Raw genomic sequence first — 60948 nt, 5'->3', positions numbered from 1 at the left:
AGCAAAATAATTTTTGAAAATATCTTTTGTTTTAATTTGATATTCTATACAACGTATAGTAAGAAAACAAAGAAACTTTTATACAATTAAAGCTAGATGATTGAATCATAATCACACTTTAACTTATTTTTAACTCAATTTATTTTGATCTAAACAATTATAGATAAATTAATAATTTAATGGAATTTTGTCTCCTTGAGGAAGTCTATGAAGCATGTGCCTTGCCGTCCATTTTCAGCTCTTTTAAGAGACATTCTACTGTGAAGCCACTAAAGAATTTTATTTTTATTATATAAAGTAAAGTTTTTTTTGTTTATATGCAGATGTAGAAACTATGGCCGACAAGAAGATGAGGAGAAACATATCGAACTTTATAATTCTCTATGTTAGTTAAACTACTGCATCCTCAAATTTTGTTACAGACTCAATTTTCATAAATTAAAACTATATGAAAAAATAGTAATGGTTTACATTATTAATAAAGTGGCTTCATATCATTTAAGAGACTCTTATATCGTACAATTGACAAGGACTAGTAAGTGTAACCCTATTTCACGTTTACCTCGATTATTCTCTCTTTAATATCTTTAACCTTTTTTGGACTTTTGTTTTTCTGTTGTGGTTTTCGAATATCGCTTTATGAATTCGACTAGCTATATTCATCGGGTTCCGCCTGTAATATTTTCAAACTTTTTTTGGACTTTTGTTATTTTGGCCGTGGTTTCTGAATATCGCTTTGTGTATTTGATTAGTTGTACCCATCGGATTCTGCTGTTTTTAAGGCGGATCCATCATGATTAATTCTACGAAGCCCCGAAGACGCGATCAATTTGTAATGCCTCCGGTGGCCTTGCTGAGGCTCGATTACTGACGACATGAAAAACTTTGTCATCAGACCTTTGTCAGCCGATCTACCCCTCGGGATTTACTTTTTTTTTGGATTGAAAACAAAGAGAATCACAACAAACTAAGATGGTCCTATAGAGAGATGATATTTACACCATTATTTTTAACTTTAACATATAGTATAAGTCACAACAATAACTTAAGTAGCTACTTGGGACCACCTGTCTGAGTGGGAAAATGTTTTTCTTTTTAATTTTAAAAGAAAAGTAATGAAAAACCTTTTTTTTTTTTAAATATCTTTTTTAAAGGGAAGGCCCAAGTTCTATGCGCCTGGTAAGGTGAGCCTTATTTCAGTTAAACCTCATTTCAAGCGTTAATTTGTGCTTTTAAATATTATTATTTTGACTTTTAAATGAATTTTATTGCTCTTTTGAAATTTTTGATTATTTTTTTACCCTTTTTACACCTAATTCATAGAATTTAGACATTCAACTAAAAATCTTATGATAGTACAGAGCAGCAAATAAAATACATAATAATATATGAATCATGTAATTTTATATCGAACGTTCCACTCAAATACGATTTGAATATAAAAGGCGATTACATTACATTTCGTTCTAAATTATTTGGCGATCTAGAATTGTATATATGAGTTAATTAGGTGAACAACATAGTAATAAAATTGGTGTTTAATTTAATATAAAAGGACCACTACACGTAATTCATTCATCTTTAGTTTCAAATACAACCAAGCCTATAAAGAGAAGTACTTGTAATGGCAAATACCAATCATCAGCTGTAGTTCACCTAATATATACTTGGCATGTTTGATTTTAAACTTGACTTAAAAAAAAAGGTAAGGACAAGTAAATGGGAAATGAAGAGAGTAATATTTTTTATATAATTTTAAAATATGTAAATTTAATTAAAAATTAAAAATTAATACAATATTAATTTACATTGAAAATGACATATTCTGTAACGAAGTGAGTAGTGTGTATATATATATAAAATCTTTAAATTGGATCAGATTTAAAGAGAATTCATAGGGTAAAATGGATTTCCCAGATGTGAATTTGTGATGTGTCGTGTGTGTTTGTCAGATAATTTTTTGAATTTAAAATCACTTTAATATTTTCGTTTTCTCTATTGATCCACATAAAAAAAAATTACTCAATATAATTTTAAAAAATGAACTCAAAATTGCAAAATCTATTTTAAATTAACACAACTACATGAAAATAAATATATTATTATTTCACAGGCCACAACGTTAAGACATAGAAGTATGAAACATGGTGTACACGTCCCGGGAAATACTCAAATTATGCTTCATCTCATTTACGTTAACACTTTATTTAACCAAACAGCAAGATGCTCACCTCGTAGAGACGCAAATTATTTAAATTAATTAGTTACAAATTGGTCTGTGAAAATTTTATTATTAAATTGCATTAATTTTTTTCCTATTTTAATTTATTTTCTGTTTATAATTTTACGTCTTTGATAGCTTAAACTCATAATTTTAAGATTGAAAATGAGGAGTGCTTACTATTTAAACAACTCTCTCTTTATCGTATCAAACTTTTTTAGATTGATTAATTTTATGTGATTTAATCCAAGAAAAGGTCACACATTTGTTAAAACTTAACTAAAACCTTATATAATTATGTCATTAATAGTAATTTTTATTTAAAGCATTGTTAATACGTGATCCTTTTTCGATATCAATATCATGGTTGTACTAATTTGAATAAATGATGATAGTATTTTCTTATGCGTGTAAATAAAGATTTTTATGTGAATATTAAAGAGTCATTTTGTTGGATATCACAAGATAAATTATCTCGAGGGTTAGCTATTCTGATGGGATAATTTATCCCTCTGTGAATAAGGAATAACAAGATAAATTATCTCGAGGTTAGCTATTCTGATGGGATAATTTATTCCTCTGTGTATAAGAAATAACTTATTCCATTAGTATGATATAAATAATGAGGTAAATTATCTCAAATATAACAATCAAACAATATCAATTTTTTATTCATCACTATTTTCTTATCTATTAATTTTAATCTTTCACATCAAACAAGCCGATAGCTATATATATATATATATATATATATATATATATGACTCAAGGAGTCTATTCACCGGCTTAGTCTTATCCATTTCGCTTTGATGAATTAATTTACTAAATCTAAATAAAATATAAAAAGGAAGAAAGATAAAGGAATCTACGATTCATCCAGTCTGGTCAAGTTCGTTGTGTATTTTTTTGTTTGTCAAAACACACTTTCAATTTCCAATTCGACAGATCATTCATTTGTATTTATCCACTTTACCTTCCCTTTTTCTTCTTTCTTCTTACAAATATACTAATTGGGGAAATTCCTGATCCGAATCCAATGGATTTTAATTTTCAGCTATTAATAACGACCATCACAACCATCACCGCCGTCACCGTTTTCATAATTTGCGGGATCAAATTACGGTGGTTCAACCCCGACAATCGCCTACCGCCGCCGTTCACGGTGGAAGAAAACTACAGCGAAGAGAATTGCTGCGTCGTTTGCCTGAACGATGTTGTCGGCGGTGAGGATTGCCGGAAACTACCGAAATGCGGCCATGTTTTTCACGTCGAGTGTGTGGACACGTGGCTAGAGCGCAATTGGACGTGCCCAATTTGCAGAAGGCAAGTTACTGATGATCTACCTAAGAAACAAGGTGAAAATACCGTTTTGTCCTATCTTATTACCCGGAGTGAAGATTTTATGGTCAAGTTTTTTAGTCCTTTTACAGAAGAACTCATGATGACTTTGATCGAAAGCGTAATTTTGCCCCGAACTTGAATTTTATTTTTCCTTCCCTATAATTTAGAAATTCCTTTTATAATCTATGTATCAAATTTAGTATTATGATTTAACTTTATTCATAGGAGGAAATGATTTTTCCTGTAATTCATTAAAAGATTATTATGAAGTATATGTATTATTAACTATTTTTTTATTTCACATTCATTCTATTGAAAATTCAAATTAGCTTAAATATCAAGCAGTACAGTGATTTGATATATTTCTCTTCTCCGACGTCTTGCAAAAGTTTGCCCCCTCATTTCTTTGAAAAAGTTAAAACAGTGATATAAAAGTTAGGTTTAGAACAGGTCCCATGGAATAATAATTCTCTTTTTCTTTCATAACTCGTATTTTTTATCTCAATTTATACTACTACGCTTTTCACTTTTTAAAAATTAAATAATTGATGATTCATAGGTGAGAGATTTCATTTTTAAAATAAAATTTATATATTTGTAAATTAAATAAAAATTATTCTCAAATTAAAAATTAAAATTAAAATTAATCTATTTAAACCACAAAATTTTGAAACTACCTAATAAATTAAAAGGGAGGGACTATATAACGAAGTGCCGCTCATATCTGGTGATGAGGGCATCTTTGATGTTTTCTGAGATTTTGAACTTATTGTACTTGTTGTATTGTGCGCGTCTTTTCCTTGATGAAGTTCCGTGTTTGTTTTGATCCAGCTAATTTATCTAATTTTGAATAAGTTAAAAATTAATTTATTTTATTAGCAGGATTTGTCAAGTACACATCTAATTCATTAAAAAAAGTTTACGAATTTGGAACTTCGTAAGATTTCATTAATTTAATTATAATAAGGTATAATTATGATATTTATTTCAATTTTTAATAAAATTTAACCGGATAAATAATTTATTTAAGTTAATATTTTAAAATAAAAGTCTAATTTGCTTATTCAAACACTTGTATTATCTCTGACCAATATAGTATAGTTGCGTAAGTGAATTATCTCACTCTTAACACTTTCTTCACACACGGTAATTCTCATTTGGCTGCTGCGAGCTTCGGCACATGCACTCTTGAATTTCACCCCACTTAAATTGCATAATTTCATATTTCCACGTATATAAAAAAAAATAACTAAATTTAAGATTTTTCATAATTCAAGAGAGTCAATGTCATGGTGATTACATTCATGTTTGCCATGCAAAACTTCTATAATCATTTTATAAAAAAACTCTTGACTTTCGGTCAGAAAATTTGATCAGAATGATATTTTGTGTATGTTATTTATCTTTTTAATATTTTTATCCTTTTAATTAATATTTTTTAATTAAAAAAAATATCAATTTATTTTAAAATAAAAAAAGAAGAAAAATTATGTGGATAGACAAACTTATACTATTTAATTACTCATCATAGCTATAGTTTGCTACAATTACTACCCGCGACTAACACTATACATTAATTACGTGGGCTGATTTCGAGTTTGTATAATTAGCCATGTTTGTATATGTATAATTCGTCTGGATATACAAATAAATATGTATAATATACAATTTTTTAGTCTATATACATATACAATTTACCTCTCTCCAATCTCTGCCCTCTCTCCCTCACCTCTCTCCTTCCTCTCTCATTCTCGCTTGCCTCTCTCCTCCTTCTCCCAACTCGCTTGTCATTTATACAAATGTATATGTATAATATACAGTTATATACAATTATATACATATACAATTCACCTCTCTCCCACTCTCTTCCTTCTCTCGATGTCGCTCGCCTCTCTCCTCTTTCTCCCAGTCTCGCTCGCCTCTCTCCTCCCTCTCCCAGTCTCTCTTTCCATATATACAATTACATATGTATAATATATACAATTATCTAACCAATATACATATACAATTCACCTTTCTCCCACTCTCTCTCGCTTCTCTCCTTTGTCTCCCAGTCTCGCTCGCCTTTCTCCTCCAAATAGCATGTAGCTACAAATTGTAATTATCAAACTATAGCTATGCAGAGTAATTAGTTATTTTTAAGTGCCTATATGTGAAATTTTTCGATAAAAAAATACTATAATTTTTTAAATTTTCTGACCAAGTTTTGATTATTTAGCATTTTCCTACCATTAAAAAGAAACACATTAGTATACAATTAAATAGAAGTTTTTTTTTTACTTTTGAACAAATCAGGAATCTTGATTAATTTTTTTTTCTACAATCAACTCGATTTCTGTTTTAGTTTAAACAATAATTAAATTTCCCCCTTTCGTTATTGGTAGAGTTTATTTTTCGAATGATTATTTGATTTAATAAAATTACCTAGTAAAAGTTATTTTACTTTTTTCATTTCAATAAAGTCATTAAAGTTTTTTTCATTTCATTACAAAGTAACTACAACTTGAAAATCACTCTAAAGATGACTTGGTTTCAAAGCAAAGCCTGCTCTCTTCGAATTTACCCATACCACACTTTAAAGAGAGTACTTTTTGCAATTTAAAATTATCCGTATCACTTAGAAATGTAATGTTATGTATGAAATCGTTTTTTTTTTTAATTACATATTTTTAAATTGAGTATAAGAATATTTCAAAAGTAATATAAATATCATTTGATATTTATTTTTTAAAAAAGGACAGGATAGACCTAGCAAATAATAAATCCAAAACTTATTGTATTTATTTGCTTGTAACTTTTGTATAATAGTACTGTCGGCTCGCGTTCTCGTCAAAACATAGATAGATAGAGAGAGAAACATGTATTTTCATTTTGAGCCATTAGCCACGTTTACCGGTACCGCCATCGCTATTTTCTTAATTTCCACTATCAAATTCCGTTGGTTCAGTCCCGACAACTATCTGCCGCCGCCGTTCAACGTCGTCGTCGAGGAAATCGGTTACTGTTACTGTGCGGTGTGCCTCGACGAGGTGAACGGTGGCGACAAGTGTCGGCAACTGCCCAAGTGTGGCCACGCATTCCACGCGATGTGCGTGGATGCGTGGCTAGAGTGGAATTGGACGTGCCCAATCTGCAGAAGGCAAGTTACTGATGAACTTCCCAAGAGACAAGGTCAAAACACCCTTTTTTCATTTGTGCTTTCACGTTGTGAAGAATTTATTGCTAAGATCAATACTCGTGCTGAAGAATTCATGTTAGTTTTGTTCGACAGCGGTGTTTTAGGCCATCTTTGAATTATTTTATTTATTGTAATTCGACTAATTCAGATTTGATTTTTTTTTTTTAGCCTTTAGCGAGAATGTTTTGTTTCTCGTTTAGTTTAGGTATATTTGTCTATTAATTGTTAGTTTGAGCTGTCTCTGTAGGTAAAAAACTAAAGAAATTATTATATGTATTGCTCAAAGGAAAAGAAGAACGAATTTTTTTTTGTAATTTTCTTTATTACTACTACATTAATAGTCAAAATTGAATTTGGAGAAGAGAAAGTGGATAGTGGTGGTGGTACGGAAGTTTATTGTTTTTGACCAACAATGCGTGATTGAAGCGTGGTTTTAATTTGGTATATATTTTAATAAAAGAAATAATAAGAAATTTTGAATTTTATGATTTTATGTAAAATATATGTAAAATGTGCTATTTAAATGACGTTGAAATTTATAATTTTTTTTAAAAAATTATTAAAAAAAGTAAGAAAAAGTAAATGAGTTTTTAGTATCCACTCAATAAATAAAGTACACCAATAATTGCAAACGTTAATTACAACTACCGGAAAGGTCGGTTTCATTGAATGTATGGAAATTAAAAATCTATTGAGTTCAGTTAGGTACTTTTGCATAATTATTTGTTTTTTTATAAAGTTGTATTTAATTATTTAATTATTTTAAAATTAAAAAAATAAATATAACTTTTTTTACATATTATAGGGGGGTAAAAGGGCAGGGGATAGGGGTTTAGTGGGGGGTAGAAGGTAGAGGGGGGGTTAGAGGGTAGTGGGGGTAGAGGGTAGAAGTGGAGGGGTGGGGTAGAAGGGGGGTGGGGGTAGAGAGGGGTATTTTAATTAATTTTTGATAGAAAATTTTGAATTTTTAATCAATCTACTGTATAATTAATAGAGATAAAATAAGAAATTTATTATGTTAATAAATATTTTCTTAATACATATATCTATTAAAAAATGTATAAATAATTAGGGAGAGAAAGTAATTTGGATAATCCTAAAATCATATGCAGAATGAACTTTATGACCTGTTGTTATTGAAAAAACAATTAATATTAGAAACATAATACAACTGTTTAAATCTAAACTGTTTTCTGCTGTTCATTGTAACTAGGTTGTAGGGCCACCAGAAGACGTGCGTTTTTTTTTTTAAATCACAACTACTCCTTTAATTTTTGGTTTTTATTTTTTGTAATATGTTTTTAATAATTTCTTTAACTGTAAACTAAAATAATAGAAATTCACTTTGTTTATAAGTAATTTTCAATGATTTGTTTTATCAAATCCTAATAGTTAAAATGATAATTAAATCGATAACGTTTTATAATTAATAAATTAATAATTCATAATTTAATATTTTAATAAATCTATAATGATTGAATATGTCTATAAACCAATAATTAATTAATTAAATTTATATATTTTAAAATCAGACCTATGGAACGATATGGAACCTTAACTGTGCGCTCTTGTTGACATAAAAAAGAAAAGGATTTATTTTTGTCCTTTATATTTTGTTTACGTTCCTATATTTTGTCCTCAATATCATCAAATTATATTTAAAAAACTATGAAACTTGACCACGTCAATTACATTTTTATTTATATATAAATAATGAAAATAGAAGAAAGATAAATGTGGAACATAAGGACAAAATGATTAAATATAACGAAGAAGGAATCTGAATCGACATTTTTTATAAAGAGAAGACTGTTAGGCTCAGAGCGAGTCATGTAAGACTTATTTTGAAATGAGCCTTACTAATGCCGACTCAATGCTTATAGAAATAAGCATATGTCTTAGGCCACTGATTTTAAAGGGCATTTAAATTTTTATCAAAAATAAATAATATGTTAATTTTTTTTATAGAAAAATTAATTATTTATGATTATGTATTTTTAAAAATTATATCATTTTATTCTTCTTAACCTCAATCATATAGAAAAAATATTCATGAAAATGTTGTCTTGTTTTCTTGCATTCTCGAAGCTAACACTCACATTATTATTTTTCAAACCTCTTTGATACTCAATAATAAGTCAAAAATATGAATCAATAGTAAAAATGTGTTGAATAAAGTGAATTGCAAATCTGTCTAGATTGACTTATTTTATGTGGTTTTAAATAAAAAAAAATTATAAGCAATTTTGCCAATTTAATACATATGAAATAATATTAATAATTTATATAATAGTTGCATTCATTAAAAGATTTTAGGCCTCTAATTGAAAATTTTTTTAGGCCTCCATTTATGTTGAGCTCCTCCAGGACAAATAATTACATTTTTATTTACATATAAATAATGAAAATAGAAGAAAGATAAATGTGGAACATAAGGACAAAACGATTAAATATATTGAAGAAGGAATCTGAATCGACATTTTTTATAAAGAGAAGACTGCTAGGCTCAGAGCGAGCCATGTAAGGCTCATTTTTAAATGAGTCTTACTAATGCCGACTCAATGCTTATAGAAATAAGCATATGTCTTAGGCCACTGATTCTAAAGGGCATTTAAATTTTTATCAAAAATAAATAATATGTTAATTTTTTATAGAAAAATTAATTATTTATGATAATGTATTTTTAAAAATTATATCATTTTATTCTTCTTAACCTCAATCATATAGAAAAAATATTCATGAAAACGTTGTCTTGTTTTCTTGCATTCTCGAAGCTAACACTCACATTATTATTTTGCAAACCTCTTTGATACTCAATAATAAGTTAGAATAACACCCTGTCAAAAATATGAATCAGTAATAAAAATATGTTGAATAAAGTGAATTGCAAGCTTGTCTAGATTGATTTATTTTATGTGCTTTAATATTAAAAAAAAATTATAAACAATTTTACCAACTTAATACATATGAAATAATATTAATAATTCATATAATAGTTGCATTCATTAAAAGAATTTAGGCCTCTATTTTTTTAGGCCTCCATTTATGTTGAGCTCCTCCTGGACCTTATAGGGCTCATTTTGACAAAGTCTTGTACGTAGAATTTAACACTAATAAATTTATCCAAATATTATCGTTTGATTTCATACTCGATTTTGTTGTTCTTTTAAAAGAAATTACTCAATTTTTTTTGACTTTTAACTCCGAACTCCAATAAAAACATTTAATATATTCATACTGCTATTTACTGTTTACAAAATTAAAAATTCTTCCATTTTCAACTATAATTTTTCTATAATCATTTACCATATTTATATTCGAAGTGTTTTCCTCAACTTGATATCCTAACAACACACACTTGCATTTCTTTTATTCTATATATTTTTAGTTACATCGACACGATATGAATGACAAATGAGCAAATGCAGAATGAATGGGAACATAAAGCTATGTGGGACAGTGCGGGTATGGGTTGTATAAAAAATTGCAAATAATATTGATTATGCAGAAATTTGAAGACACTATCTAATTTATTTTTATATCATTGTATGTTTGTAGATTCAAGTTGAAAAGTAATTTTGGTGCTTTAAATAATAATGTTGGATATTTTTTTTATTCGTAATACATGTTTGAATATTGATTTTACAGTTATAATAAAGAATTAATTAGCATATTTTTGTTTGAAAAAAAAAATAGATTTTAGTTGCAACTTTTAGTTATCCCTTAAAGTCATGTGGTTATTGCAACGTTTACTCATTGCTAAAATTTAACAAAATCTTTTGTGGTGATATTCTGAAAATTTATGGCGACTTTTGTGTCACTAAATATCTAGTTTCTTATCGTAAATTTTAGTTGGCAATATTTAGGCGGAAAATTCAATTCAACGTGACGCTATTAAAAAATTAAGTTATTAATTTTGAGAATATTCATGGACTCTTGAAATAATGAAAATTGTTATTTTTATTTTAGAATATACCTAAGGATATAAACAATTTGTTTCTCATTTGCATGTCTATGACCTAACTTTTGATCATCTTCTTAAATTGTTTTATTTATTATAATACAATAATTCAAGCATACAAGTTGCTGTTTTCCTTTAATATTTTGTTTATGTAAATATTTCTGAAAGAATCTTGAGAATTGAAAAAAGAAAAAGACAAAGACAAAGGAACAAATCCAAAATCAGATCTGTTATCTGTTATCTGTTATCTATTTTAGAAAAATGACATTTGTTGTTCAATATCTGCTAGTCTCCCCCCACCCCCTAACCCCTTGCGTTCCTTTTTTTATTTTTATTTTATTTTATCATAAGTCATATTATGTATGTTGTAGTTTCTTATAAAAGTTTTAAGTCATCCACATTAAAAAGATTCAAACAAATTAATATAAAATGAACAATATTACAAAGAGATATTTCCTTAATGTTAAGGGTTTAATTAGGTAATTCTCTTAGGTTTGAATTTTTAATATGTAAATTATTTTGAAATAATTTTTTTGAGGCAAATAACTAGCCGTGCACGATTCAAATGAAACTTCAAATCAAATGAGACAAAGGAGTACTACATGTTAAACAGAGAGAACGAGAGAATTATACGTTAGTATCTTAACTTAAAATTTAGTTTTATACTTTTATTTTATGGAAAAATTATATATAATAACAAACTAATAATCTAAAATAAATGGAGTAGCTAGGGTTTGATTTAATTGTGCTCCATAGCAAACGTTTGCAAAAAATTGCCAGACGCCTCTCTCCCAAATATCTCGATCGCCACTCTCCTCCAATCTATCGCTCGCTTCCTCACTTTTTATACAAACACAAGTGTATAAAAATTGTTTCTAATTGTATAAAGTAGAGAAAATTGTATAAATACATATATTTTGTTCCCTCTCTCCCCTCTTCCAGATTTCGCTCGCCACTCTCCCAAATCTCGTTCGCCACCCTCGCCTTTCTCACTTATACAAACAAAAGCGAAATGTATAAATTGCGTTTCTGATTGTATAAAGCGTGAGAAAATTGTATATACACATGCAAGTACATACATTTTCGTCCTATACACTTATAATTATACAATAAAAATACTCCCCTGTCCAGTTTCTTTTGCCTTTCTCTCTTTCTCGTTTTATACAATTTCAAATTGTATCTAATTTCTTTTTTTTTTTCGTTTTATACAATTCGATTCAATTGTATATTCCTTGTCAAGTCTCTTTTTCTCATTTTATACAAATTTAAATTGTATATAATTGTTATATACACTGATAATAATACAATTCGTTTTATATATTTTGTTTTTATACATTTCTCTGCCAAAATGTCTTTCTCTTTCTTGTTTTATACATTTCGTTTTATACAATTTGCTTCAACTGTACATGTATAGCGAATTATACAATTTTTATGTTTGCTATAGATTGCAATTATACAAACTTTGCTATAGCATACAAATATAAATTTTTTTATTTGATAAATGTGAAAGTTAGTCTTATTTTATTTTGCCTTAAATTTTCAGTTACTTTATAATCTGTGGATGTTTACTTTTGAGCAAAAAAAAAAAAAAAAGTGCATGTATATATGTACATGTAATCTTTTATTTTGGTCGATGGTACATTTTGGTAAGAACTTCTGGGCCTCACGGGCACCCAACTCAAATTCGGCCCGACAAAAAGAAGAAAGATAAGGGTTCAATTACCTTCAAATATCAATACATATATAAATATGTTATGTGAGTTGAAACCCTAGAATGACAACTGCAGCTAACTGGAAATGGGGAAGTGGAGAAACAACACTTGCTAAAGGAAGTTCACCAGTCATCTCTTTTCTTTTGGAGTTTTTTTAGCAAGAGTTGTTTTACCTCTTCTCAATTCCGTCTCTCTTTCACAGTATCAGTATACTTCCGACCACCGTTCAATCATCGGTTTTCGATCTGCAGAGTTTTGAGTCTTCTGTTTGCTTACTTAAGAGTTATGTGTATATTTGACGTTTGATATTTGTAGATCGAACTTCATTATTTTTTCTGTCATTTTTAGCGATCTGTTTTGATATTTTTATTAGTATTTCGTTTGTGGATCTAAATGACACAAGTCCTTCTCCCAAGCGTAGCAGGTCTGGATCTCATATCTGCTAGTAGTGATTGACTTTGAATCCCCTTTTCTGCTGCATCTTACTTTTGTATGGTTTTAATTAAGATCAGATTTTGATATATATGGACTCAAAACTAAATTAATTTGTTCTAGATAATAACATCAGACATATATAGCATCCTCGCCTTCACGTATCTGATATCTGAGACCTATGCTAATTATATTAAAAATTTTATTAGCTTTTTAAAAATAACATCATTATTGAGTTAGACCATTTTCAGGCCCTTTCTAAATTAACTAAAAAGTACTGACCCCGTAACCCTTTCAAATTCTTTTGAAATAACATCACAGAAAATTGTCCTGCTTCGTTATTGTCCAGTTGTATTAATTCATATTATGTTTTTTGTGAGCACTGATCGAGATGATTGTTATCACCTCTAGACTGAGCTTTGACACAGAAAAAGTGAGTTGATTCCACATCACATATTTGTTCTTATTTATCTGTTATTTTCTTTACATTCACAACCATAACCAACCAAATGCATGAACATGGTGAGATAGAGTGAAGATCTCAACCAAATGACATGCTCTTACAAGTATAGTAATAACTACTCTTTCGTTTTAAGAAAAAGTACAAAATAATAACTTTACTTAAGACTTAGACAGAGGAGTGGCAAAATTAGCCCATGAAAACACAGGGTGCATATAAGAATAACATATGACTTACTAATGGTGTTGAGGTAAGCCTAACTATTATTTCAACTTATTGTACAACTCATGAAAGGTTCAAAAAATGAAAAATTAAGGAGTCGAGTGCGCAAACAAATGATGGCCCAGTTATGAACAGAAAAAGGCAAATTGAATTTGAACTTTATAGATATATATAACTCGAGTTTGAAATGATTGAAAAGAAAGATTGACTAAATGGAAACTTATAGCTTAAAAGGAACCTCAATGACTTCGACTGTTGGCATGGGTTTATATCATGAGTGGAAATTAACAGTCAAGAGATAGATAGAAATTCGAATTGAGATCAACACAAACCTGCTTATTTGTAGAATTACAATAATTATGGAAAATAATATCAGTCAATGGCTTTCCCTAGTCTTATTGATTGTATTTAGCATCCATGCTTCAGATAGGATGACAAACTAGTTAGTCATTACTGATTCAAGATATGATCATGATGAAGACGTACAATGTAGTGTTTTTAAGCCTCTGCTTCAATAGCAGAAGGCGTTGTCAATGGGCTAAAACCATGTTGAAGGCTTGCTTTCCATACTTTCTGAATATCAAACATCTTGTTACCACATTCATGCTCATTCCAACCTTCCAATGCATGCAGAATCCCGGCTATTCTCCACGCGCTCATCACCCTTCTTGGTAGCCAGTTCTGGAATTATAAAAAAATTAGTCCTGAATGTCCTAAGGACTCATCTAATGTACCATACACAGATATACTCAAATGATTTCTTTCTAACCTCACAAGAGTCTACATTCTCAAGATGTTTTGGGATATTCATAGCTGGTGTGTTGAAATAGAAGCAATCCTTGCGAACTTTCCTTGGTGGAAATTGTGAGAAAGGAATGAATAATGTTCCTTTTGGTGCTTTCAGTTGTTCATCTTCACTCAATTCGTCCCCTACTAGCCATATCTGCAATATAATAATACATACACTTTTAATCAAGAAGTATTCTTTGTTCTTGTTGGGGATATATATATGCAGGGGAGGGGGTATAGTTGATACCTTTGATGCATAAGATTTTGAAGGGACCAAATTAGAAGCAACCTCAGGGTTAAGTAATGCTTTTAATCTCTTGTACTCTTCTCCATCTATCATAACCTGTATAGATAAATTTCAATGAGAAAAGAGACGGAGAAACGAAAATCATTGTGGAGATCAGTATATAGTCAAATATACCTGAGTTCCTCCTTGGCACAAGGTTAGGGCAATGGAGTAAGCAACTTTGGACAAACGGCCTCTAAGTACCACTCGGGAAGTTCCTTTAGGAATGGAGTTTAAGACTACAGCAACAGCTAAACTACTTCCATCCACCACCTTCACTTTCAACTTAGGATGCCTCCTTATGTAAAGCTCACCATTATTATTCACCTGCTTTTCCTGCTACAACATTACATTTGTGTATAATTGTGATTTGAGACATCAATGAGGCATTATTTGATTTTGTATAGTTTTACTTGCCTGATTTAGGAGTCCAAGGCTCAAAACTTTTACGCCTTTCTGATCCGCTTCCATAATTGCTTCCTCAATCAAATTGTTAATAGAATCTCTTTGCCATTGCATAAAGTACTGAACAAAATAAAAGAATTAGGCCAATTGATCTCTTTAACAATATATAACTCAGAACCAACAATAACTTCTTACTTGTATACTATATTTTGGGATAGCCCAAGTTTGTAGTTTGAGATTGCTGAACAAATTTCTCTCAACAACAAATGTGTGACCATAAATCCAAGTAATAAAGAATGACCATAGCGTGACGGGTGATATTAACCAAAAATACCACTTGGAAGTGTGAGGCTTTGAGGCCAAGGATGCAAACCCTAGTCGAAGATGGTAAATCGATTCTGGGGTTGTTAGATGTGTTAGATGCACCACATCAGGCAATTCAGCTTTCCTCTCAAGTGACTTTTCATACAGTGTATCTGAGGACTTATCCACTGTACTATACAGATAGTCATACATTGGCATAAAAAGTGAATAATTTGATCCAAATTGAGTGTGATGTAGTGAGTGGAACCTGTACCATCAAAGAATTCATATTAGTGGTAAAGAATAAAACAGATTGTTCACAAGTAAAAAAATCTTCAGGATTACTTGTCTGCCCATTCAGTCCAACAACGACAACAACATACTCAATGAAATCCCACAAAGCAGGGTCTAGAGAGGGTATATAAATAAAAATTGAAAAACAGGGTCGAAAAGACTCACGAGGGCGTATATATCAAGTACTTGAGAGGGGGAAAGATAGAGAACATCCACTTTGGAATTAGCTCAAAGTTGCAATGACCCATGAGGTTCATGAAATCGAGATAGATGGCATATGCAACCACTGAAGCTATAGAAGCCGTCCCAGTTAATACTGTTGTGACCAACGGAATAAAAAAGAGCGTATAGTATGTTACAATCTCAGCAAATGGATGAATCACAGCTGCCAGCCAAAATAAAAGAAAAAACTGTAAGCATCTGCAGATAGTTGATGGATTGTCTAAATGCTACAAAAGATTTGAAGACGAGTTACCAGTGTGAGGCTCGGTGACAATGGAGGAGTGATGATGGGAATGATAACGAGAGTATAGAAAATGATGGTGCAGAGCTCTGTGAATCCAGTAATAGAGAAATTCTACAGGACCGGTATGGAGCAAGGCAGTTATAATGATCCCATCAATCCTCCATAGAGGCAAGTGATGAGTCTCTGAGAACTTCAGGTATGCAATGTAGAACGCCACTCCATTAAATATAATTTGATCATCCCTACAAGAAAAACGATCCGACTTAAATCAATCATGTCATGTACAATTTATTTTTGCATCTTCTTTTCGTCCCTTGGTTAGGTTCTAATGCTTGCTTTCTTTATTTATACGTCTAATATCTCCTCTGTTTTGCCGATATGAGATTTGTCTAAGGGCTTACATACTCCACCCTCTTCATCATTTCACGAAGGAGATTCAAAATATAAAAAAAGTAAAACACGGAGAATTTTAAAGCTTTTTGAAAAGGGGTTGCTGGGAGTATACGTACCAGTTTGTTTCTCTGTCAACTTGATCGAATTCAATGCTTCTATCAAGAATACGATTATCACCCTTAGCGGATCTGTAGCGAGACAGGGATATCCACATTTGGTGGTGAACCATTCTCATGACTATATAGAGGAATATGAATATGTACGAAAAGTCCCTCTGGCTTTCTTCTTTGCTAATGAAGAATGAGTATATGCTATGACCCACAAATGGTGCCAAAACCAAGTACTTCATCCCAACAACAACGACAACAAAAAAGGAAATGTTAAAAGAGTTAAACAAAAGGTGTTGGATGATGAAGCTATAGTAACTTCATCATCCAACAAAAGATCGTTGCTTCGAAAAAAAATAGCTAAATGTATTAAGCTTGTCAAAATGGAAAAAAATAGTTGGAAATTCAATAAAGAGTACCTTAAAGTTGCCAAGGGATGCCCAAGGCCATTCTGTAAGGATGCCAGGTTTAGTAGCCATGAATCTTTAACTTGTGCTATCTTAAAAGACCCCTGCTTCCACTGCCTTTTGTGTGTGTGAATATATATAGAGGGAATACATTTGCAATCTTTTGCCAACCTTCTCAAACTATATTCCCTTAGGGATAGTTTGACGTGAAGGATAACGTTAAATATTTTATCACTTAATTTGTTGTTTGGCTAGCAAGTTCGAGATAACTTATTTTAGAATTTATAATTAGTATTGGGTAAGTTATCCATTCTCTTGGGTGGTATAGTAATCCGAAATAGCTTGTCCTAGGAAAATATCCCTTTAAACCCCTTTTATATCACTTTTACATTCATGAAGAGTATTTTTGTAAACAAATAAATTATTCTTCAAATTTATTATTTTATATACAATAAACTAAACACTCAATAAAAAATAATATTAGCATAACTTATTCTATCATAACTAATTTCATCATAACTTATCTCATCATGGCTAATCTCATCATAACGTATCTCATCATATGTTGAATCCAAACTAGTTAACTATGCGAGAACAAATCATCCTGTCTAACTACAAGTATCAATCACCTAAATGACATGATTCAAGTGTCAGTGAAATAAGGAGCTTCCTGAGAAGAGTAAGTTGAATCATGTAAGTAGCATGATTTTCTTCGGCTGATCAATTCAAATAGTTAACTATGCGAGACTAAATCATCCTGTCTAACTACAAGTTATTTCATGTTTTTTTTTCCTTTCTTATTACTCTTCCCATTTCAATTTACATGACATAATAATTTGACTTAAGAACATGATTTAAGTATAAAATGATATTCTTTGTTAAAATGTTTTTTGGGACTGAGTGACTAGGGTGGCAAATGGGTGTAAGAAACAGGTCGGAGGTTGTATATGAGTAAATTTAGTACATATATCAATTTGAAACCCAAGCAAATTGAGCTTGAGACTTTCGTGTTGGAGGTCTCAAGTTCGAAATCCATTACTAGCGAAAGCAAGGGGTTTGCCTTTTGAATCGAGTTCGTCACATCAGACTTGCATAGTGCCGGTTACCTCTCCTATGTGGTTTGCAATCTATTGCATAGGAATAAGGTTTTACCCTATGCTCATTCAAAGAATAGTGGCTACAAATTTTTCTTGTCATATATATTATTTTTTTTGAAACCCAAGCAAAGTGAGATGTAATGGTAAATTTCCTTAAAAATTGACTCTCTTGATTAGTGTTTAAATTCATGTTGAACATGAATCTTTCATGTAAACTGCTAAAATAACAAAGTTACATCTAGAAAAATCGAAGGCCCATTCCCAAAGACTAAAAATCAGTTTTCTTATAATGGAATTAGCTTTTCGTATCGAATAAATTATATATTACTGCTTTTTTGAAATTGTGTTTTATTAGTTTATTCACATATTTATACTTTTATCATTTTTTACTTTCTAAATGAAAATTCTGGATCTATCGAGATCTACCTCTGCTTGCGGTAGAATATTTCTTTCACTATTACTAATATATAATTCGTGTATAAATCAATATGAACAGCCATAAAATTCTGCTAATATTAACTTTGATCATCTTAAATGACCTCATTCCCGTGTATTATGTGATTTGTCCTCTTTACGAAGTCAAATTGAAATTATAATCATTTTTGTAAATAATTAACTTTGATCATCTTAAATTTCATCAATTCTGTTTATTATGTGATTTGTCCTCTTAATATTTATATGAAAAACTTGAAATTGAAATTATAATCATTTTCGTAAATAAATAGCAAGTGCATAATTTTAAGATAATCTATTTATGTATTTTAGAATATAGTTGAGTAGTCAATAAAATGGTTGAAAACTATGAAGTTTAAGGAATTATCTGGTACGTATTGATGCTGGGCATCCTATAAAATTAATTGAGGTGCACGAAAATTGACCTGAAAATCATAATCATTAAAAAAAAAAATCTATTTATGTTTGAAATTCAAAATTTGTTCTTGATTAACACTAAATAACTACTCAATAGTCACTACTCCATTGATAAACTTCCTAGAATAGTCAACTTCCTTACAAATATTATAGAGAAAAATGCTCTAATCAACACAACGTAAACCACACCCAGCCGTTTATTTCCATTTTACTGCAAAAAGTTGATAATGGGTCGATCCATATGTAAAATGGGTGGGTTAAATAGGGCGGGTACTTAGGGTGGACCAGGCAAAAAATGAATTAGAATGGCTATCATCAAAAGTGTGACCAAGTTAGGGGATAATTAACTAGGAACTACCTCTACAAATAGATTGTGCTAACTAATTGAGCTATTTATGTGTTAACTAATTGAGATATTAATGTGTGTGACACTCCTAGTACACTAGGTATCAAAATTACCTCGTAAAATCATAATCAGATCATATTTAAACATAATAATATACTTACTTATTTTATTAACCGAAACAAATTGAACCAATAAAAATGTTATTGATTTGTTGTTATTGGGTTAACGTTTTTTTTATTTTTTATTTTTTTAAAAAACTATTGGGTTATCGATTTGGTATTGATTTTTAATATTGAATTATTGGGTAAACAGATAACCCATTAAAACTAATAATTTACTACTTTTATTTGTACATAAATATTATTTATTAATTTCATTATCTTACTAGTGAAGTATTATATTTGTCCTTTAGCCTTCAATTTACACCTCAAAATGACTCCGAGTTCATAATTTCACATTATACAAAAGTAAAAACTTTATTCTTCTTAATTTCTCTTTGTGTTACACTTGGATCATTTTTTTCATGTTTGTTATTATTGTTTCTATTTTATGAGCATTTGTAAATATACATTATTGTGTTTTCGCATCAAATTTATTAGAAAAGTCATATCTTTGTTTTATAAGTATTTTCTTATTGGCTAAATCGAAAATCAAACCGTTAAGGACCAAAATCGATAAACCAAAAGTCAATAAGAAAACATCTTACATGATTTGATTATTGATTTAACATATTTAAAAACTAAAAATCTATAAACCCAATCAATAATGCATAAAATCGAATCGAACTAACTGATTCGTATCCCTACTTTAAATCCCTTAATTTAAAATTATTTTAAACCCGAATTGATATATAACACAAATTAACTGATTGAACTTTTTATCTATAAGACAATGACCGTTTATTTTTTGATATGTTTTCATAGTCATAATTAAAGGAGAAAGTATTTATTAGATACTCAAACAAATTCTGGATTTAACATTAAGTATATTAAAAATTTCTTAGTACGTAGCTTCTTTCTTAGTTCTCGGCTTAATTAAGCATTTTTACATGGATGAGATGATTATTGAAACATGGAAATAAAAAAATTATCTGATACAATTATATTGAGCTTACTCATTAAAATATTGTTTTGACTAAATAAAAATTTATTATTTATCGTGTAAATGAGGGGTAGGTTGTGTTAAATGTGAGAATTCTCCTTGGTTGTGTAATTAATTATTGCAACTGAGTTTCATTTTGGTTAATTTGAGCTTGAGGGATGAACATTTGGCCATTGAACTGAAGAACATAACAGTGATAACCAAAAATGCATCAATATTTTGAAGTTTTTTGATTTCTTCAATGATTTTGATTTAATATACGAAAATATTTAAGTTCACAATCAAATATTTTCAAATATATATACATATAATTTGAGCAAAAGTTATTAAACTATGAAATTTGTACCCGACACAACATTTCACGTAATTCAACAGTAAATTTGATCATTTTTTTGCTAGGAAAAAGGCCACGTATTGACATGCAACACCTAGTGCTATACACTATTAATAGCCAACATATATCTTTTATCCCTATATTTGTTTGCGTAAGAACTTATGAAACGTGACAAAATCAATTTAGAGTCGGTTTGGTACGATATGTTTTCAATTTTTTCATGTTTGATTGGAATAAAATTTTGGAATTTTTTTTTAAATTAATTTGTTTTTCTCAAAATTAAGGAAAATGATTTTCCTTCAAAAATTAAGAAAAACATTTTTCAAAACTCTCCTCAAATGCCCCAAACACCCACCCATCACCAGCCAGCCCCCCATTTCACCCCTCCCAAAAAATTAATTTTGCTTTTCAAAATATTTTTAACTTCAAAATTTTATTTTTAAACTTCTACCCCTTCCCCGTCCAGCCCCCCACCCACTCCAAAACCCCTAAAATTTTTTTTTTTTTAAAAATACGATCAACTTCAAAAATTTATTTTTTCACTCCTACCCCCTTCCCCTGCCTCCCTCCACTACCCCCATCCCAACCCCACCACCACCACTACCCCCCCCCCCATCCCAACCCCAACCCCACCACCACCACTACCCTCAAAAAATAATAATTTTATTTTTAAAAAATATTTTCAATTTCATAAATTATTTTTTACTCTTGGTAAAAATATTTTTCTAGTTACCAACCAAACATGAAAAATAAGTTCAATGTCTATTTATTTTCCAGGAAAATAGTTTCCATGGAAAACATTTTCCTCGCACCAAACACACCCTTAATCTTAAATTGCCTATAACTCCGTCCTAATATGACTCTTTTGTATCTAAACCACATCAATTCAATTTTATTATCTCCACAAAAATCTTCTTTCTAAATATTTCAAGAAATTCATATTTTCTTCCTTATATGTTGTTATGAAGGTTATAAATTGTAGCCTATTATTTAAAATTAATTAGTTATAATAGAAAAAGTTTTAATAGCTCAATTAATCTGTTACATTTAAACACTCACCTTATTAATAAAAATTTGCTTTCTAATCTTATAATTTTCTCCTCTATTTCTTTTTAGAAGGTGAATTACGACTTTATCAATTGACATCTAGGATTTATAGCTTATGCTAGTAATAATTGTGCGTGCACTAATAAAAGGGAGTCGCCACCTATATTTATTAAACTTAAGATGTTAAATTAGATTAGGCAAGGACCAAAAAAAAAAATCAAATACAATTGTTATTTTTGGATCAATTTCTGTGGCATTTATTTTTATAATTAAAAAGAATTTAACTTTAGAGTTTCTACTTTTTTTTTAATAAAAAAATTTATATATATATATAATTTAAATTTTGTGCTTAGTCAAATCATTCCACATAATTTGAAAAAGAATTAGGCAGAAAAATAAAGAAAACAATTGACGGTCTTTAAGTAACGAAAAAGAACAAACTTATCCTTGAATCATGCAAAATTAAATAAAATTACACTCAATTATTTCAGATGTCCAATAATAGTTATTCACTATTGACTTGACACATCTCTTAAAAATAATAAATAATGGAGTAATATTACTATGTTATCCTTTGATTTTATTAAGTTTAATGTATTAAAAAATGTGTTAGATAATAAATAATATTTAATAGCAAAGATAAAATAAATATAAAAACTAAATTATCTCTTAATTATTTAAATTAAATAAATATTATTGGATGGAAAGAAAAATAGTTTGATCTGAAAAGACTCTTCCGCTTATGATTTGGACTACAGATATCTATAGTATTACTTAATTGGTCACTACGTCCTTTTACCTAATAAGTGTAGTATTATTTTTCTTTTAAATCACAGTACGCCCGATAAAATATAAAGAACAAAGAATTTGATTAATATTTCTTTTCTTTTAAAACCACATTAACTAATAAATAAGTAGGAAATAAGTTTTTTTTTCATTTATATATCTCATTTATCAATGAAACTAAAATACCTACATATACTTTTTTAACTGCTAATATATATTACGTAAATTAAGATTATAGCAATTTTATCGTAAATTTTATTTAAATAACAATAAAAACAATTCTAATAAAATGGATAATGTTTGTATGTGTAAAGGTTTTTACAATTGAAGTAGAATAAGTATTTACAAATGGAAAAATTATTATTGGGAAAATAATATTATTTAAAAAGAAAAACTATATACTAATGTGTTTAAAGGATATTTTAACCTATTTAAATAACAATAACTATATTTTTCAATGAATTGAATTCATTTTTATTCAATTTGATCATAGTTGGAGTATTTTCTTATCTCTTTTAGTTTAATTTAAGAAAAAACATCTTAAATATATCTGAATTTTGATTGAAATTATTACTACGATATCAAATTTGAAAATGACCTTTTACCTCTCATACATTATTCAATAGTGTATTTCAAAAGATATGTACCTGTTCAGGTGACATAAAAAATATTGTATAAATATACTTAATAATGTGTCTATGTGAATAAATGTATACATTTAAAATATATTATTAAATAAAGTAAAAATTGTTATAAATTCATTGAATGAGTGGATAGTCCATAAGGTTGGTACATGAACAACCATTCATATTCACTAGGTTACATGAACCTTTTTAGATAAGAATGTACCTATTTATTATGATACTTAATATGGTGACCTTTGGAGTTGTTCATTCACTATTGTAATATAGATACATATGAGATTTGCATACACTTGAATAAGAAGAAAGTCTTATCTTCCATCTTACTCCTCTTGTCTTCATCTCTTTATATTTATATTGTCATGAGCTTGATTTTATAACACGTTATCAGCACGAGTCTCTAGCCAATTAAGATTGAGTTTTACTTTTTCTTTAACTCATGTTTTGGTTGATCTCGTTATGAAGATCAAATTATTATATGTATAAAATCAGGTATGTATTTTCTAGAATATTTTTATGATTTAGAATAAAATAGTATTCAGTCACTAACAATTATCAGGAACTGAAGACATATACTACTATTGGTTGAATATGACATGCTATACAAAATTTCTTAAATAGAAGAAGGTATAAAATTTTAATAGCATGAATTTGAATGTAATTTTGATTGTTTTGAAAGACTCAAAGGATGAGTCATGTTGTACTTCGATTTATTATACCGTTGGTTAAGGGTAAGACGATGGATTCAAGTTTCATCGCACCAAAAGGGTAAGACATCAGGTTAAAGTCCAGATGCACCATAATGAAAAATATTTGAGGATAAGACGATAGATTCAAGTTCTATCGCACCAAAAGGGTAAGACATCAATTTGAGTTTTGATGCACCGTGATTGGGTTCAAGTCCCATAGAATTATGGCGTAAAACGCCTTATATGGATAAGACATTGAGTTTGAGTCAATGCACCATAATGATGATATAATGATGACTAGGCTTTGATGAAAAGTCTTGAAATTCGTTCTATTGAGTTTGCTTCATTCCTTGAAAAGAATGTGGTAGCAACATGTAATAACTCTGAAATTTGCCTGTTAACTTGCTCCATTCAATCATACGAATGTGGTAGCAGTGAATGTTAGTCTGAAAGATGACAAATGATTAATGATATGAATAAGGGCGTGGAGGGACATAAATATAATAGTCATCATTGTGGTAATTATAAAAGGAAGAACACTATGGGTTCTCCAAATAGTCCTTCAAAATGTGAAGGCAGTTTTCATTATCAAAATGGTATGAAAGGACATTGGACTTGTGAATGTTATCGACCCAATAATTTATAAATCCTCCATCAAAAGACAAGAAGATAAAGTGATGGTACACTTGATCTTTCAAAGTGATGTTGAGGTGTGTCATGGAAATATGATGAATTTTAAAGCCATGACAATGTGCTTATAATGCAAATTTATGAAGTACATATAAATAATTAGTCCAATCCTTGAAGAGAATGTGACTTGTAATGAGTATCGTGAATACTCGACCATTCTATAAGAGAATGGGTCCAGATGTGATAAAATCATTATGGGTTGGATATATGTCACAACTCACCTCTATGGAAGGTTTGAGAAAAAATGATACATGTCACTTCTCATCTTTACGGGAGATTTGAGAGGAAATAAATTTTATTTGGCAGAAATGGCTAATTGTATTGAACGGTTTATATGTCACTATGGTATGAACTACCGAAAGGGCAAAAGAAAGAAATAGTTCTTGCCTATAAGGGTTGTGGTCATTATTGTGTGGCAATACAAATTTGTCATTGGTTGTGTACCTATGGTACAACAAAAGTAGAGCAAGAAAGACGTCTTGCTCGTAATGACTTTGACCATGACAATAATAATATAATTTCCTCCTTGAAGGAGATGCTCACCATAGGGATAGTGTCATGCAATATGTCATAGTACACAAAATTAATTGCAAGCTCTAACGAGTTGTGCTATTATAAGAGGAATAATATTGGGGTTGTAGTAAGTCTCAAAAGAAACTTTTTAAGTTTCGGATGAATGAAAATAAATATTGAGACTATAAATCACTACAACCGAAGAGGGTTATAAATGTTTATGTAAAAGATTACCCCACTTTTCCTCTTGTTTGTTCCATACAAACATGTACATGCTGATGAAATCACATGTAAAAGTAAATTATAAGTGTACTAAAATAAAGATCAGTTGGCATGACTGATTGACCATTTCGATTAAATGTGATGCAAACGTGATTGAGAATTCAGGTGACTTATATGATGAAGAAATAAAGATTCTTCAAGAATTCTCTTGTGTTGCTTGTTCTCTTGATAAAATGATCATTGTACCAGCTAAGATCGGGACTGTAATCTCCTAAAATTTTTGGAACATATAAAAGGGTGAATATGGGCCCGTTCACCTGTCATGTGGATCATTTGCAACTATATGATTAATGCATCTATGCGATGGTCACATGTATTTTGTTGTCAACTTACAAATTGGTTTTTGTAAGGTTGAAATAGTTCCAAACTATGAAATTATATTGATAATGCTGGTTGATTTAGCAGAAATTGTATGCCTCCAATTATAGCTAAATCATGGTTATGAGAACAAAACTCCCAAATAAGATTTGGTATGAGATAATTTTGTTTAACATGTAGCAACACATGTATGCATCAAACCAACAAGGTTTCCCCATTAAAATTGGTTCAGGAACCATATAATTTTCATCTAAAATGTTGAATGTGCGGTTATGATTTTAATTACTCCACCACGCACAAAGATGAACTTCCAAATAAGGTTGGAATGAATGTTAGATTTTCTAACATTAGGGGGAGAGATGATTGACAGCAGAAAATTATGTGTGAGGTTAATTATGAATTATCTAGATCCTCGTTAAAATAAATATGTGAACTTAAAGTTCAAGGGATAATTCAGTTGCATAATGTTGCAAATCAGTTGCCAGATGAATGCACTGACCCTATGATATAATTCAGCTGCAAATGCTCCAATGTGAAGTCCTCGAAGGACAGAGTCTATGATACGCCGGAAGCGTAATAGACCAATCGATTCCAAATATAAAATTCCTTGAAGAAGGAAGGAGCAAATGATCAATATGGTCATGATAATGAGGCAAGTGCTATAAAAGAGCACATTGACATAACAATTCATAAAATCTTGAAAAAGGTTCAGGTACTTGAAATAATGAAAAATGAAAAGATCTCGATAAGTTATGTCTTGTTGGAATTGATATTAAATAACCGTCGACGGTATCTTTGATATGAGGTAGCGCTCAATGATATAAATTGTGATGAGGATCTTGAATTCAAATCTGTCATATAGTGTGAACAGATAAATGGTTGGCCAAGTAAAATGCACAATTCAAGTATATTTTGTTTCACTTAGAAAAGTGACATTTTGGACTGGTAGTCCATAAATCAAGGTATAATGTCAGTGGGGTACAAATAAATTATTATGCGATAGTATAATCGTAAGATATCAAATACGGTTTGTGCCTTGGGGCATAAAGGTTTATCGCAAAAATCCTGACATTAGTGGAGATGTTTTCTCCTTTGGTGGATGAAATGAGGTTTGTTTTGATCTGGCAACATATGAAAACTTGAATGCAATCGAGGTGTCTGAAGCATATAAGAGTTTGAAAGAAAATTTTCCAATAAAGCTTCAAGAATCCTTATATGGATTGAAATAGTCAAGGAAGAAAAAGGGTACAAAAGAATTACCCTAATTTTCCTTGTATTTTTATGAAAAGGTCTTGGTAAGACAAAATTTTGTCTAGACCTACAGATTGTTAATTTGACAAATAAAATATTTGTCTAGCAGTGTACATACACTGAAAAATTTTGATGCAATTTTATGTGGATATATCGCATTCATTGAGTACCCCAATGATTATGAGATCACTTGACATAAATGATGATTCAGTTTGATCTCAAAAGAAGGATGAAGAGTTTCTTGGTGATGAAACTCTATCTTGGTGCAATCAGGGCACTAGTGCATCTTACTAACAATATTTGACCAGATATTTGTTTTGCAGTAAATTTACTAGCAAGATTCAGTTTCTCCCCGATAAAGGACATTGAAATGGTGTTGAATACATGATTGAATATCCTCAAAGGACCATAGTTATGGGCTTATTCTATTCCGAGGAATCCAAAACAAAATTGATTGGTTACGCAGATGCAGAATATTTATCTGATCCGCATAAAGTTCTATCTCAATCACGCTATGTGTTTGGATGTGGAGGCACAATAATATCCTGGGGATCAATGAAGCAAATGTTGCTCTGCAGAAATAAAAGTCCTTTATGAAGCAAGTCAAAAGCACGTCTGGTTGAGATAAATGACACACCATATTCAAGAAATGTGTGGTTTTTCTTTAAAAAAAGAATATACCAACCACAATGTACAAAGATTGGAGACATCATCACAAGAAATCAAGTGATGTTTTAATCAGGGGGAGTACAATACGCGTTGCACTCTTTTTCCCTTGATCGAGGTTTTTTCCCACTGGGTTTTCCTGGCAAGGTTTTTAATGAGGCAACAAATAGTGCGTATCAAAAGATATGTGTACTCTTTTTCCTTCACTAGAATTTTTTCCCACAGGGTTTTTCCTAGTAAGGTTTTAACGAGGCACATTATCTATGGACATCTAAGGGGGAGTGTTATAAATTCATTGAATGAGTGGATAGTCCATAAGGTTGGTACATGAACAACCATTCATATTCACTAGGTTACATGAACCTTTTTAGATAAGAATGTACCTATTTATTATGATACTTAATATGGTGACCTTTGGAGTGATTTCTCACTCTATAAATAGGGTTGTTTATTCACTATTGTAATATAGATACATATGAGATTTGCATACACTTGAATAAGAAGAAAATCTTATCTTCCATCTTACTCCTCTTGTCTTCATCTCTTTATATTTATATTGCCATGAGCTTAATTTTATAACAAAAATACATTATTAAATATTAATTGTAACAGTAATTTCGAATAAAATTGAAATATTTTTTAGAGCATTTTCCCTTTAATTTAACTTGGGACATTTTGATGATTTCATCTCTGTCTTCTCTGGTTTACGCAAAAATAACTTATATTTTAGTGTCTTTGATAGAAACCCTTTTATTAATGGAGTAATTTTATTTAGGTGGGTTGCAACAGCTCCTGATATCATATAATTCAAATGTGCTCTTCTCCGGCGGTTCTCAATTGCTTCGTCGTTCTGGTAAAGCTTCACTTCAATTTTCTTTGTGATTTGTTTCTAATTTGCTGTTTTTGATTTCCTCATATGCGATTTTTTTCCTTCATTCATAATGACTTACTTTTCATCAATTCTCTTTGAATTCTCATAACTTGGTTAGTTGTGTGTACCAATCGGTTATTGTAAACCATTTCTCACTATGTTTGTACGGAGTTGGGTTTGGGAGGAGAGAATTGACCACAGACAGTTGATCTTAAGCCAAATATTAATAAGAGGCCTTAAAATTCAAATCTTATTTGTGATTAGCATTGTACATACTTTTTTTTTTATATGTAGGACAAATTTTATTGAGTGAACTTCTATACCTTAGAGCAACAGAATAAATCTGTTGCACAAAGCTTTAAAGTCACCACTGATCCAAGTTTTGATAGTAAATGGAGCAGTCTATATGTAGTCTAAACCCGATTAAGCAGCGGATATCTTGGTTAATGGGCAAAAACCATGTTTGAGGCTAGCTTTCCACACTTTTTGAGTATCAAGTATCATGTCACCACATTCATGCTCATTCCAACCTTCCAATGCATGCAAAATTCCAGCTATTCTCCAGGCACTCATCACTCTTCTTGGCAGCCAATTCTAGATTCAAAATGTAAAATCACACTCATTTAAGATCAAATTAGTATAGAGAAATTAAGGAAAATTGAATAATCTTTTCTAACCTCACAAGAGTCTACATTTTCAACATGTTTTGGAGCAATCATGGCTGGTGTGTTGAAATAGAAACAATCCTTGCGAACTTTCCTCGGTGGGAATTGTGAATAAGGAATGAATAATGTTCCTTTTGGTGCTTTCAATTGCTCATCTTTGCTCAATCCATCCCCTACTAGCCATGTCTGCAATGTAATACTTCAATTAAGAGTCTCTTTTATAGAAAGGAGACATACATGACATGTTGGGGAAGATTCTTTTCTATATTTTGACTTTCACGAAGTCCAAAGTTGTTCGAACCTCAACATATTGGGTTAAGATATTGACGAGGGAGGGGCAGGTCCAAGGAAATGTAACAAATATGTCTAGATTTAGAGTAGTATATTTCAATCTGTTTCTGGTTTATACCTTTGAAACATTATAACTTTTTGAGAGGACCAAATTAGTTGCAGCCTCTGGGGTAAGCTTTGCTTTAAGTCTCTTGTAATCTTCTTCATCCAACGTGACAACCTATACATAGAAAATTATGATGAATGAGAGAATAGAAAACCAAAACTGGGGAAGGAGATTAATAGTCAATTATACCTGAATTCCTCCTTCGCACAAGACAAGAGCAATGGAGTTAGCAACTTTGGAAAAACGACCTCGAAGGACAACTTGAGAAGTTCCTTTAGGAATGGAATTGAGAACCACGGCCACAGCTAGGCTACTTCCATCAACCACCTTCACTTTCAACTGAGGATGCCTCCTTAGGTGAAGTTCTCCGTTATTATTCAGTTGCTCTTCCTGGAAAGTTACATTTGAAATAATGCATAAATATGAACTGACCCTCTTTAATTGGTTCAACCTACAAACATTGATATAGGATGAGGGGTGAATTTTTTAAAAAATCTTTCTGTCCATAATAACAGTATGTTGAGATTGCTTACGGAACATTTTGCTATAAGCCTGCAAGATAATTACTAGTTAAGAATAGATTGTGCATTGTTCTCATAGATAAATAAGGATGGGTATTATAAGGCTTTTTAGACATATATTTTGACTTGCCTGATTTAAGAGTCCAAGGCTCAACACTTTTATGCCTTTTTGATCTGCTTCAATGATGGCTTTCTCGATCATATTGTTAATACTCTCTCTTTGCCATTGCATAAAGTACTGCAACGAAATCAAAAAACAAGTCAAATTACTAATCCCTTTAAAAAAAAGACCTGCAAAATGTAACCCAATCTTCAATAATGATAGCTTAATTACTTGTACGCGATACTTTGGAATAGCCCAAGTTTGTAATTTGAGATTCTTGAACAAGTTTCTCTCAACAACAAATGTGTAATCATAAATCCATGCAAGCATTATTGACCATAGTGTGACGGGCCACATGAACAACATATACCACTTAGAGGCGTGAGGCTTTGAGGCCAGCGATGCAAATCCTATTCGAAGATGGTAGATGGATTCTAGGGTTGTTAGATGTGTAAGGTGCACCACATCTGGCACTTCAGCTTCTCTCTCAAGTGACTTCTCATACAATGTGTCCGATGACTTGTCCACTGTATCGTAGATATAGTCATAGAGTGGCATGAAAAGGCAATAATTTGTTCTGAATTGGGTGTGATGTAGTGAGTGGTACCTGTGCCATCAAAACATTGATATTAACGGTAATAGAATAAATAATCACAAATTCAGAGCTTCAGTTATTACTGACTATAGGAAAAAGTTCATTTGAAAGAAACATTAATTTCCATTGTCTCTATTTATTTCCCCGAGTAGCTAAAGTTTAATAATAACTGTCTAATTAGAGACATTGTTGTATAAAGCATCGCGGAGAAAAAAATTCAAAATACAGGGCAAGAATTTTTAACTCACGAGGGGGTATACATGAAGTACTTGAGAGGGGGAAAGACAGAGAACATCCACTTAGGAATTAGCTCGAAGTTGCAATGGCCCATGAGGTTCATGAAATCAATATAGATGATATAAGCACCAATTGAAGCTATAGAAGCAGTCCCGGTGAATAATGTTGTGAATACAGGTAAGCCAAAGAGTGTATAATATGCTAGTATCTCAACAAAGGGATGAACTACAGCTGCCAAAAATAAAATAAAAATAACTTTGTAAACCATACAAGTTGGTAATTGATTGGTAAAATTGCACTATATATCCCCCGTTAGTTATGCCATGTGACTTACTGTATGACTTGACAATAGTATATAACTGAGTTACTTTTTTAGATTTTTTCTTCTTCAAAATTGCAACTACTACTTACCGAAGATCAATTTCAAATTAGTTAAAGAAGAACTAACATGGTCACTTGCATCTTCTCCAGGATTGATCAGATCTAATTAATCAAAGTGATGGAAAACAATTTTGAAGACAAATTACCACTGATTGGCTCAGTAACAATGGAGGAGTGGTGATGCGAATGGTATCGAGAGTAGAGAAAATGATGATGCAGAGCTCTGTGTAGCCAATAATAGAGGAACTCTACAGGACCAATATGAAGCAAGGCAGTTATAACGATCCCATCGGTCCTCCACATAGACATGTGATGAGCTTGTTCCAGAATCAGGTATCCGATATAATATACCAACCCAAAAAGTATGATCTCATCATCCCTACAAAACAATCATTTGATTTTGCATTGTCCTTTCGTTTTGTTAAATCCCTTGTATCTACAAAAAGTGAAAAATGAAGGTACCTACCAGTTGCTTTCTCTGTCAACTTGATCAAATTCGATGCTTTTATCAAGAATTCGATTATTCCCGTTTGCTGTCCTGTAGCGGGAGAAAGATATCCATGTCTGGTAGTGAACCATTCTGAAGAGAGTTAATGGGAGTAGGAGTATGTAGAACAAGTCCCTCTCACTTTCATCTTTGCTCATGAAGAATGTGTATATGCTGTGACACGCAAATGGTGCCAATACCAAGTACTTCATCATCCCAACAAATCATTTTTGAAAAATAAAAAATGTTAGCACAAGTGACGTTGTAATATGTACGTGGTACGTTTACTATAGAGTTGCGCTAATTAGTGATATCTTTTTGCCATAAATGATAGTAGAAAAGAGTATATATGGATTCTGATAATTGTTAAGTGTGTACCATTACTAGAGTAATCATATTGGATCATGATCTTTAAGTTTATGGATTCTGATATTTGTTAATGTACTTATTTACTGGATTTCTTAATAAACATACTAAGTTTGGATCAAAGTTACTGGTTCTCGTAGCTTCTGCCCTGCAATTTTTTACCATAAAATGATAGTAAGAAAAGTATACCTTGAAGTCGCCAAAACGTGTCCATGGACAGTTAGTGAGAATGCCAGGTTTATTTGCCATTGTTTTGTTCAAGTGCTTCTAGCTTTGCCACAACTTTTGTGTAAAAGCTTTTGCTTCAACGGCCTTTATATACGTATAGAATTCTACTATATGTATATATTAGGGGCATACACGCGCGCATATATATATATATATATATATATATATATATATATATATATATATATTTCCTATTTACCCTATTATAATTAAACTACTTCAAACTCGATTTATCTACATGTACCTTCCTGTTATAGCAAGTAGAGATGACAATGGAGCGAAGATGGGTTAAGCTTAATCCGTAATATAGAATCTACTAAACCTATATATTAGGAGCATGCACATATAAATATATAGTTCGTATTTACCCTATTAAAATTAAAGTACTCCAACGTCTATGCAGCTACATGTGCCTTTCTGTTATAGCAAGTAGGATGGCAATGGGGCGGGAGGGGGCAGGCTGAGCTAAATCCGTAAAAATTTTACTCGGTCCATAATAATAATTTTTTTTTTAATTTTCAACCCGCCTCATATAAACCCGTCCTACATAATTTTTATAATATTTTCTTTTTTTAATTAAGTTTGATACTAAAAATTACATTTCTAAAAATAAATTTATTTTTCATTAAGTTATATTAGTTTAATTGATAATGACTTTAAATTCATTTTTCAAACGTCAATTGAAAAACATGTAAGAAATTGTATTATTTTTTATTGAACCATTTTCATTTAGCATATTGAATATATAAATGTTTTAAAGAAATTATCTTAATAAATAATATTCTATCACTTTTATATGTAAAAAGTTAATAGTAAATTTAAACCCACATGAAATCACATATATATGTAACTCACCCTGCACTAATTTTCAAAAAAGAATCAACTTCAACCGATCCCGCATCCCTCCCGCCCCCCAACTTTAAATTCGTCCCGCTCCACCCCGGATAATCTTAAACTCACTTTGCCGCTCTATTCCATTTTCATCCCTAATAACAAGAACTTGCGTTAATTAAGTTACTAATTTCACTATATAACGACAACTTACGTGTAATTATTTTCAAGCTGATTTCATAGCGCAAGATCTTACTTTTTTTTATATCGCATATTATATACTCCATTCGTAATGATTCTTTCCTTTTTTTTTAGCAATACTTTAACTTCGGATTGTGTAATGTTTAAGACCACAAATTAAAAAAATATTTCTTTTGTTACATTTAACAATTGACATAATGTTAATTTAAAATCACAAAATTAATTTTTTTTCTTATATTATATAAAAAATTAAATAAATTCATTTCACGTATAATGGCTCAAAATTATTATCTTAAAAGATCATCTTTCCTTCTTAATTTCAATATTTCTTCTATGGAAAATGACTTTTGTCAATAATTACTGTTCAATTTTCTTGATAGGACGTAGAAATAGATATAAGCAACTATATGAGTCCCACCTAACTCTATATAGATTATGCGAACATTAATTGTGTGTTTGCGTGGAAAGTTAGATTATTTGACGGAAAAATCCTTTTGGTCATAAACATTTGGCCATAATTTAACAAAAATGATATAATGAGATGTTTACATTGTAAGATATTTTAACATTAGCTTCTGGTTGGTTGTTGCTGCACCACCGTGAAATTAGCAAAATCATATACATAGCACCATTGTTGTATGAAATTTATCCTCCTAAATTAGCGAGTGATAATTCAGTTACAGAATTCATTTTTATTTGTTTTAGGTATAAAATAAAATAAAATAAAATCAGTATGTTTTTTACCTGCATAATACATAATAATATACCTTTTAATTTGATCTCATTTCATATTTATATTCTTTTAACTTTTTGTATGCATAAATAGACACTTAAATTTGTGTAAAGTTGAACAAATCGTATGTGATATGTTACATAACAATATGCAACATATGACTCATGTATACAAGTTTAAATATTTACTTATGTATGTATATCCAAAGTTGAAGGGCATAAATACGATATAAAATTAAGTTAAATTAAATGAACAGTTTATATATTATGTCATTTTCAAATAATAATTTTATTAAATTTCTAACTTCGGTTACCTTCTGTTAAGTACAAGGATCAAATATTTGGAAAAGAAAACTTACTTGCATCAGTGTTTAATCAAACTAATATAAAATATATTATTACATGATTTAATAAAGTAAAATAAACTATGAACTTAATACATGAATTCATGTATTGACTTGATATAAACATCAGGTTAGTAGATCGCTAAAGCATTTAGATTAATAACACGGGACTAAAATAGGAATATGATAATAAATCAAGTACCCAAATTGCTATTTTTTTCCTGCATAACCATAGAAAATTGCATTCGTGTTCTCCAGTTTCAAATTTTTGTTGATCCTTTATCGCTCTTCTCTGTGTAAAGGCCGTCTGGTTCCGTGCAAATTTGCCCGTTTTCTCCCATTTCTGGTAAGCTTCATCAACTTAAGCTTCTTTTTGGCCTGCATTTTGTATGCAAATAGTTTCCTCTTGAAATTATGTGTGATTTGGTTTATTTGTTTCTGTTCTCTTCATTTTATTTCGTTTTGAATATTTTTCATTGGTTTTGTTATGAATTTAATTCGAAATTGTAAGTTCATCACAGTCGATGTTTTGGGATTATATGATTTTCGATTATGCTAGTAGAGCTCATTAATGTAACCAATTGTCACAATGTCGGTAGGGGTAGGCTTGGGAGCATGGACCCGGGAAGGGGGATAGCTCAATGGAGTAGGTGGTCTTAAACCCTATTCTTAGTTAGATACGTATCTCAAACCTACCGATTATATGTTCTAGTAGAGGCTAATATTGTGCTTACTTGTGTTAACCCAACGAAATGGTAAATTTTATTGAGCAACAAAATACAGTAGATCCCAGATTCAATAATAGAACCAGCAGTTTATCTATAGTAGTAGTATAATTTTAGCCCTTTGATTAAGCAGCAGAAATCTTAGTTAATGAGCAAAAACCATGACTGAGACTAGCTTTCCACACTTTTTCAACATCAATCATCGTGTCACCACAATCATGCTCATTCCAACCTTCCAATGCATGCACAATTCCAGCTATTCTCCACGCACTCATCACTCTTCTTGGTAGCCAGTTCTAGAATTAAAACAAACTCACTCATGAATTTCTTTGATTCTGAAAAGCCGTCAAATTAGTATAGAGAAATTGATAACACTAAAGGATCTTTTCTAACCTCACAAGAGTCTACATTTTCAAGATGCTTTGGAGCAATCATAGCTGGTGTGTTGAAATAGAAGCAGTCCTTGCGAACTTCTCTTACTGGAAATTGTGAGAAGGGAATAAATAGTGTTCCTTTTGGTACTTTCAACTGCTCATCATCACTCAATCCATCCCCTACTAGCCATGTCTGCAATATAATATTTCAATCAAGAGCCTCTTTTTAAACCCAGAATGGTTCAAACCTCAACATAATGATAAAACTTTGGGTTAGGAGATCTAGGAGGGAGGGGGAGGTGCAAGGAAATGTTATAAATGGTAATTTTGGTTTATACCTTTGAAACATTATAAGATTTCGAGAGGACTAAATTAATTGCAGCCTCAGGGGTAAGTTTTGCTTTAAGTCTCTTGTAATCGTCTTTGTTTAACGTGACAACCTATATATTGAAAATTATGTTGAATTAGATAAAACCAAAAATGATGTAGGAGATTAATAGTCAAATATACCTGAATTTCTCCTTGGCACAAGGCAAGGGCAATGGAGTTAGCAACTTTGGACAAGCTACCTCGAAGGACAACTTGGGAAGTTCCTTCAGGAATGGAGTTTAGGACCACAGCAACCGCTAAGCTACTTCCATCTACCACCTTCACTTTCAACTGAGGATGCCTCCTTAGGTAAAGTTCTCCGTTACTATTCAGTTGCTCTTCCTGGAAAGTTACATTTGAAATAAAGCATAAATATGAACTGACCCTCTTTAATTGGTTCAACCTACAAACATTGATATAGGATGAGGGGTGAATTTTTTTAAACTCTTTTTCTCCATAATAACAATATGTTGAGATTGCTTACGGAACATTTTGCTATAAGCCTGCAAGATAATTACTAGTTAAGAATAGATTGTGCATTGTTCTCATAGATAAATAAGGATGGGTATTATAAGGCTTTTTAGACATATATTTTGACTTGCCTGATTTAAGAGTCCAAGGCTCAACACTTTTATGCCTTTTTGATCTGCTTCAATGATGGCTTTCTCGATCATATTGTTAATACTCTCTCTTTGCCATTGCATAAAGTACTGCAACGAAATCAAAAAACAAGTCAAATTACTAATCCCTTTAAAAAAAAGACCTGCAAAATGTAACCCAATCTTCAATAATGATAGCTTAATTACTTGTACGCGATACTTTGGAATAGCCCAAGTTTGTAATTTGAGATTCTTGAACAAGTTTCTCTCAACAACAAATGTGTAATCATAAATCCATGCAAGCATTATTGACCATAGTGTGACGGGCCACATGAACAACATATACCACTTAGAGGCGTGAGGCTTTGAGGCCAGCGATGCAAATCCTATTCGAAGATGGTAGATGGATTCTAGGGTTGTTAGATGTGTAAGGTGCACCACATCTGGCACTTCAGCTTCTCTCTCAAGTGACTTCTCATACAATGTGTCCGATGACTTGTCCACTGTATCGTAGATATAGTCATAGAGTGGCATGAAAAGGCAATAATTTGTTCTGAATTGGGTGTGATGTAGTGAGTGGTACCTGTGCCATCAAAACATTGATATTAACGGTAATAGAATAAATAATCACAAATTCAGAGCTTCAGTTATTACTGACTATAGGAAAAAGTTCATTTGAAAGAAACATTAATTTCCATTGTCTCTATTTATTTCCCCGAGTAGCTAAAGTTTAATAATAACTGTCTAATTAGAGACATTGTTGTATAAAGCATCGCGGAGAAAAAAATTCAAAATACAGGGCAAGAATTTTTAACTCACGAGGGGGTATACATGAAGTACTTGAGAGGGGGAAAGACAGAGAACATCCACTTAGGAATTAGCTCGAAGTTGCAATGGCCCATGAGGTTCATGAAATCAATATAGATGATATAAGCACCAATTGAAGCTATAGAAGCAGTCCCGGTGAATAATGTTGTGAATACAGGTAAGCCAAAGAGTGTATAATATGCTAGTATCTCAACAAAGGGATGAACTACAGCTGCCAAAAATAAAATAAAAATAACTTTGTAAACCATACAAGTTGGTAATTGATTGGTAAAATTGCACTATATATCCCCCGTTAGTTATGCCATGTGACTTACTGTATGACTTGACAATAGTATATAACTGAGTTACTTTTTTAGATTTTTTCTTCTTCAAAATTGCAACTACTACTTACCGAAGATCAATTTCAAATTAGTTAAAGAAGAACTAACATGGTCACTTGCATCTTCTCCAGGATTGATCAGATCTAATTAATCAAAGTGATGGAAAACAATTTTGAAGACAAATTACCACTGATTGGCTCAGTAACAATGGAGGAGTGGTGATGCGAATGGTATCGAGAGTAGAGAAAATGATGATGCAGAGCTCTGTGTAGCCAATAATAGAGGAACTCTACAGGACCAATATGAAGCAAGGCAGTTATAACGATCCCATCGGTCCTCCACATAGGCATGTGATGAGCTTGTTCCAGAATCAGGTATCCGATATAATATACCAACCCAAAAAGTATGATCTCATCATCCCTACAAAACAATTGTTTAATTTTACATTGTCCTTTCGTTTTGTTAGATCCCTTGTATCTACAAAAAGTGAAAAATGAAGGTACCCACCAGTTGCTTTCTCTGTCAACTTGATCAAATTCGATGCTTTTATCAAGAATTCGATTATTCCCCTTTGCAGTCCTGTAGCGGGATAAAGATATCCATGTCTGGTAGTGAACCATTCTGAAGAGAGTTAATGGGAGTAGGAGTATGTTGAACATGTCCCTCTCACTTTCATCTTTGCTCATGAAGAATGTGTATATGCTGTGACACGCAAATGGTGCCAATACCAAGTACTTCATCATCCCAACAAATCATTTTTGAAAAATAAAAAAATGTTAGCACAAGTGACGTTGTAATATGTACGCGATACGTTTATTATAGAGTTGCATTAAGCTAACTAGTGATATCTTTTTGCCATAAATGATAGTAGAAAAGAATATATGTGGATTCTGATAATTGTTAGTGTGTACCATTACTAGAGTAATCATATTGGATCCATGATCTTTAAGTTTATGGATTCTGATATTTGTTAATGTACATATTTACTGGATTTCTTAATAAATATACTAAGTTTGGATCAAAGTTACTGGTTCTCGTAGCTCCGTCCCTGCAATTTTTTTACCATAAAATGATAGTAGGAAGAGTATACCTTGAAGTTGCCAAGACCTGCCCATGGCCAGTCAGTGAGAATGCCAGGTTTAGCAGCCATTTCTTTTGTTCAAGTGGTTGTAGGCTTGTAGCTTTGTGTGTGTTCTCCAAAAAGCTTCTGCTTCAACGGCCTTATATAGAACAATTCTACTACTATGTGTTTATTGGGGGTGGCATGCATATTTACTACTATTTACCTTTAACTTACATTATTGTCAGTACTACAAAATCTGTGTAGTTGTACCTGCCTGTTAGAGCAAGAAAGTCGAGTAAAGCCACTAATTTCACTTTTTAAGTACGGCTGACTTATAATTGTTTTTAAGTTTGATTTGATGACGTAAGAATTAATTAAAACTCTTTTGCACTGCTGTGTATAGAAGTTAAATTCTATTCACTATTTTTATATATATTTTTCTTTTACCGTAGAAGCGGATAAAAGATTTGGAGTTGTGCACTTCAAGTTAATATACGATAATAACTATGTTTACCATTATAGTATCGATTACATTGACAACCTCACTCCACTTATCTATTTTCTTTTAAAGTGTGTAACTATCTCATCTATTAGTTTAAGCTATTAGAGATAACACATTTTTATTATTTAATTATATTCTCAACACCCCCTCACATGCGGGCCTGATTCTTTATAGTAGGGCAAGCACATGAGAATTCTTTTAATTTTGGGTGGCGGTGATATTCGATCTAAAGACCTCTGCATGCAAAAATATGAAACTTGGGTTTAACTCAATCCCAAAAGCTAGCTGGTGAAAGGAGATTTATCCAAAGTGCCTACAACATAAGTACAGTGTAATTCCTTGTAATAGACCCACAAAATCAATGGGTAATAAATCTCTCCCGACGTACACGGTACACTTATTATGTTCATCCCACTTTTAATCAGTTCTTAGAATTTGCCCCCAAACAAAGAACAATGAATTATTTTGATCCTTAGGACACCATTTCATCTGCTCCCCACCCCCAAAACAAGTCTTTTCTTCTTATTTTTGTTGCTACTAGTGTTGAATCATACAAGTATAGTTAACATTAGGTTACTAGTTAATTGGATTGGTGTTTGCTGGCAATTTTGATTTTTTTTTCCTTTGAATTTTCTTTAGAGGAGTATGCAACTGGATTAAACCTCAATTAAAGTGGCAAAGATGAAATTAATGAACAATTTAGTGGGTTATTATAAAGGGAAAATTACGTAGTGAAGCAAATATATACTAGCTATTAGCTAACATAGCTAAAGTTTGCATTAATTACAATTCAGAACTTATTTTTAGCTACAAGTACATTATCTTTCTCACCTCTCTCTCGGTCCCCACTCTCCTCTTTTTCAGTCGTCTTTCCCTCGCCTCTCTCCTCCTCTTGTCCAGTCTCTCTCTCGCTTCTATTCTGTCAATCTTTTGTTCACTTTATGCAGATGTAAATGTATAATTTGTATCTGTATAAAGCGAGAGAGACGGGATATATAAATAAATATCTCTCCGCCGTATGCACTTATATTATACAAAATACAAATCTCCCCTTACCTAGTTCTCTTTTGTCTTGCTCTCTCTCGCTTTATACAAACACAAATATGTTTGTATTTGTATAAAGCGAGATATATATACATATATATTCGCGCTATACACTTATAATCATATAAGTACAAATCTCCCACCCCAGTTCTCTTTTGTTTTCCTCTCTCTTTCATTGTATACATACAAGCATAATGTATAATTTGGTTTGTATAAAGCGAGAAAGAGATTGAATATACAAATAAAAATATTTTAAGTCTATTCATTGTATTCAGATATACATAAACATAGATGTTATATATACACACACACCCAATCTTAGGGGTGTGCAAAAATCAAACCGACCGATAAATCGAACCGAAAAAATATTATTGGGTTATTGTTATTCGGTTATTCGATTTTTAATGGATTTATAAAAAAAATTATTGGTTTATTGCTTTGGTTTCGGTTTTTACCATTGGGTTATTGGGTAAACCGATAACCTAATAGACAGTAATAATTTATTATTTTATCATTCCTAATTATTAAACATTAGTAATTAAATATATTATTAGACACTATAACTATATCAAATTATTAGTATTCTACCAACTACATACTAGCCCGTTTTAGTAGGTTTTACTGTTTAACTCAAAATCTAAATATTAAAGCGGTTCACAATTATAGTTATTTAATTTTAGTCTGTAATTTTAGTTTGTAGCATTTGTAAGTTTGTAAAGATCTGTAATTTGATTAACTAAAATATTTATATCATGTTTTGATAGTAACATGTAGTTATAGTCTTCCTACTATATTTTCTCTTATTGAAGCAATTTTTCATTATCTTTCTTATTTCACTATATCGAAGCATTTAGATAAGTAAGAAGGTATATAATATTTTACGGACATTTTCTTGTTGGGTAAACAGATAAATCGAACCGATAATAATAAAGAACCGATAAAGAGTATCTTATTGGTTTGTTATTGCGTTAGCATATTTAAAAATTGAAAACCGATTAACCGAACCGATATACATAAAATTGAACCTAACCAATCGATGCACACCTCTATCCAATCTCGCTCGCTATTCTCCTCCCTATAACATGTAGCTGTGAATCGTAATTAATATATATAGTTATGGAGTATAATTAAACTATTTTTGAGTGACTCTCTCCAAAATTTCTCTATAAATTAAGCTTTAAATATTACTAATGGAGAAGCCCGTCTCTTTCTCATTCTTTTCCTTGAAACTCTCTCCAAGAACTTAGGTGTTAGTATTAGGCAAGCAAATCATCATAAATTAACGAAATTTATAATAGCAAAATTAAACCATCTCAAAAGAAAAAGTAATAAATAAAGGAACAAGTTTGTATCAATGGTAAAATTAGATCATGAAATATAGTCCCTTCAACTCATTTAAGTTGGACTAATAATAATTCGTTCGTTTATTAGCTTGCTCAATCAAATATTTAGGTTGATAGGTAGAATGTAGTCAAAGTCCAAACTAATCCATGAAAGTTTTTGTCAAACTTTTTTTTTTTTTTTAAAAAAAGACATTCTTTATTCAATAGGTACATATATCCATAAAAAAAAAATTATTTAGTACAAAATAATTAAATCTTAGTAAAAATTAGGCGGATTGGATTATGATCCACATTTTAGCTCAATACATCTCCAGCTAAATAACTTTTGGACAATCATTTATCATCTCAATTTATTTTATCCGTTCAAGCTCAAATTCAAGTGAGTATGACATTTAACGCCTATAAGGGATTATTTGGTTGGAACAAGTTATCCCAGGATTAATTATTCATGGATAACTTATCTCATCATATATATGAAATAACTTATCTCATCACTAAAATATAAATGATAGAATATTGTGATCAATCAAAACACCAAATTTCTATCTCAGGAGCTATTTCTTCTTATCTCTCACACTAAACGATTAAGTCTCGTCACTTGTAGAGTTGAGGCACCAAAAAGTAGAAATTTAAATGTTGGAACCAAAATTTCTTCCTGCATGGCATATATGTCTGTCATTAGTGAAGATATTAAATGACAAAACAACAATCTTTTGTAGAAGCAAATTCATAGGAGTGGCACTTGACCACCAAACTTGTTTTTTGTAAAATAAAGGAAATGAAATTAATAAATAGCAAAGTGAACCTAATGGGAAATTTAATTTGGGAACTGGTAGGTGAAGACAGCTAGCTTGTCTTAATGAAGGGCATTTTAGGGTTTAAGAAGTTATGAATCATGCGGGAAAAAAAGAGACTATTTTACTTATCACGTTTTTATTTATATGTTCCTTAAATAATTATGTGTTTTGATTATTTAAACTATTAATTACTCTTCAATAAATATTCTCTTAGAAATATCACAAGTTGAAATACTAATATAATGATAAAAAAAAAAAATTATAAAAATAAGAAGGAAGCATGAGGGTAAATGGTAAATAAAAAATGTTAATGTTAATGCATCATAAATGTCGGACTGTTTTCACACAGGCTGTCAATGGTAAATAAAGGATGTCAATTTAACATCACAAATAAAGTTGTTTATTAATAATACTAAATAAAGGTAACAAGACATCACATACATTAAAGGCCAACTTTTAGATATAGGTATCAAGACAGCACATAAGTCGCCGACTTTCAGATATAGCAAATAAAAAAAATTATATTTGTATGTTATAGCAAAGTTTGTATAATTATGCTTCATAGCAAACATATAAATGTATAGTTCGCTATACATATCAATTGTATGATTCGCTGGCCTATTTCGCTGCAATATCTGTATAAAATTTGCATTTTCTATACAATTGAATCGAAGTAAAATGTTTGTATATTGTATAATTATAAGTGTATAGGAAGAAGATATATGTTTTTGCATGTGTATATACAATTTTCTCTCGTTTTACACAAAACATAAACATAATTTATACACTTCTGTTGTATAAAGCGAGAGAAAATTGTATTTCGCTGCAATCGTATAATTCGCAATTGTATAATTCGTTGGCCTATTTCACTACAATATTTGTATAAAATTGTATTTGTATACAATTGAATTGAAGTAAAATGTTTGTATATTGTATAATTAAGTGTATAGAAAGGAGATATATGTTTTTGCATGTGTATATACAATTTTCTCTCGCTTTATACAAAACAGAAACACAATTTTTACACATCTGTTCTATAATCGAGAGAGGCGAGCAGAAGGAGAGTGACAAGCGGGAATGGGAGAGTGGCGAGCGAGAGTTTAGGGAGAGAGGCGACTGACAAATGTTTGCTATCAGACACAATTAAATTAAACAGTAGTTACTTCATTTATTTTAGATTATTAATTTGTTATTCTGTACAATTATCCCTACATTAAAACCTCTATAATTAATACTTGATAAATTGATAATCTCTTTAAAATTTCCTCCGATCTCGACTAGGATCAATGAAAAAAATTATCAATTTCGATAAGATAAGATATGCAAAAACATATCTCTTCTTCCTATACACTTAATTATACAATATACAAACATTTTACTTCAATTCAATTGTATACAAATACAAATTTTATACAGATGTTGCAGCGAAATAGGCAAGTGAATTACACAATTGTGATCTATATAATTGCAGCGAATTACAATTTTTTCTCGCTTTATACAACAGAAGTGTATAAATTGTATTTATGTTTTGTATAAAAACGAGAGAAAATTGTATATACACATGCAAAAACATATATCTTCTTCCTATACACTTATAATTATACAATAAACAAATATTTTACTTTGATTCAATTGTATACAAATGCAAATTTTATATAGATATTATAGTGAAATAGGTCAGCTAATCATACAATTGCAGCGAAATAGGTCAGCGAATCATACAATTGTATATGTATAGCGAATTATATATTTATATGTTTGCTATGGAGCGCAATTATACAAACTTTGCTTTAACATACAAATATAATTTTTTTTATTTGCTATACGTAAAAGTTGACATATTCAATTTGTATTCGAAATTTTTAAAAAGTTTATGAGTTAAATTCAAGCTCAACTTCAGACGCTCACAATTAAAATGGCGAATATTTATATATGAATTTTGACAAACTTCAGATACATTTATTTGAAGTATGGCCTTTTTAATTTTATTATACTTCACGATTGAAATAGTGATATTTTTTATTTACTTATTATCATTTATACTAATATTATGATGAATTTGCATTCTGTATTAAAAGTAAATTATATATGCATTATAAATGTTTTAAAATATATTATGTTTGTTCAGTAAGAAATTGATACAATATATTATAAATACGTGTTAAATGCATTATCGATTAATAAAATTTGTATTATATGTGTTTTATAAATTTATTCTCTACAATCTGTATTATACTTAAATGTTAAGTGAAAAGAAATCTTATTGTTGTAGATAGTAATGTTTTCTTAATATGGCATATTTACGCAAGTTTCCTATTTAATTTGTATCCAGGGGCGGGCCCACAATATACAGAGGGGTGTACGTGTACCCGATAACTTTCAAAAAAATCATATGTACATATGTATATCTATTTTGAAAAACTAGTAGAAAATTAAGATATAAATACAGTGCACCCTTAAAAACATAGAAGTGCAGAAGCTAAAGATACCATCATCTAGACCAAGGTTTGAATCCTACTTAAGCCTTAGTGCATCCAAAGTCTTCAAATCTTGGATTCGCCTCTATTTGTATCCAAACTTTCCTTTTAAAATAAAATTTATGAGTTTACTTCATGCACAAGACATTGACGAATAAAATAGCGAAATTCATGTATGAAGTTTGATAAACTTCAGACACTTTAAAGTGTGACCGTTTGAATTTAAAGGCTACCCTTAGACGTTTCTGACTAAAGTTTGATATGGCTTGTCAAAGATCAATTTAAAATATTCTTTGCTTAAAACTGTAGATTTGACAAAGCTAAACATTACATATTTTCATCGGCAGTTTAGTTAAGCTTTTCAATTGTGTACTTGACAAGTCAAACTCGAACATTTTTTTTGTGTGTGTTACTGAAATTTTAGACATGTCATGGCTTCAATATATAATAACATGTCAAGATTAATTTCGAACATTTTTTACTGACCATGGAAATGCCTAATTTCAAGTAAAGAAGTTGTGATCCTCCCTACTCTAGGAAACTTCATTAATATTAACAACTGTTTAGTAACTGTGGCCATCTACGTTGACTGTTATATAATTAGTGATACTCTTAACTATTTATCATGATTGCTTCCAGTGTACAAATTGCTTATCCATATTCAAAGAAAAAATTGAGCAAATCTATCAAGAAGTATTTTACAAATCATTGGCAACCTCTTGATAAACTTTGTTTGAAGCTCATAACACTTGTACAAATTAAATAATATTTAAAAAAGTGATTATGGGTTATATATAGAAATCATCCTTCAATATGCTCCAGTTTGGTTCATATTACATCTTAATTATATGATGCATACACAACTCTAGAAATTATATCACGTAATGCAAACTTGTAATTAATTAGCTGATCCAATATATATATATATATATATATATATATATATATATATATAATACTTATAACAAAGACATTAATCTATACTTCTAGTTCTTGGATTGATCCGTAGAAGTAGCCACTAATGTTAACGGGCGAAAACCATGATCAACACTAGCTTTCCATGCTTTTTCAATATCAAACATCATGTCACCACACTCATTCTCGTTCCAGCCTTCCAATGCATGCAAAATCCCAGCTATTCTCCACGCACTCATCACTCTTCTTGGAAGCCAATTCTACAATTATTATTCGTACAATAATGTTAATTATTATTAAACAATATCGTAATAATACTATGACTATCTAAAAATTAGTATTGTTTTCTAATTACCTCACAAGAGTCCACATTTTCAAGATGTTTAGGAGCAATCATAGCTGGTGTGTTGAAGTAGAAGCAATCCTTGCGAGATTTTCTTGGTGGGAATTGTGAATAAGGAATGAATAATGTTCCTTTTGGCGCTTTCAATTGTTCATCTTCACTCAATCCGTCCCCTACTAGCCATGTCTATAGTAAAATGTGTCAATCAACAACTTCTTAATTTCGCGATTTTTTATGAATAATCAAGATTTTTCTGATCAGGACAATATATATATAAACATATTTCTATGTTGCTTTACGTACCTTTGAAACAAAAGATTTCGACAGGACCAAGTTAGTTGCAGCTTCATGAGTAAGCTTTGCATTAAGTCTCTTGTAGTCTTCTTCGTCTAACGTGGCAACCTATGTATATTCAAAAAAAGAAAATTAGTACTACGTTGTATAATGAACGAGACAATGGAAAATCAAAACTATAATCAAATATACCTGAATTCCTCTTTGGCACAAGGCAAGGGCAATGGAGTAAGCAACTTTGGACAAACGACCTCGAAGGACAACTTGAGAAGTTCCTTTAGGAATGGAGTTGAGAACCACGGCCACAGCTAGGCTACTTCCATCAACCACCTTCACTTTCAACTGAGGATGCCTTTTTAGGTAAAGTTCACCATTACTATTCAACGTCTCTTCCTATAAGGTTACATTTTTTGTATAAGTATATATCAATAGGGTGCAGAGGAGATAGATAGAGATGTTGTTTCTGATAGACCCTCAGCAAACATTTCAAAGCAATTTGAAAAAAAAATAGCACGTATACTCTGGACTTGCCTGATTTAAGAGTCCAAGGCTTAAAACTTTTATCCCTTTGTTATCTGCCTCCATAATGGATTCCTCAATCAACTTGTTGATAGTCTCTCTTTGCCATTTCATGAAGTACTACAACCAAATCAAGAATCATATCAGATAATCGCTTTAACAATCTAGAATAATATAGATTACTTACTTGTACGCGATATTTTGGGATAGCCCAAGTTTGTAATTTGATATTCTTGAAGATATTTCTCTCAACAACAAATGTACGACCATAAATCCAAGTAATCATTATTGACCATAGTGTGACAGGCCACATTAACCAAACATACCACCTAGAGGTGTGAGGGTTCGAGGCCAACGATGCAAATCCTAGTCGAAGATGGTAAATGGATTCTGGAGTCGTTAGATGCGTTAGGTGCACCACATCAGGCACTTCAGCTTCTCTTTCAAGTGACTTTTCATACAGTGTGTCTGAGGACTTGTCCAATGTATCGTAGATGTAGTCATACATTGGCATGAAAAGAGAATAATTTGTCCTGAATTGAGTGTGATGTAGTGAATGGTACCTGTACCATCAAAATGTTTATTTAAAAACTCTGTTTCGAGTCAAATAATATCGCGTTAATTGAGACAAGAGGGTAAAGTTTTGTAAGCGGTTAAAAACTCTGTGAGGAGTATCTTTGTGTGGTTAAAAACTTTCAAAGATATAAAATGTACTATATGGTCCGGTCCCCCTAGTTAATGAGGTAGTTATGCATTTAAATATTGTGATTCAGAAGTAGGGACTCTGCATTTGAAGCTTTTGGCTTTTAAGATGCGGTTTTATTCAGTTAGTTAGCATTTTTACCAGGCGTAAATTATTTAGAGTAACATTAAGCTTCTAAGAAAACAGGGCGATAGAGAAGACTTACGAGGGCGTATACATGAAGTACTTGAGAGGGGGAAATACAGAGAACATCCACTTAGGAATAAGCTCAAAATTGCAATGCCCCATGTTGTTCATGAAATCAATATAGGTAACATAAGCACCAAATGAAGCTATAGAAGCAGTCCTAGTGAAAACAGTTGTGAACAAGGGTATGGAAAAGAGTGTAAAATAGGATAAATGCTCAGCAAATGGATGAATCACAGCTGCAAAAATACAACCAAACAAAAAAATGTACATGAATCCTCAGTAATAATATAGTCAATTGTTAAAAACACATCTGAACTGTCGTTTCATATCTTAACTATCAGTTATTCCCTTTTTCTGACATCATTGTTCAAACTTCATAAAGGAAAAAAGGAACAAATCATGGGCTACTTTATAGGCAAAAATCGGGGCACGTGAATCCATTATCTCTTAGTAAAACTAGATTTTATGTATATATATTTCCTAAATTTAGTATAATATTATCTGATGACTCTTGTGCTACAAGAAGATTAGAACAACCAATAGTATTGAAATATGAAATTACTCGCGAAAAAGTGACTGTTCAGATGTGTGTTTTTTTAATCAGTATCTCTTAGTAGAATTATCATATTTTAAGATAATGAACTTACAAGTGATAGGCTCAGTAGCAATAGAGGAGTGATGATGAGAATGATAACGAGAGTAGAGAAAATGATGATGCAGAGCTCTATGAAGCCAATAATAAAGGAACTCCACTGGACCACTATGAAGCAAGCCAATTATAATGATCCCATCACTTCTCCACAAAGGCAGGTGATGAGCTTGTTCCAGCATCAGGTATCCAATATAATATAACAGTCCATTAAATATGATCTGATCATCCCTACAAATATAATTTTTAACATTAATTATAAGCAACCTTCGTAGCGTAAGTTGTGTCTGGATATGCATTTTAGTTAGAAAATATAGATTTAAAATTTTGTTGAGATGAATGCCCGTTTTCAAGAACTTAAAAATATTTGAAGATTAGATTTTCAAAATATCAAATATAACATAGCTAAATAGATACTATTTCAAAAAAAATAGGAAAAATTAATACATTTTAATAAATAATTACTGATTTAACAATACTTTTTATTTATTATCATTTATAGCAATACTATGTTAAATCTGTCACATGTATTAAAAATGAATTATATATGCAATATATATGAATTATAATTATTTTTTAAAATATATTATATTTGATTGGTAAAAGTTTGACACATTGTATTATAAATGAATTAAAATGCGTGATAAATGAGTTATTTATCATTAAAATTTGTATTATACGTGAATAAAAAATTATTCTTTGTAATATGAATTAAACTTATATTATAAATGAATTTAAAGTTATCAAGTAAAAAAGAAATATTATTACAATAAATGATAAATATTTTGTTATTATAGTATATTTGCAGTTTTATTTTATTTTATTTTCCTTTTTCTTGGTACATACCAAGAGAACTTAATAAATACTCCTACCTATATGGTTTAGGTTTTCACCTACCAAGCAAGAAATTCCGGTTTGTACGACTAAATTAAGACTTTTATTCAGACTAAAACCTTTCCCAAAAAAAAAATGCTTTAATGGTATTGGGTACGATTAAAGTTTTTTTTGTTGAAAAATAATTTTTAAATATTTAATTGGTGAGTGAAATATCTGTTAGAAAAAAATATATGTATTAAAGATAAAAATGTAAAAAATAGCGAGTAAATAAAGCTATGAACTGCGAGTAAAATATTGCAACAAAAAACTACTTCCATCCACAGGTGAGAGAAGTCATATTTCCCTTTTAGAAAAACAAACTTTTCTCTTACAAACATCAAAAAATGATTTCGATCTTATTAATCACATCAATATTTACTTTCTCTAGAAACTAACACAAAAAAAAAGAAAATCATTTTCTTCGATTCAAATCATAGAAAGTACGTACCAGTTGCTCTCTCTGTCAACTTGATCAAACTCGATGCTCTTATCGACGATTCGATTATTACCCTTTGCAGTTCTGTATCTGGATAGGGATATCCATATCTGGTTGTGAATGATTCTCGAGAATAGAAGTGGGAGAATGATTATGTATACAATGTCCCTCTGCCTTTCATCTTTGCTCATAAAATATGTGTATGTGCTATGACACACAAATGGTGCCAATACCAAGTACTAGTAATTCATTTCAAGAAATATAATATAATTAATTAGAACTTAATGATGATGTTTAATTAAGTGCAAAAATATACATTACAAGGGGAAAAAAATTAGTACCTTGAAGTTTCCAAGGAAAGTCCAAGGCCATTCAGTGAGAATGCCAGGTTTAGAAGCCATCCTTAAGCAAATTAAGCTTTTAGTATGTTTTCTTACTCTCCTCTTAAAGCTAAAGTCCTCTCCTTATATAGAACTCTATTATAGAGGCAGTCATACTCCACTTGTCTTTGCTATCTTTTTTTTAAAAAAAAAATTACAAAATATCGAGAGTTAAACAATTTATTTAATTTTTTTTATTTTATAATTTTTAATATGTGTTTCAGTATTTTCTTGATTATTTTTATATGTTACAACTAATTTAATATTCTAAATTTAAGATGATCGAAAATTGTATGAAATATAGTAGTATCTACAGTGATTGGGGTCATGATATTTTCAACAAGGGAGTTCAAAATATGTAGAAGTACGCATTTAAAATCGAAAGAGATTCGACATTTATTATATACCTAAAAGATAATTTTAACCATGTATAAGTCTATGCTAGTTCCGTCCCTGAGTTTCGTTGCAATTTTTCTCATATTAATATTGACGAAAACACATTTTCAATTACTAATTAGAATTCATATAATTTGACTTTCGAAAAGCAAAAAGAGATATTATTACATAATTTTCAAAAATATATAAAATTTATATCTTAAATTTACAATTATATGAAAAGGTTTGATTTTAAAACTTTTGAAACAAAATATATTAGTTAAAATATTCCGTCCAATTAATACCTTTTTACCCCCAAACCGTCCCTAGGATCGATAAGCACATGTAGCCAAACGAATTTGTACGGCACCTGGGCCTAAAGAGTTATAAAATAAATACTCCAACTCACATTGTACTTGATATATTATAAATTAAGCTGAGCATTTTCATTAATTAATAAAGACTTCTAAAAAAATACAGAACACTAGGGACCCGTTTGGATGGGCTTAATAAAAGTAGCTTTAAAAAAGCACTTTTAAAAGTGCTGAAACTTATTTTTAAAATAAGCAGTTATGCGTTTGGATAAAAGTGCTGAAGTTGTTATGTCAAACGTGAAAAGGAAAAAATGGAAGAAAGAAATGTTAGGGTTATATGGGTAATTTGGAGATTGTATAAAAATGTTAAGCACAAAAAGATAAAAATGTGGTCAACTTAAAACAGCTTATAAGCTAAAAAAAAAAAAAAAGCACCCCTACCTCAGCTTTTAACTTTTGGCTTAAAATAAGTTTTTTTTAACTTAAAATAAGCTGTTTTGAGTATTGTCAAACAGCTAAATAAGTCAAAAATCAGCTTTTAAGTCAGTTTGACCAGCTTTTAAGCTGAGCCAAACAGGCTCTAGAAATATTTAAATTATAGAACTTTAGAACTCGTGATTCCAATCATGTTATAATAATATTTATCTGATTACCAAAAAAAATTATTAAGAATAAAATGGGAAACTTATAAGTTGATCATCTCCAAAACCAAATTTATAAGCATGTATCTTTTTTCAACAAATTAAAAATAAATGTGTGTCCTTTTAAGCCGGATATCATAGAATTAGTTACAGAGTTAAAATTTTCAATAAATAAATTTAAAATATGAAGAAATAAACATATGAATTAATCGAAACGGATTCAATATCTATTATATATATCTAAAAAATAATTTTAAATATATATATAATAATATTTTTCATCGAATAAAATTTGAATGAACCCGTAAGAACATCTAGAATATATCAAAAGAGTTTAAATTCGGTTTATAACACTATAATGTGACAAGCGCCTGTTAAGCCAAAATTGAAGTGCGTGGAGATTAAAATTTGTAATCAAACCCCAACAAAATACGTGTTTGATTGAATTTATTAGGTTTTTTTAAAATAATTATTTGTTTTAATAAATTTCGAATTCAGCTACTAATTATTATTTTCCTAAATACTTACATGTAAAGTTAAAAATGGACTAATAGAATTGATAAGGTAAGATTTTGCCTTCCTTACTTGTACTGAATTGTACATATTCGTGAAGTTCTTTATCTTTTAATAAAAGAAATCGATAGAAACTCTATTTAGTGATATAAATTCTATTTTTTTTTTAAATAAACTAATAAAAATGAATGAAATGAATAGCAAAATTATACCTTAATTTTCTAAAATGACTATAATTATTTCAGACTATCCATTTATAGTAGGGAGTTTTATTTGAATTTAACCACCTATTTTAGGAAATTTTTTGTAAGAAAAAACATTTATAATTCTCAACTACCAAAGGGAAAAGGTTTGATTGCTAGGGAAGCAGAAAACATTAATGACCAACCAACTCCTTCTCCTCATTTTAAGAATGAAAAAATAAAAAATGCGGTTGAATTGATTTATTTTAAGTAGTATTTAATTTTTAAAATTTTTCTTTTTTTTAATATTGTTTGGAAAAACTAAGATTTTAGGTTTAAAATATATTAAAATAAACTAAAAGAAAAAGTTGAATATTTTTGAACTTTAAATTTTAGCTTACAAGCCTACTAAAACAGAAGTAGATTCAAATGTCCTCTGAGTCTAAAAAGCAAAGGAAAATAAGAGATTGAAGAATAGTCTTATTGCAATAAATTATGTACAATGTGTGGTGCGCCAAACTTTAATTACAATTTTCGTACAACAATAATGATCATGTACAGTATTTAGTATATGCCCAACTTTAATTCTAAAAAAAATAATTATAACAATAATCAATGAAAGCCCGTTAAAAGCATTAGAAAATTAGAAATGATAATAATGTTCCTTGTATAATTTCAATCTACTTAATGAACTTTCTTATTTCTTATGGATTATTATGAAAAGAAATAAGAATAAAGAATTATTTTTTTGGAACTCATCAAAATATTTTTTGAATTTTAAGATTTTAAATAGGGAAAAAATTGTATATAATAGCAAATTAATAACCTAAAATAAGAGTAGCTAGAGTTTAATTTAATTGTGCTCCATTAAAAAACGTTTGCAAAAAATTGTCAGGCGCCTCTCTCTCCCAAATATCTCGCTCGCCACTCTCCTCCAGTCTCTCGCTCGCTCTCCTCGTTTTTTATACAAACACAAGTGTATAAAAATTGTTTATAATTGTATAAAGTAGAGAAAATTGTATAAATACATATATTTTTGTTCCCCTCTCTCCTCTCTTCCAGATCTCGCTTGCCACTCTCCCAAATCTCGCTCGCCACCCTCGCCTTTCTCACTTATACAAACAGAAGCGAAATATATAAATTGTGTTTCTGTTTGTATAAAGCGTGAGAAAATTGTATATACACATGCAAGTACATATATTTTCGTCCTATACATATATAATTATACAATAAAAATACTCCCCTGCCCAGTTTCTTTTGTCTTTCTCTCTTTCTCGTTTTAATAAAATTTTTAAATTGTATCTAATTTCTCTCTTTCTCGTTTTATACAATTCGATTCAATTGTTTATTCGTTATCACGTCTCCTTTGTCTTTCTCTCTTTCTCATTTTATACAAATTCAAATTGTATATAATCGCTCTATACACTTATAATAATACAATTCGTTTTATACACCTTGTTTTTATAAGTTCTCTGCCTAAGTGTCTTTCTCTTTCTTATTTTATACACTTCGTTTTATACAATTTGCTTCAACTGTATATGTATAGCGAATTATACAGTTTTTATGTTTGCTATGAAGCACAATTATGCAAACTTTGCTATAGCATACAAATATAAATTTTTTATTTGCTATATGTGAAAGTTATCCTTTTAAATATGCTACATAAGATCTGTAATTAAAAGTTACTATTATTAAATATAGAAATTAGTATATATATTAAAATTATTTATCAATTTAAAAAGGACAATTGGAGGAACCATAGTGTTTACCGAACTAATGTTATTTGCTGCCGAATAATTAATGGAGAGAGTTGATATTTTTGTTGAGCTAAGGTACAATTATGTCCTTATTATTAGTTGGGATAATAAAGAATACAATTATGTCATTATTATTAGTTATAATTTTTGGTATATTAATAAATGCGTTATCCTTAAAACTCTAACCATGGTGTGATTATGTCCATTTTTCACAAAATTTCTCACACTACACTAAAACTATGTTCTCAGTAATTCTTTTTATATGGCATTCTTACTAGCTTTGCCTCAGCTAGAAATAAAGGATTTTTCATAATAAATTAAAAGAAATTTTATGTTATAAAAATATCATTTGTCTATTTTAGCTTCACCAAATTAACTCATCAAAAAACGCATGATAAAAAATAAATTTTTAATGAAATAATGAAAATAATTGAATAGCTATTTGATATTTTATTTTTCATTAATTCGATCAAAATATCTGTGAAAATACTTATTGAATATTTTCAAATAAAATATCTCAATATAAAAATAATAATTTTTCAGTAATATTCATTGCCCATTAATTTATGGACTAATACAAAGATACATTATATGTCATTTGTCACTTATGTAACAAGGCAAAATTTTAATTTCAAAATTTGTATATCGACTCGCAAGTGATTATATAAGAGAAAGTTGAAGTCTGATGAACCAAGTATTTATGATCATTAAATCGCACAAGCTAACTTCTCCTTGCGTCTGAGTAACCAAGTTTCACAAAGGAAGTAAACCAAGCCTCATAATCACTTCAAAATCTTTCATATTCGTCTCATAAAATCATAAATTATTTGTTCAAAGATTTATATCTATTAATTAGCAAAACTGTATCGAGTGGGATGGTCAAGAGAATACAAATAAATATAAAATATACCATCACATCTTTCCTACTTTTATTAATGAAGTTATTCTCCTCGTTTTTTCAAAAAGTTTGTCCAATAAAATATATAAAAAAAATGAGAAAATATTTTCCTTTATTTACCCACATAGACATAGTTATTATTATGAACAAGAGGGAGTAGCTATTAATTAAGACAGTCACATGCATTGTTATAAAGTTTTTGTTGACCATATAGTTGCAATTACTATTGAAAATGCATGTTGTTGGATGGACTTTATTGTACGTACGCCAATGCTTCAAATTGACCTAACCAATTCCATGTCACAATCCATCTGATCCAAATTTATACGGTAGTAATTCCTATTTTTGTCTCAATTGGACTCATCTGGTCATGATTAATTTTATTTTATTTTTTTTGCCACTGACTGATCATAAAAATATCCAACTACAACTTTGAAGTTATATTTGAAAAACACCAAAACTTTGTTTTCACGTTTTTCATTTTTCAGATCTATCCAAAAAGTTTTGGTTATATAAAAATAATAATCTCACTACTTAACATCTATTCATATTTATATCACATGTTATGTTTTTTTAGAAAAGCGCATTCCGAGTTTAAATATTTTTGGTCCGAACAAAATTCTAATTTAAATTTTTAATTTTTTTTAAATAAAGTGAAAAAAATTATTTTATTTTCTTCATGGTCAAACTTCCTCTAACTTTTTACCCTCTTTTTCAATAAATATACTTAACCTTCAGTTTATCAAGGTAATTACTTAGTAAATTAATAAATTAAAAATTTTCATAGATTAATCATAATTAAATAGTATAATAATTATTATGTATGTTCAGATTTCAAATATATGGCATACATCCATCTATTAGCTGTAAATTTGTAGCCTCTTCTATTTCTCCTTTCACTAGGTAAACAAGAAAGACAAAAGAAATACTATTAAAAGTCAGCTATTTCTTTTTTAAAAAAAAGCATACTTTATTATTACGTGATTTAATGAAATAAAATACGTTAATTAATTATAATTAAGTAAAATAAATTATAAATTTAAATGTATAACATATATAAATTGATTTAGTGTATATATACATTTTATATGAATAAAATTTACCCCTCAGAAAAAGTAAGTTTGACAAAGTAAAAACACTTGATTTATCATTTCGATCGATGCACGGGGTCCCTTTAAACTTAGATTAGATAGTCACAACAAAAAGTGGGTATTTAACTAACAATAAAGACCAAGTTAAATTATAAGTTTTATCGAAAAAGGGTGATTTTCGAAAAGAGTTTGTTTTATTTTCGACTTTAGGAGTTGCCACTTAATTTTTAAGAAAAATCAAGAAAACTTATTTCCAAAACAATTTAAACAGAAAAGTAGTTTTGAAAATATTTTTAAGGGTTCGGGATTCTTATTAGTGTCTTAGGAAGGTGTAAGGCACCTAAAACACTCCGTTAACTTACGGTTTTTCAACGATTAACTCATTTGACTACTTTTGTTTTAACTTTTGCAAATTTATTTGAACTTTTATCTTAGCCAAACTTTGCAAATTTGAGATATTAATCTTTAACATTCCGTCTTGGTTAAACTTTCTAAGCCTTAATTCTCTAAGCAGACTTTCAAATTTTAAACCTCTATCGTTTCAAAACTTCAATTTTTATTTTTAGTTTGATAAAGCAGAAGGCGTTCGATGAGGGGGTTTGGAGTTTTTCTAACTCTAAAACTAACGACAATTCAAACAAACGCACAAACAAGTAATAAAGAGAGAGGGAGAGAGAGAGATTTGGGTCCAAGTTTTCGGGTTCTGTTCGCCTTGACCGAAACTTGGACCCACCTGCTTTTGGGTTTTCACCCCATTTTTACCTGTCCTAGTCTAATCATACAAAAATAACTACAAGGAAATAAAACGACAGGGGCTTAGACCCATTATAAATAAATATAAAAAATACAAGAAAATAAACATAAACAAATTCTTCGAATTCTCCTTCTGTGACTTTCTCCCAATCTTCATGGCATTTGACCGTCTGTCTTGATAATTGACTCGAAATAAGGAACTTTGAGCCTTTATGGCTCTTCCGAATGCATAGAGGAAAAGGAATCTCAAATGGACTCGAGATGATGTCACACATAAAAAAAAAGAATAACATTAGTAGGATGAATGGTAGCCTAAAGAGATATAAAAAGAAAATGCATTTTTGAGATTATGATATTTACTCAATCGAATGAACCAAACAACACATAAAAGGAAGCACACTCATATTGAAGCATACAAGTCTTGGGCATACAAGCAACAAACTATCATGAAGGAAAACAAATGACAACCCATGGGTTGATACTCCCTCCATTTACTTTTCCATAACCTCACACGTATCTTATGAATGAAATAACTGGCAGCAAACTTCAGACAGCAACAATAATATGTGCATACACTTATGAAAAAACAGCCTAACAAAGTATCTAAATGAACGATAACAAATAAGATACAATAACTCCCTTTACAGTGGCAAAAATGATCGCTCAAACAAGATATTGACATCTCATGCCATCTATTCAACTCGAAATGCACAACATTACTCATATCCAGAACAAACAGAAGATAAATTAAGACGAGGGAGACGACTTGAGAGCTAAATGAGCTATAACCGCAAAATATGGAGAAGAACAAACAAATAACAATCTTGGGTTAAAATACAACGTCCAAAGGCATCCATTACCCTCACACGTATTTAACACATGTTTAAGGCTAAAACAGAAGAAGGGTAATCGATCTAACTCTCTTACTAATGAACAAAAAGGACAAATAAGAACAAACATTTTTTTTATCACACGAGTTTTAAAACAGTCGCGAATATACTGACAAAGAGAGGATCTATTTGAGAAGCTTGATAGAGAAATATATGAATCCAAATCAATAGAGAGAATCAGATTTTACAACACTAAGAGATTAACCAGAAAGCGAAACCATTTATCGACTGAGCCCCAAATCATTTCTTGTGGAAATAAGGTCATAGGTCGGCTGGTTATAGAGATACAGAACCAAAATAACTAGACATAACAATTAATATGAAACTTCGAAGATGAACATTCACAAACGTCGCACTTATGCTTATTGTCTAAAACCAAAACTCAGCAGAGAACAAGATTAAAACAAGTGTTCGAACCAAAGAACCAAACATTTTTTGCTAATAGACCCTGTATCGAGTGTTGGACAAACACAACATGCCACAGTGAAGTCGGATACGAGAGGAGGCAAGATTACCTTTCTTAGAGCAGCGAAGTGGGACGACGATGAGCAGCGGGAGACTTCAACACCGCTCAAACTCGAACAATACTCAGAGCTTGACGACAACACGGACTCGAACGACACTCAAATACGGTGGGGGTTTCTGGAAATTGCTATCCCCCGATTTTCAACTTCAACTGTTCTCTACAGCGAACAGGAAAAGACCGAGTATTTCCGATAATGAAGCTTTTTAGACTCCTCAGTGATAAAATCTCTTCCAAATATATAACGATTTTCAACTCCGAAAATTCCAACCAAAATCGCTAACCCCAAAATCTTTCGTTTAATCGTCCAACCCAAGGTCTGCTTTTTCCGAATTTTCGATGAAAATCTCTAACCCCTTTTCTGATGAAGAAAAGGGGTCTTTATAGAGGAGAAGATATAGCCCCCCTTTTCTCCTTTTGAATTCGAAACTAAATCCCATTTCGGTCAAACTTCACATGGCACAGGCGTGTTGGAGAGGATGAAATTGACACCTCGCAGACCTACTCGACAGCGTATGGGTCTCTGCGCTTCCGTCTGGTTCACGCGAAGAGAAAGATGGAAGGAGAAGAGCGAGCGTGGGGGAGACGCGGGAGAGAGGGAAGGAGAGGAGAGAGGACGTGAGGGAGACGCGGGGAGAGACGCGATGGGGTTGCTGGCGTTTCTCTGTTTTTCGCGTGATTTCTGGGGAATTATGGGTTTCTGTTTTCTTTCTGGGAATTAGGTGAGCGTTTGGGAAGAAGAAAGGGAAAGGGTCGTCTGGGTCGGGTCGGGTGGCGGGTCAGCGGGTGGGTTATTTAAGTTTGGTGTTGGGTTGGATGAGGAATGGAGTTGGATTGGGTTGTGGGTAGTTGGGCCTGGGAATAAGAGTGGGCTGATGGGTAAAGGAATGGGTTTAAGATATACATATATACATATACATATATGTATATACATATATGTATATATGTACATATATTTTATTTTCGCAAGATTTATAAAACTAACTTTAAATAATTTAAAAAACTTACGAAGTTCGATAATTAATTTATACCAACGCGGGTCAAAAATTGGGTGTCAACATCTGTCCCTCATTTTACTTGGGTTGATGCAAGCAACTCGAGGAAAATGAAGTTGACCGAACCAATTTTGACCAACTCCATTCGCTTTTAAGAAGAAGGATTTGACAAAGAGTTTAGGAATTATGGCCGAACCCTTGCAAACGGGTCTCCTACATATCTCAGGCTATATGAGAATTCAGGCCACTTGTAGTTCGATAAGCTTGATTTACCGCACGATTTCAAAGAATCAAAATCCACCTCGACACCGAATTATGAAGGTATCGAAATGCTCGAGAATAGAATTCGAGAGCGAATGTTGGAATACAGCCGAGTTTTCAACATTGAACCCGCCTACATACCCTTAAACCTTCGGAATCAGGCTGTGTGTAGTTCGACTCGATCGTTGGAAAAGGAAAACTATTATGCTAGCTAACCTTCGGTTTTGGACGAGTGACACATTAAACGAGTATGAAAAAGAGGCTTGTAACCTCTTAGCCATGAATGTGGCACGCTTCACACTCATAATTAAGAACTTACACAGACATAATTTCCAAATCTTTTGGCGTATTGTCACTCAGATTGGAAACTTGCTTCCGATGAAACAAAACTTTCGGTAGCGAGACAGAAACTGACAGAACTAGAGAAAACCCGTAAGCCTCGAGAGGGTGGTTCGATTGTGGTGGAAGTCGCTCCTCTGCTCGCGTCCTAAGAGTTTGACATTCCTCTTTGGACTATGTCCCAGTTCGCTGCTAAGAAAAGTTCCACGTTGTGTTGCATCCTTTTTTATGTCGTCCGCACCTGTGGTTTTTGGAGAATTCATTCTTTTGGATGCTCTCGACAAAGACTGAGATAAAACTCGTCAGCTATGCAATTAGGATGGGAGACAGTGTCTTTTACCATGTCGACACTTCATTGTTCTCCTCCATGTTCGACGTCGACTCGATCGGTCTGACGTCCAGCAAATAAAGCTTATGCCTTGTGTTTTGCAATATCATCTTCAATGTATTCCATACTTGATGTCGAAATAAATAAATAAATGCTGATGCGATATTGATGTTTCTTTCGTTGTCATCTTCGATGCTCTCCATGATGTTTATTTTTATAAGAAATAACAGAATGCAGTCGAGGCCAATGGATAAGTATTGCTCTTTCGTTATTCAAGTACGTCCTCTTGCGAGGCATGAATATCTTCCCGCGGTACGTAAATTTCCGCGAGAAATGAATCTTCTCGCGATGCATAACAATTAGCGAGGAATAAAATCTTCTCGCGATGTGCAAATTTTGACGAGGCATGAAATCTTCTCGTCATGCATAATTATGGACTCGCGATGCATGATTTCCGCGACGCATGATTCCGCGATGCATGATTTCCGGCGAGGCATAAATTCTTCTCGCGATGTATAAATTTTGACGAGGCATGAAATCTTCTCGTCATGCATAATTATGGACTCGCGATTCATGATTTTCGCGATGCATGATTCTGCGATGCATGATTTCCAGCGAGGCATAAATTCTTCTCGCGATGTATAAATTGTGACGAGGCATGAAATCTTCTCGTCATGCATAATTATTGACTCGCGATGCATGATTTCCGCGATGCATGATTCCGCGATGCATGATTTCCAGCGAGGCATAAATTCTTCTCGCGATGTATAAATTTT

General features: G+C 30.9%; 4 protein-coding genes, 2 long non-coding RNA genes and 1 other non-coding gene across 11 annotated transcripts; 3 read left to right on the top strand and 4 right to left on the bottom strand.

Annotated features, from left to right (window-relative positions):
- The first annotated feature begins 12490 nt into the window (after positions 1-12490).
- On the top strand, positions 12491-12607 carry MIR6024 (microRNA MIR6024). Its single transcript, NR_108013.1, has one exon. It is a non-coding gene; the product is annotated as a microRNA MIR6024 (primary transcript).
- A 1235-nt stretch (positions 12608-13842) lies between these two features.
- LOC101267647 (very-long-chain aldehyde decarbonylase CER1-like) lies at positions 13843-17326 on the bottom strand. Of its 3 annotated transcripts, none has more exons than XM_004229647.5 (10): positions 16990-17326; positions 16580-16806; positions 16080-16312; positions 15770-15989; positions 15203-15578; positions 15020-15127; positions 14738-14938; positions 14564-14659; positions 14297-14470; positions 13843-14208 (listed from the first exon to the last, which is right to left on the bottom strand). In XM_004229647.5, the coding sequence occupies exons 1-10, from the start codon at positions 17047-17049 to the stop codon at positions 14026-14028; spliced, it is 1878 nt and encodes a 625-aa protein (XP_004229695.1). In that variant the 5' UTR covers positions 17050-17326; the 3' UTR covers positions 13843-14025. The 3 variants fall into 3 exon arrangements, with proteins under 3 accessions (XP_004229695.1, XP_025887228.1, XP_069143012.1); XM_026031443.2 differs by having other exon boundaries at positions 14738-14941; positions 16990-17164; XM_069286911.1 differs by having other exon boundaries at positions 14738-14929; positions 16990-17157.
- A 10018-nt stretch (positions 17327-27344) lies between these two features.
- LOC138337223 (uncharacterized) lies at positions 27345-32354 on the top strand. The gene is made up of 2 exons (XR_011210714.1): positions 27345-28461; positions 31469-32354. It is a non-coding gene; the product is annotated as an uncharacterized lncRNA (long non-coding RNA).
- On the bottom strand, positions 28842-32550 carry LOC101253677 (very-long-chain aldehyde decarbonylase CER1-like). 2 transcript variants are annotated; one of them, XM_069286890.1, is made up of 10 exons: positions 32421-32550; positions 31845-32071; positions 31525-31757; positions 31009-31228; positions 30397-30772; positions 30189-30300; positions 29731-29927; positions 29554-29655; positions 29157-29330; positions 28842-29073 (listed from the first exon to the last, which is right to left on the bottom strand). In XM_069286890.1, exons 1-10 carry the CDS (start codon positions 32478-32480, stop codon positions 28903-28905), a joined length of 1872 nt encoding a protein of 623 aa, XP_069142991.1. In that variant the 5' UTR covers positions 32481-32550; the 3' UTR covers positions 28842-28902. The 2 variants fall into 2 exon arrangements, with proteins under 2 accessions (XP_069142991.1, XP_069142998.1); XM_069286897.1 differs by having other exon boundaries at positions 31021-31228.
- Positions 32551-34685: 2135 nt separating this feature from the next.
- Positions 34686-38805, top strand: LOC138337220 (uncharacterized). Its single transcript, XR_011210711.1, has 4 exons — positions 34686-34913; positions 36156-36344; positions 37914-38156; positions 38249-38805. It is a non-coding gene; the product is annotated as an uncharacterized lncRNA (long non-coding RNA).
- LOC138337218 (very-long-chain aldehyde decarbonylase CER1-like) lies at positions 35302-39032 on the bottom strand. 2 transcript variants are annotated; one of them, XM_069286883.1, is made up of 10 exons: positions 38873-39032; positions 38290-38516; positions 37970-38202; positions 37454-37673; positions 36842-37217; positions 36634-36745; positions 36177-36373; positions 36005-36106; positions 35686-35859; positions 35302-35588 (listed from the first exon to the last, which is right to left on the bottom strand). In XM_069286883.1, the coding sequence occupies exons 1-10, from the start codon at positions 38930-38932 to the stop codon at positions 35418-35420; spliced, it is 1872 nt and encodes a 623-aa protein (XP_069142984.1). In that variant the 5' UTR covers positions 38933-39032; the 3' UTR covers positions 35302-35417. The 2 variants fall into 2 exon arrangements, with proteins under 2 accessions (XP_069142984.1, XP_069142989.1); XM_069286888.1 differs by having other exon boundaries at positions 37466-37673.
- A 6739-nt stretch (positions 39033-45771) lies between these two features.
- Positions 45772-50680, bottom strand: LOC101267934 (very-long-chain aldehyde decarbonylase CER1-like). The gene is made up of 10 exons (XM_069286879.1): positions 50274-50680; positions 49945-50171; positions 48619-48851; positions 47988-48207; positions 47267-47642; positions 47088-47199; positions 46753-46949; positions 46570-46668; positions 46279-46452; positions 45772-46183 (listed from the first exon to the last, which is right to left on the bottom strand). Exons 1-10 carry the CDS (start codon positions 50331-50333, stop codon positions 45995-45997), a joined length of 1887 nt encoding a protein of 628 aa, XP_069142980.1. The 5' UTR covers positions 50334-50680; the 3' UTR covers positions 45772-45994.
- Between the last annotated feature and the right edge of the window lie 10268 nt (positions 50681-60948).

This window comes from Solanum lycopersicum, chromosome 1, assembly GCF_036512215.1.
Source record: "Solanum lycopersicum chromosome 1, SLM_r2.1".
Taxonomy (NCBI): domain Eukaryota; kingdom Viridiplantae; phylum Streptophyta; class Magnoliopsida; order Solanales; family Solanaceae; genus Solanum; species Solanum lycopersicum.
This window is presented reverse-complemented; position numbering and strand designations above follow the sequence as displayed.

Coding starts and splice junctions, on each gene's coding strand:
- LOC138337218 (XM_069286883.1), bottom strand. CDS start 38,932: ATGGCTGCTAAACCTGGCATTCTCACTGACTGGCCATGGGCAGGTCTT. Junction 36,374..36,633: donor TGGACTCTTAAATCAGGCAA/GTCAAAATATAT, acceptor CTTTCCAGGAAG/AGCAACTGAATAGTAACGGA. Junction 35,589..35,685: donor AAAATGTAGACTCTTGTGAG/GTTAGAAAAGAT, acceptor TTTTAATTCTAG/AACTGGCTACCAAGAAGAGT.
- LOC101267934 (XM_069286879.1), bottom strand. CDS start 50,333: ATGGCTTCTAAACCTGGCATTCTCACTGAATGGCCTTGGACTTTCCTT. Junction 46,950..47,087: donor TGGACTCTTAAATCAGGCAA/GTCCAGAGTATA, acceptor CCTTATAGGAAG/AGACGTTGAATAGTAATGGT. Junction 46,453..46,569: donor CGAAATCTTTTGTTTCAAAG/GTACGTAAAGCA, acceptor ATTTTACTATAG/ACATGGCTAGTAGGGGACGG.
- LOC101253677 (XM_069286890.1), bottom strand. CDS start 32,480: ATGGCAAATAAACCTGGCATTCTCACTAACTGTCCATGGACACGTTTT. Junction 29,656..29,730: donor TGTGCGAAGGAGGAATTCAG/GTATAATTGACT, acceptor TTCTATGTATAG/GTTGTCACGTTGGATGAAGA. Junction 29,074..29,156: donor AAAATGTAGACTCTTGTGAG/GTTAGAAAAGAT, acceptor TTTTGAATCTAG/AATTGGCTGCCAAGAAGAGT.
- LOC101267647 (XM_026031443.2), bottom strand. CDS start 17,049: ATGGCTACTAAACCTGGCATCCTTACAGAATGGCCTTGGGCATCCCTT. Junction 15,579..15,769: donor TACTTGATATATACGCCCTC/GTGAGTCTTTTC, acceptor TTGATGGTACAG/GTTCCACTCACTACATCACA. Junction 15,128..15,202: donor TCCCAAAATATAGTATACAA/GTAAGAAGTTAT, acceptor TATTTTGTTCAG/TACTTTATGCAATGGCAAAG.